This window comes from Ruditapes philippinarum, unplaced genomic scaffold, assembly GCF_026571515.1.
Source record: "Ruditapes philippinarum isolate M1 unplaced genomic scaffold, ASM2657151v2 ctg3881_1_1_1_1, whole genome shotgun sequence".
Taxonomy (NCBI): domain Eukaryota; kingdom Metazoa; phylum Mollusca; class Bivalvia; order Venerida; family Veneridae; genus Ruditapes; species Ruditapes philippinarum.
In genome coordinates, this window is record NW_026851899.1 from 1 (window position 1) to 72,089 (window position 72,089).

The following is a 72,089-nucleotide window of genomic DNA, read 5'->3' on the forward strand; positions in this document are numbered from 1 at the left end:
AAAATTTTTATTGAAATCAAAACAATTATCTAAACATTTTAAACCGGTCTCTGATAATTAAAACCAGCACCAACATTCGGAGTCTGGAACAGGTATTAATTTAATAAACATAAAAATATATTTTGAATATACTTCAACAGTATTGGAAAATGATTGCCCAATCGAACTCCTCCATTTACAATATGCATGAAAATAGATTAACACAGTGCCCAGCTATGGATAGGTCTCTTTTTCTTATTTTTTTGTGCATCAATACCAGTGAAAAATGTGTTTTTGTATTTCATCATCCACACATCAGATTCGTATTGCCTCACTCTATCTGTTAACTGATCAATGTTTCCTATTGAGAGGTCATGAAGCATGACTGCTCTTCTCTCAAACTGCTTGTGATCTTTCTTCAACTCTCGTATGCAGCTGCTTGACACGAGTCCATTACAACAAAAATACGCCGCCAATGTTGATGAAAGGAAACTATCCATCATTGCTCCTATGTCTTTTTCTTCAAGACACAAGTCTAGTGCTGAAATGAATCCTTCGACATACATTTCCATCTGGTCAGTTGTAATGCTACATTTAGAGTCCTGTGATAACTCTTTAAGGTATTCTATAGTTTTGTCACTCAAACATATTTCATTTGGCGATTTACAATCATAAGCCATCAGTACTCGCAACATCTCACTTCGACTTGCTACTCTTTTTGGATTTTCTAGCTTTATTGTAACACTCATCTTGTGTAAAATATACCATTAGTTTTAATTCCTCATCCCTCCATCTGATGCCCGACATCTAAAAAAATAAAACTAAAAAATAAAATATATAATTATATATTTCTATATATGTTGAAATTAGTGATAAAATTAATGTAATCGGTAACAAAATTAAGGTATTAATAAATATTATAAATTATAAAATAAAGTACATAATATTATATGTACTTATCTCAACATACGAAGAGGGGGACATATTAATCCCAAGGGGGTTACTTGTTAACATCAGCGAAAACAGAGCACTTTTAGGCTGTAAGCAGAGCAAAACTTTTATTTTGTAATCTGGTAGTGCCTCCCCTGGGCTTCTATTCATTTACATACTCTTGGATTTCTGATTGGATGTTATTTTTAGAATAACAAATAACATTTAATTTCTTTCCATTGTGGTATGTCACTCTTCTCTCTCAGGTTTGTAAAGATTACCTCATAGATAATGTGTCTTCTATCTGGTTTGTATGATCGTTTTGTAGGTAACAGGACACTACTGTGTCTTATTAGAGGTAACACTCTCCCAATCTCTGAAACCATTGAGTTCCTTTAAACAAAAATACTCTTTTTTTTCTCAAACATATTTCTTTTTGATACGGAACAACATCATTTTCATTACAAAATTAAAGGTGTTGTAGCCCCTTTGTTTGTTATGATAATATTGTTTATTTGACGTATTTAGTAATGATAAAAAGAAAATAATTCTTGAAATGTGCAAGTCTTATAGATGAAGTTTACCTGGACGGCTTTAATTGTAATGTGAATATCTATAGAATAATACTTGTACGTGTAATGACTACAAATAAATGCTGCTGTAAAATGGTGTTTTTTTTTTTAAAATATGGTATTAATTTAATAAACATAAAAATATATTTTGTATATTCTTCAACAGTATTGGAAAATAATTGCCCAATCGAACTCCTCCATCTACAATATGTATGAAAATAGATTAACACAGTGCTCCATTAAATTCATTAATATTCATTTGAAAACACTAGGATAATAATTCTTAATATTTACAAGAAACGACTTATTCGACTAACTGATGTACTAACAAACAATTATATGTATTTATCATTCGACCGATGTAAGCTGAAAAATGTTAAAGCCTATGTCCTATGTGATGATAGTTCAACATCGGTTGGCTCGAACTACGATCTCACAAACAAATTTTGGACAGACCCTCCGAATTCGAGCAAATGAGGTTCGCCTGTAATTTAAATTTGATGATATTTTTAGATTTTTGGTACAAAATGAATATACTTTTTAATAGCATATAGCTAATTAAAAAAAATCTTCCAAAGGTGAAGAGCGTTCTACGAAGAATGCATTATTATGTATCTTTTTCTAGATACATGTCCGTCAGTTTTAATACTAAAATTTCTTCTTTTTTTTCAATAAAGGTTTTTGTATCGTTAATGATTAGCCATACTTCAGCTTCTTTAAATTTATGAGGACCTGTGTACTCGATGTATAAACTTTAGAAAAAAAAACACATTGAACTACAAAATTTAATCACATGATTGAATCTGTGTTTATACTATTAAAGTTTTTGGTCCATTGACCATTAATTAAATACTATAAGCTCAGGGAATAATAGCATAAACAAACCCTGTAGCGGCATCATTAAAAAGTAATAAAATGGTGCTGTTACTTACCAGTAATTAATATATATTGCATTTCAATTTCTACTTATAGTTTGAAAATAGAAATGTCATATCTAACTCCAACAGAAGCATCCTCCACTGTCACAACCTTAATTGGCACTGGGTTACTGTCCTGGGCACCTCTTATAAATTATTTTTGTAATGTCTATGCAGTGCAGTTAAAACTTAAAAGATTATAAAGGGCAAAAAGAAAGTGTCAGAAGAGTGATCAGTTAGGTGGTGATATTCTGATACTGATGACAAGTAATCACGCAACTGTTGTTCATATTCGTCAGAAATGTTTCATCTGAAGTACTAGTAACCTAATGCTTCTGTAACTACCACAAACTCATTTATGTCTTCAGTGTAATAAATCAGTCATAATGCACATTCACAGCTAACCACTGTCCTTGTTACAAGAAGCACCAGGGAATTGTGTCAAGTTTTCTTTTTCTAATGCACCATCTGTAATATGTATATTCACAACATCTGTGACAGGAGCTCTACAGACATGTATGCTTCTTCCTATAATAAAGGTAAGATAAAATCATGAGTCAAGCAGATCAATCACACAGGTCACATGTAAATATCATACGGTAATATGCAAACACAACAACATAGCATATCACAGCATATTTTAATCCATTTACCACAATTGTCATTCACAATACTGGCATACAAGGCTTGCAAGCAGTTACTGTACAAATCAGTGTTTTTGTATAAATGTTTGATTTTAACCTACATCCTTTGATCATGTATGTATGAACATGCAGACAATCAAAATTGAAAACGGTTTTAAACCCAATGTCTAAATGATGCAAGTTTGTTAGTTGATAAACGAAATTTCGATTTTAAATCACTTGTCAAACCTGATATTGTAAACATTGGGGATTCCGATGTATACACAGAAATATTTGCCTTGCTTGAGAAATGACTGATGTATATCACTTGATTACCTTTTGTTAAAATCTCACTGATAATTGTTTGAAAATACCCTAATTTTATTTTACATGACTATATTATTATAATGTGGAATTTTATCAGTCATTAAGGTCTAAGTTATCTTATTATTTTTGCAAGCTTTCTATCATACATTTGAATAAAAAAATTTATTTATAAATAAAAAATTGTATGCTTATAACAATTTATAACTTAACATATAAATGCTTTAGTTTTCAGACAATAGGACCAGCTTATTGGCTATATTTTGATAAGAGGAGTAAAAGAGTTCTTAAGTTGTTTATTAATTAATTTCAATGGTAAGCAGATTAGCAATGCCAGTTGTTAATGCATGTTGAGGGAACTTGGAGGGTGGGGGGAGGAGTGTTTACTTTCATTGAACATTGAAAGTACTGGTATCTGTTTGTTTTAATGGTGAAATAAATAACTTGGTAATCCATATTTTAAGTGTTAAAAAAAATTCAAAAGTTGATTGTTTTGTAAGATTTATTATATACATTGTACTTATTAGTTTATAGGTAGTTCTAGTATAATTTGATATTGACAGCTTGTTGTTGAAAATACATGTTATATGCATATAAAAATTGTAATGTTTGTCTAGTGTAATATGTAATTATATACAAAATGCAATGAAATTGTTAAAATTGTAATTTTGAACTTGTTAATTAACTTAAATGTATAATAATTTTTTTTTTGTATTTCCTGATAATTTATTTTTATGAGAATATATTGGATAAATTATGAGAATATATTGTATAAATTAATAAATAAATGAATACAGATATTGAGTTGTTGTTTGTTTGTAGTTGCTTCATATCTCGGGTATGCAGGATTTTTTGTTTCACCTGCTACTGAGTAGCGGTGACATACAGGGATCACTTTTCCGTCATCTGTCTGTCTGTCCATCCGTCATAGAAAATGTACGGACTCAACTCCACAGAAGCTACTGATACAATTTCATCCAAACTTTACAGGAATGATCAGTACCAAGTCTAGTTGTGTGTATCAGCAGCATTTTGCAGTTCAATTATTTTTGCCGGTGTTACAGCCTTTTAATGATTTTTATTTTTAAAGTTTGTTGGTAAACCCTTTGGTGGTTAAGTTTTATTTAATGGTCATTAACTTCAATACAAACATAAGTGAAACATTGAAACTTTATATGTGGATGCACCTTGATGAGTTCTACCTGCCACAATATTTTAAGATCAAAAGGTAAACACCACTGTGACCTGTAATAGGTAATAAGGTTGTCGGGATGACATTAACAACTGAATATGAACGTCTGATTTCAATGATTGTATTTTCAACTCTAATTTCTAATGTACAAAACATAACAAAAGTGACGTCAATGTCACAGTAAAATGCTATGTACCATAATAGTGCCAAAGTCTGGTACGTCTAATAATAATACGCGTAATATCTAACAAAAAGGTCCATTTTAATAAGTTAAAATCCATTTTCTCTGACACTACTGAAGCTATTGACTTCAAACCTGGCATACTTGTTCATTGCCAACTAGTGATGCTATATCATAGCTCAAATGTTCATGTTTACAAGCTGATATGCAGAACCCATGCTACTGCAGTGCCGACTCAAGGTCAAGGCCAGCTTGAAGTTCAAATGCCAATATTAGACAATTATGTGTTCCCGCTTTATACATCTTATACCTCTTGAAGGATTTTCTTCTAACTTGGCTCAAATATTCACATTAACGAGGCAATGTGTTCATCCCATACATAGCTATGTTGGCTCAAGGTCAAAGTTTTTATGTCTGCTCTGTAAATCTTATACCCATCAAAGTACTTTGCAGAACACATGCTGTCATTGTGCAGGTTTAAGATCTGTCACCTTGAAGGTCAAATATCAGACAATTTTGTGTCCACTCTCGAGGCATTTTCCTCTTAAATTGGCTCAAATGTTCACCTTAACAAGACAATGTGATAAACCCATGCTGCCTCTGTGCAGGCTCAAAATCCAGGTCACCCTTAAAGGTAAAAATTTTAACATTTTGTGTCTGCACTATAAATTCTTACTTTTCTAGTGACATTCTTACTTTTCAAGTGACTTGTTTCACACTTAATTCAAATGTAATAATAAATTGCAAAACAAAATACCCTATGTCGGGGGTATTTGTCACTACTGTGGGCAGCTCTAGTTTATAACAGTTTCAAATTAATCACAGCAGAATTTTTGTTAAAGTTTGGTTTTATGTTGCACCAACACTGTAAAAGGCATATGGCCACATTCTAGCTTTACTGGTGGAGGAGGATTTCAAGTGCCCCCTCTATGCATTATTTCATGCACAAATAGACACCTGAAAAGAACCAACATCGTTTTGTAAGCTAACTGGAAAGCTTCCTCATGTGTATGAATCCAAAGTACAAGGTTTTTGATGAGTGATGGCAATGGCAACAGCTACGGCAACCACAATGTGACTGTAGCAATAGCTTTTTTTTTTCTTCGCAGTTAAGCTTAAAACAATACCCTTGAAACAATATCTACTCAATCACTTGAAAAGTCAATGACAGTCTGCCAAACTTCTACTAAAATTGTTTGCAGTGAAATACCAAAACAATTAATCTTTGAATAATTTATTTAAAAATCAGTAAAATATATTCATTAATTATAAAACAATTGAACACATCTAGCCGTATGAAGTTAATCACAGATTCACACAAAACCACAACAGTCTAAAAGTGATATTATTATACATGTAGAAAGTGTATCAAAGAATGAAAACAACATACATTGCATATACATTTCAATACATTAGTGGTTATAGAGACATTTTTGTTACTATAAATAATAAAAAAAACAACCAATTTATATCAGCAGTCATGTTGCCCAGCAAAACGTAACACAGTGCTTTCAAAACATAACTATATTTTATTACAATAGTTAAAGCAGCATGCCTTCAGATGAGCCAATATATTTAAAGAAAATCAAACTTGAGAAAAAAAGTACTGAAATTTTTAAGAAAGTAAAAAGATTCTAAAAAATCACAATTTTCGTGTCACATGCTACTTATGGCCGAGTTTGCAGTATTTTTAACCATGTTTATACTACATGTACTTTACTTACACATTAAAGGACTATCCTTGCATATTTTGACCTCTTTTGGTAATTTACATGGGTCGTAAGAGCTGTTTGCAATTTGAAAATTATTTTCATTGTTCACAATATTTTACTTTTTAATACATTTTTCAAAATTTGCATGACAATTAGCATTAATTTGCAGGCTCGCTGCTTTAATGTCAAACATTTGTTGTATAAAATAAATAATATAAAATCAGTAATACATGTACTTGTTGCTGGAATTCTATATTTACCAATATCAAATCTTAGAATGAACTTAAGACTATAACAATGTACGACTAGACAGAAATGTTAACTAATGACTAATGAAAATACATTTGTACAAATTTCATTAGTGTGTCTCAGATCTAAAACCTCCCAAAAGAAATAACAAGTCTTTAATTTTGATCTAAAAAAAAACCTAGTCTGATTTTGTCAAAATTTAGTAAAATAATCTGCAATGAAATTCAAAATAACATGAATTATTTTTTTCTTTCCTGACTGCTGTATGTTTAATAACCATCATTATCAGTTACTTCCATAATTTTTAATACAAAATGTTTAAAGCGCCAAAGTTTTGGTCAAGTAACAAATTTTATAAACAGATCAACTTGATACATTCAATTTTTAGACCAATAAACATAATATATATATAAAAATTAACTGCTTTGGTAAATGTATATCACAAATTTTGAATAATACAGCAGTACACAGTCATGGTTTAGTGAATTAATTTAAATCATAAATAACAAACTAATACATTTGTGTTATCATATTATACCCTATGTCTTCATATTGCCTCTTTCATGCAATATGGAATTATTCAACAGTACATGTATATGAGTTTAAATTATGGCCAAATTGCCTTTTTTTGGCTCATCAAACATGAAGGAATATATAACAAAATAATCTAGTATGTCTAAAACTATGTTAATTAATACATGTGTATTTGATATACAAATTTCTGTTGCATCTAATCACATCGCAAGCAATCTGTGTAGAACATTTAATGTAAAAATACTATGTCACAAAAAACAACATTTTGGCCAAGTTTAAAACTTAAAAGTTATAACAATTCAACTTATTTTAACCATTTCTATCTTACAAATATACATGTACAATGTATGTACCAATTTGTTTACACAAATCTCCTGACAAAAAAATTACCAAGGACATAGTTGAAAAGAAAAGTCTCTGTGACTAATGCAAAAATTATATTAATTGATCAAGTTGAATGTTACAGTGAATTAATGCAAAAAATAAATATTATAATTAAATCACTGAAGAAAACGACTTAATACTTATTTCCATAACCTTGTGAAGCAACAGACACATCATAAAATGGACAAACTTCAAAATAAAAACACAACCTGAGATAACCACAACATTTTGTTATTGTAACTTTCCTCCTCCTATAAACTGTAACAAATAAACTAATTTATCACACACCTGTGCCAATTTTGCGCCTCCGTAAAAATGGTATTGCATGGCCGTGCATATATACCTGACATCATAAGCGTTATACAAACATAGTGTAAAGACGCGCTAAATGTTAGCATTATACTATAGGCGCGTCACTTTAAACGGTCATTATTTTTGATATGTGATAAATAGAATATTATATTCATATAAATTTATTACTAAATTTATTGAACTCATTGAGTAAAATAATATGCTTGCCGAAGGCTCGCATAATATAACTTTATTCAACTCATTCAATAAATTCAGTATTGAACATACACTCATTCAATACCCTCTATGTAGAGCACTGTTTATAACTGTGACTACCACTACCATGTTATATAATGATGGAATGTATGGAAGATTGCACAAGATCATCACATGATTGATAAGATATCAGTTGTTCCAGACACTACCAAACATGGGCATATATTGTTGTTCATTTTCTTCTGTTATACCAGCTAACACGTCACCTGTTTGTGATGCAACAGCCTAAATAATGCAAAAATAGAATTCAATAAGACAAACTGATAGGTTTTAAACCAAAAGCTAACATAAAAAGGTCCCATATTAATTAAAGACCCATTATACCCCAAGAAATGCTTTCATTTTTACTTCTCAAAAAACAATGTGCCTTTAACATTATTTTGGTTGTGTCAAATTCAAGCAACACTATAGAAGGTTATATGACAACTTCCAAGATTTAACAGGAGGGCGTGTAGAACCACAGATTTTCTGTAAATAACAAGAGGAACAAGACTGTTTTATATTATTATAACCTTTGAATTTGAACTTCTGTTCATGTATAAAGCTATGAGATATGGAATAACCCTTATCTAAAATGGATTCATTTTTAAGTCCTTATCACCAAAAAATTTAATAATATAATTGCTTTACTTATAAATCAGATTATGATTTTTTTGGGGTTAATTTAAGGTGTCCAAGATTAAAAGATATGCAAATCATTCAAATAGTAACATCATAGATGAATGGTGTCGTTTATTTATTTAACTTCTATGTGTTTGATCTCACCGACAATGTGAAGGTGATATGGTGACATTCCAGCTTTACTGGAGGAAGAATACCTCACATGCATATTGATGAAAGAAGTTGTGAGTGGAACCACCAACCATCTGATACCTAACTTGATAGCTTCCTCAAATGAAAGAATTTTAAGTGAAGTGGTGGCTTAAGTGGTTAAGGTATCTGCCTCTCAACACAAGGATCATATGTTTGAGCCATAACCAGGTTACAACTATGTTTCTTCATATGACACCAGTACTGGTTGGTATCAGGAAGCGGACACAAAAGTGATTAAAATAAGTTGCAAGAACTTGTTTAGCAATCAAGCTTAAATAAATATGTATAAACCAAAGAATTTTAAGTCCTATGGCAAGATTCAAACTTGCAGGTCTTAACAGCAGAAGTGATTCAAACTCAGTGACTTTAACTGCTCAGCCATGGAGGTCATGGGTTTTAACTTTTACCTTAAACTTCAGCTGTTCGATGCACAGTTAATTTATAGATCATATTTAAATGTGAAATACATCAGTAAAATGTTTTTCCCCAATGACAATTTCAATACTTTCATATAAATCAATGTATCTAACCCCCCCTCCCCCCCCCAAATTTTAAGGATTCTGCCCGATTTTTTCAATAAGGAGAGCATCTGATTAGTATGAATTTTTCTCTCCCCTCTGATGCAGGTATCATTTGGGATTAGTAATTGGTCACTTGCAGAGAAATTGGTAAATACTGGTTTGTTATCCAAGGTGTTAGTTATCCAAGAGAACTGATGAGGTATATCAACCCCAAGATATGACCATGTAGTAAAATCAGCATAAAAAACCAGCAGAAAAAAAAAAAAAAAAATACATAAGGGTATGGGAATTGCAGAATCCTTATAAATAACATATCAGTAGTACCTATATGTAGCAGCATAAACATAAATTGTATTTATAACATACCATCCTTGAGTCAGAGTAATTCATTTGCTGTGGTTTCATCACATAAGCTGAACCTGGCCTAGAGAAGTGAGCATATTCTGATTTTGGTATGGTAGGATCTGGAGTTGTCACCTGTTCAAGAAAGGTAAAACTATGAAAGTTTATTTAATAAAATTTAATGTTTATTTAATGCAATATATTAGAGGAAGAAACATGTAGCCTACAATGAAATGAGGACTTCTCTGCTTAACTGATTGAAGAGAAACTTTGATGCTCCACTGAGGATAATTTCAAACACTAACAGGCATCTTAGTAAAACCACTGACCACCAAGGTAATATATGTAATTCAGTTTCCTCAAGTCAAGTATTTCAATATCTTTAATAAATTACATAAATTCAAACATACATTAACAAGAAATTCTATGCAAGCAACATTCATCTCCTTTCCTTCCATCATCCATTATTATAATTTAATCAAAGTTAAGAAAAGATACATTTTTGCTTACTGCATTTTAGACTGAACTGACATTTTTGTCAGATGAACCAAGGAACTCACCTTTTTGACAATATCCATGTCAATAAGCTGTGATTTAATGGTTCTTCTACAACCTTTAGCAGCAAAGAATGGCCATATTGCATCCATAGCTGAGGCAAAGTCTGTAGCTGTCCTGTAATCAGGTACATGTATATACTTTTATCAATACAATAGTTAATGATATCATGTAATCAATATTAAATATAATTTACTTTTTTTTAGATTTCTACTTGAGATTGCCAAAACAACAAAAATATTTTTTACAAAATAAGAAAGAAGTGTTTAAATATGGGTTGTTTCACAATACAAATAGAATATACATGCATAACAAATGTTGGAATATTTTATAGCTTTCTTACAATATAACTAAAGATCTACACTGGATAGAAAATAAACAGCTACATAATGTATTTTATACAGACTACATTTGAATATCTAAAAGGTTTTTAGAACAGTTTACCCAAAATTCAGTTTTCATAATATTTAATAAACTAAATTATATGATATTTTAACTATGCAAGTGATAAACAAAAATTGTGTAAAACAAAAAGACTTTATATCAGTAAACTAAAGCGCCTTTGATCTTGTTGGTTCAGCTGAAAATGGATTTGTTTCATTTAACTGAAAAGTATCAATGTTACATTTCTTATGTAACCTTGTTTTTCTTTTGTGTGATAAGATGTTCTCAACATTTACTTTCACCACTGGCTTTGTAAAATTAAATTACATGGTGTAAAAGTAATCATACAGTTTGTATCTTACCTTGCAACTATTTGCAAATGGAGCATTTGTGCATAAAGCTCACTGCAAATGACTAAGGGAAGTAAACATGTGTAGTTTAGTATCATTTACAGTTACCTTCCTTGATTGTCCTTTAAAGTGAGATCTGGATCATGTTCCATCAATTTCATTATCACCTTCCCGTGACCTTGAAATGCTGCTGAGTGAATTGGAGTCCAAAGTGTTCCCTTGTTTGCTAAATTGATATCTGCACTAAAAGATATTTATATACAATATTCATTAACCCTTATTAATGACACCAGTACAAGTTATTTTCACAAAGAGAACAAATAAGCTACATGTATGAGCTATACCCAATTTTACTAAATTAGAATTTATTTTGATCTGCAAAAGTGTTGTAAGTTAATAGTATAATCTTACAATAACCACATTTGAAACAAAAATAAAGATTGTCATAAACATAAAATTGAAATTATTGTACATATTAAATGTATGTCTTCCTGGTTGTTTCTTTAGCTATAAAATGTAATGACAGTTACCCATGATTTAGAAGAAGTTCAACAATATCAGCATAGCCCCAAAATGCTGCAATGCCCAGTGGAGTCATTCCATCTTTAGATCTTTCATTTACATCTCGTCCTTGGCTGATCAAATTCTCAATTGCCTGTTAATGAAATAAAGATTATATTTAGTCTTAATTAGTATTCATAAATTACATTTTATTTCAAGAAAAACAGAGATGTCCAAGGACAAGTGCTCTACTCTTTGCTCAAAACAAATGAAAAACTAAACCTCATAGAAAAATTCGAATTATTCCAGTGGGTCAGAATGCAGAAGGATTTTGCAATTGCCTGAACTGAACCAAACCTTATACCCACTTCCCTAGTTCAGGCAATTCTGACTGATGTCTATGGCATGTTAAAGGTTTTCCCTAGATGGGTCCCCAGACAGTTGACTGATGACCAGAAACGGACCAGACTTGACATTTCAAGATAACATTTGTCTCGCTATGAAGATGAACATGATTTTATCTACCGGATTGTAACGCAGGATGAAACATAGGTCCATATCTTTGATCCAGAATCAAAACAAGATTGCATTTGAGAAAAATGCTATGCCACCGCATGGTTCTAATCTTATAGCTGTACATCAAAGGACAAGAAAGTAGGTCACATCCTCAAAATCTAGGTCACCTGATATCAAAGTTCAATTTTACAACTAAAACTGTGCACATGGTCAAAATGTCATTGCTGTACATCAAAGGACAAGAAAGTAGGTCACTGTCCCCTTGGGCAAGGCATAATTTTGACCCAACGTTTTAATTCAAACAATCTTGATACAGGTCCACAAAACAACATTTCAAGTCAAATATCTAAGCTATAGCTTTCTCCCATTCACAAAACATTTGTTTTATTTTCTGTTTTTACTATGTGTACATAATGAGAATCACTGCCCCAGGGCAGGGCCAATTTTGACACCAGGGGAAAAATTTAAACAACTTTGGTAGAGGACCTATAAATGATACTATATATCAAACATCAAAGCTCTATGCCTTGTACCTTCAGACAAAAATATTTTTTTATTTTTTCACTATATGTACATAATGAACATCAATGACCCCCGGGGCGGAACCAATTTGACCCCAGAGCTATAATTTGAACAATCTTGCAGGAGGTTCACTACACAATGTTTCATGCAAAATATCTTAACTCTAGCCTTTGTAAATTTAGAGAAGATGATTTTTTAAGTTTTTACTATATACATATAAGGAAAACCTATGGCCCCCAGGGGCGGGGCTAATTTTGACACAAGAGGCATAATTTGAATAACTTTTGTAGAGTACCTTTAGATGATATTATTTAACAAATATTTAAGCTCTAAGCCTTGTACCTTCAGACAATAAGATTTTTTACTATAATTATGTATATATTGAAATCAATGACCCCCAGGGCGGGAGCAATTTTGACCCCAGGGCTATAATTTGAACAATCTTGCTAGAGGTTTACTACACAATGTTTCATGCAAAATATCTAACCTCTAGCATTTGTCAATTGCTAGAAGAATTTTTTTTGAAGTTTTTACTATAAATTTTTACAAAAACATATAAGGAAAACCAAAAACCCCTGGGGCGGGGCCGATTTTTACCCCCAGGGCTATAATTTGAACAATCTGGGTAGAGATCTACCAGACAATGCCTTATGCAAAATATCTTAGCTCTAGGCCTTTTGGGTGGGTCTTTACAAGAAGCTGTTTTAAGTTTTTACTATATGTACATATGGTGAAAATCAATGACCCCAGGGCAGGGCCGATTTTGACCCAAGGGCTAAAATTTGAACAATCTTGGTAAGGGTCTTCCAGACGATGCCTTATGCAAAATATCTAAGCTCTAGGCCTTTTGGGTTTTTACAAGAAGGTATTTTAAGTTTTTACTATATGTACATAGTGAAAATCAATGACCCCCGGGGCGGGGCCAATTTTTACCCCAGGGCTATAATTTGAACAATCTTGTTAGAGGTCTACCAGACAATGCCTTATGCAAAATATCTAAGCTCTAGCCCTTTTGGGTCTTTACAAGAAGATTTTTTTAATTTATTCTTATAATTCCTTTTGGTTGCCATGGCAACCAGATTTCTGCATGGAATGAAATTCTTTGAACAACTTTGGAAGCCCTTCACCCAAGGAACAATCCTGCCAAGTTTAGTTGAAATTGGACTAGTGGTTTTTCACAAGAAGATTTTTTAAGTTCACTATATAATCTATATAACACACACACAAACACACACACAAACACACACACACACAGGTGAATCGCTATATGCCACCGCATCGCAGATGCTGCGGTGGCATAAAAACACAAATGCAGTGGAAGCTACCTGGCTCACACCCTCTGTAGAAATTCAACAGGGTGACATCAGCAAGGAAGATGATGGCTTCAATTTTCTGGGATAGTCAAGGGAAAATCATGAATGACTATCTTGAGCAAGGTTGTACCATAAACAGTATGTACTATGCAGATAAATTGAGACATCTGCATCAAGAAATCACGCGTAAAAGGAGGGGCAAACTGACTCAAGGCGTTCTGCTCCTGTACGACAATGTGCCAGCTCACACATTCCAAGTTGTGATGGCTGCTACAACTGACTGCGGCTTTGTAATTCTTTCCCATCCACCATATTCTCCGGACTTGGCCCCCTCTGACTTCTACCTGTTTCTGACACTGAAAATCAGGCTTCGTTGTAGACGTTTTTGAAGCAATGAAGGTGTCATGGTGGCGGTCAATGTGACATGAGCTTTAGCAACTCTTGTGCTACTACGTCATCACCAAATACAGGCCAGAATCTAATACACGTCCATCTCCACAGCGACATGTCAATACCATGTACCACTATGAACAGTGATGCCAAATCTCACACACTGACTAGAGTCAGTCTGCACACAAAAAAATAGAGTAAAATTGTCATTTGATAATTAAAACTGGGGATAAAAAGGATGATTTGATCAATCTTCTCTCATTTACAATTTAAACTGAAAAATATTGCATTGGTTGCTTTCTTAATTTAGCTTGATATAGCCTACATAAAATATTTAGCATACAATTGTGGTCGAAAATATTCTGGGCCGACACATTGGCAAGCTAACAACAGGTGCGATGAACCGAATTTTGTAAGACAGACTTTTGCCTCACATATTCTTTGTTGCTCAGAAATAAATTGAGCAGTACTTTTGAATATTTACAAAGAAAAGACAAAAGTTTAACTAAGGGTGACTTAATTTACCCTCAAATCTCCGTTGGCTGCGGCGATAGCAACCGACATGGACGCTGCCATTTTTGTTGTTGTTGTTGTCACATGATAAATGCCGTTTCATACCGTGACCTGCTACCCGTTATATATCCGTAAAGCAGATTATACTGGTTATTTAAAAACCTGCATTTTTAATATAAACTGGGGAGTCTGGTGTAGTAAAGCTCAACTGGCTTCAAAAGCAGACACAATGAGTTTCAGTAAGGCACCCGGGACACCTCGCTCATTGACGCGTCTTAATTGCAACGCCTTGAATTGATAGACTATCTATTTCCTAAATGAAATCAACTTAAGCAACATTCCAGATTAATACTTTCTCAAACACATAATTTTTCTTCTTTCTGCTAGTTCGTTTGTTTGCTTCTTTGTGCGTTTGTTTGCTTCTTTATGTGTGTTTTTTTTCTGGGGTATAAGAGTCATTTTAAGGTCCGGGTTTTTTGTTGTTGTTTTTTTTCTCTCTCTCGTGTCTACTTTCGTTTTTTATCTTTCATACATAACTGACAGGCATCGGTTATGGATATGAAACGTCTTTCTAATGAGAGAAATGAGTTATTTAATGGCAAAATCTCTTTTATTTGAAAAATAATATGTGAGCGGTTGTCGAAATCAGGAATATAATATGCATGCATTGTGCATGTAACATGAATATAATTCTACTGAAATATAGACTTTCCAAAAAGACTATTTATAACAATACGATACCGTACTTGTAATAACATTTTGCAAGTCCTACACTCGATTTGATCCCTCTCGGTTTCTGATTTAAAATACTTGTATAAAGAGTGCCCGGGAAAATGGCAAGTGTCACATTGTACATGTATATAGAAATGATATACACATGTAGTTCGAGTGTTTTTATATATATAATTATATATTGTTGTTGTTGTTTTTCTTCAAATAAACTCGTTGATGCTTTAATATCATGATAAAAAAATAATTCTTAGGAAACGCATAACATGGCAAAATTTAAAATGATTCAGTTAGATTGAGCATGGTCGTGGGCTGTAAGGGCTGTATGGACGGTAGTGGTAAATGCAATGTTCTGCTTTACGTATACATGTACACACAATACCAACTAACAATTTCTCGTCTTTATTATGCATATAATTTTGAATCAGTTAAAAATGATTATTTTTTTATCTTTATTATTATTATTACGTAAAACTTTTCGCGTCGCCACGTAATTAATGGCTTTTACACCACGTATTACTCTCGTGTGTAGACGTAACAGATATCGCGTGTACACGTATATACTAGTATCTATCACTTGGCCACGCAATAGCCACCACGTAATAGCTATCGCGCACGAATGTAGATTGAAGATTTCCTATATCCTCTCTATGCCACCTAAATAAATAAGTCTTAGCAATAATTAGGTATCTATAATAATGTCATTAAGTACGGAATACGCATGATCTAATGCTTTAGAGGTTCCAATGTGTTTCTGTTAAGTTGTTTTGTTATAGAGACATTTAACTACATTATTAATAAGCAATCTCATTTTACTCATCATTACACGACAAAGGCCTTAGTACGTCCGTATTAAACTTTAATAAATAATCCTGTATGTGACAATACAGTCTATTAGCCCTATTGAGTGTTATAGGCGACAATACAAGCGTATGTTATCGAATCAGAGCAAGACAGCTAGCTTCTAAGTTCTGCTATTTTAATATTCTAATCGCTTTTACTGCCGATAGATTGAACTTTTTTTTAGCAATTGCATATATCTGAATTCTGGATTATTATATTACTGGAGCAAACAGTTTAAAATTTCCCTCAATGCAATGCTAGTTATGTATACGATTTATAGTCAATGCTTATCTTCGGTCTTTAAGACCTTTGAAATACCAAGTGTGTACAGAACGGTTACATTATTATCCTGGTGTACAGAAAACGCACTAAATATATATATATTAAAAAGGTGAATTCGTTATTTTGCATTTTGTCATATCAAAAAGTAACTGTATGATATAAAATTGATTGATTCTATAGTTTAAGCTGAAATTCCGTTCAATTTCACACTCATACACTCATAATATTTGGTTTTATATATTAGTTTACTATAAATCTTCACTCTTTGTATTTTGTAAATCAACTTTATTGCTTGATAGCTTAAACACTGCATCTTAAATTCACATGAGAGTGTTACATAGAACAAGTCGATGCAATTGGGAATATCTTACCCGTCCGATCTCTATTTAACAACATTAAAACACAATAAATATGCTATCCTTAAGAATTTTCTAAAATTTCAAGATTTTAACTTGAATGTCACGTATTACATTTTGCTTTATGTCAACATCTTGATGATAAAGTACCACATTGACTGTAATAAAACTAACAGAAATGTGTTCCTATAATGCATTTATGTACCCAGGACTTAAAAATATAAGGTAAATTCAAATTAAAACAGACACACTTAAAATTCATCTACATTAGTATTCGTTGAGTGAGATATGAGTAATCCGGTATAATGTAAACTATCGTTATTCTTAACTCTAATCGTAAAATCAAGTTTGATAGCAGTTGACTTCCCAGTATGAATTAATCTACCAGTTGCAGACGACAATTTTTCAGTTAAACATTAAAGATGAAAAAGTCGGAAAATAATAACTATTTGAAGTTTAATAGAAATTTAGGAACTCTTCAAAAGGAGAAAGTAGTTATAAAAGATAATTTGAACATTGAAATAATTTTGAAGTATTTAATCCCCGCAGCATTGGCATTTATTTGTTATATAAACGGACTTAACGGAGATTTTGTGCACGATGATATTTTTGCTATTAAAAAGAACCCAGACGTGCACGGGAAAACGGAGCTCTGGAATCTATTGAAGAATGATTTCTGGGGTAAATCTATATCTAGCACGACGAGTCATAAATCTTATAGACCTCTAACTGTGTTCACCTTTAGGTAAGTGATTTTTGTCTTTGCAAATTACAGAATAATTTCAATCTTTGCAATCAATTCTGTATGTTTTCTTTTCCTGTTTTCATACGGTCGAAAGAATTAATTATTGCAATAAGCTGTCACTACTGAAATCTATAAGATGAAAACATTGCGAATCAATGTGGAAAAATGTCACTCTAAAGCTAACATGGATATTCGATTGACTTCTAAACCTGTATTACTTTGCGAGAGTTCAGCAATCGTGCATTTTTATATTATAATTGAGTAATTTGTAGGATAGATAAATCTATACGATACATCAATCTAAGTGATCTTGCTGCATGTTATTAACAGTTAGAAATAAGTGTGCTTTACGACATTTATCATTTATGCAAATATAGACTGCGCTATCATTATAACTTCTATTTGAAGTCACGAGCATGTAAATTTGCATCATTACATTTTGCGCATAAAAATCTGTCATAACCCATCAGTTTATAATTAAGATTTCGATGATGTCTCACGATAAATAATTACAACCATTAACTATCTATTTTTTTCACTAAAATCTAGATCAGATTATATCATCACCTGAAGATAGATATATTAAATTTGCATCCTTATTAATTGAGCCGCGTCATGACAAAACCAACATAATGGTTTTGCGACCAGCATGGATCCAGACCAGCCTGCGCATCCGCACAGTCTGATCAGGATCCATGCTGTTCGCTATCAGTTTCTCTACTTGTAATAGAGTTGGTAAGCGAACAGCATAATTCCTGATCAGACTGCGCGGATGCGCAGGCTGGTCTGGATCCATGCTGGTCGCAAACACACTATGTTGGTTTTGTCGTGACGCGGCTCATATAATTTGATACATTCATCTTGGATTATATTTAGTTTTTGTCTTCATTTTTTGTCAAAAATGTATTTATAATAACAGATCTAAATTAACCCATTTAAAATCCTGTTTAATCCTATTTTCAGTAGTCATTAAAAAGGTTATCTTAAAAGGATTAAGTTCTGGCTTAAGTCAAGTATAATTTGATAGACACATGTCTTACGTATAATTCAAAATTTGACCGTTGTGCATATTAACGTAGCTTACAAATATTAAATACATTCGTGCCTTGTCAAAATAACTTAATGAAGTTGAATGTTTTGCAGGACATGTTGAAGCGTATTTATAATGTTATTTCAAGTCATTTTGTCAAAAAATGACTTTGTAAGACAGTTAAGTTAAAAAATAAGTTGTTTGGTCATTTACTTTGGGGACATTTTGCTAAAAGTTTGATAGATTGAGACTGTTAGTTGCATGTTTGTTTATGACGGCTTATATGTAAGATTGATTAATAAACACGTAGAGTTTTGTTATTATTTTAGTAGTTTATTCTTTCGTCTGTTTATACAACCGATACCATATTATTCATCTCTCGTGTTCCACGCATACACTTTCCCATTTATTTCAGAGTGGTGCGGACCCGGCACAAAAAATAAGAAATTGTCACTGTATAATAATTAAATACATGAAAACTTTTATATAATTTACTCCTTTCCCAATGTTCAGCCCTACTTTACCCGGTGATAAGGAAATTACAAATATTGTAGATACCGTTGCCTCCAATTGAACCAAGTTTACGATATTCACTGATATATGATCTTAGAATTTTCCCCAACAAGTTACTTAAATTATTAACATTGAAATATATGATTATCGACTTCAAGACGGTTGTTGTTTATTGTCGACTTATGGTTATGAGTACTGAATTGTTAAAAAAAAATCGTGTAAAGTGTTCCTTCAAGCGTTTGATTTTCACCTCATAATTATAATGTTTACCCTTCTTTACTGCTTCATTTAATATATTAAATACCAGGAAGTCAATGTGTCCAATAATTGTAACATATTTAATGATCAAACTGCACAATTTGAAATTTAACAAATTTGAGAACAACATATAGTGTTGATTATATATAGGAAATAAATACTAAGTTCAGACTATCAAATGCAACTTAAGCATGTTGCCAGGGGTAAACTATGTTATGCTGGTTTTATCCTTCTAAGAACATTACCTTTCCTTGATATACTTTAACAATAATCTATTTTAATAATATTTAAAATTTTAATTTCAGACTAAACTACATTTTAGCCGGTCTTGACCCATTCTTTTATCACGTGATAAACGTCACGTTGCACGTGATAGTGACGACGTTGTTTGTGTACACATGCAAAAATATTCTTGGACAACGAACAAGAGATGCTGTTTTAGCTGGTAGTTTGTTCGCCGTGCATCCCATACACACAGAGGCGGTGAGCCGTTTAATTTCATAATCATTATAATACTGATATTCTTCACGTCAATATTTACACATCTTTCATAATGCAATATAGATAGAACATAAATATATATAAAATTTATCATCTACATTGCAGACAAGTAATTACACTTGTAAACACCAATGTAATGAAAAACATACAATAATATGAAGCGTTTGGTGACACAACGAGCATGGCGTATAAATATTTATGTTCAATATTAAATCTTTAATCTTAAACAGATATAAATATAATTAAATCGTATCGAATAACATTAGACGTCATTTCACTTCACTATACAGGCTAATGCACTTTATTTTCTGCCAGGACACTTTGAAGTTCTGTCACTGCACCTTTATTTGTTCAGTTTTCTAAAATACATATTTATATCCACACACCCTCAAAGTTGAGTGTGCATACGTTCTTTGTAAGTCGTCAAATAGGTGAGTTATTTGCTTGAATTTTTGACTTGCAAATGCATCGTTTTTTTCTAGCTGTAACTTTTTTTAATGTCCCATTCAAAACAAATAACGGTAAATATTTTGTTCGAGCATATAGTGCCATAATTAATTTTATTCCCCTAGCTAAGACCACACTTTTATCAGATATATTAAAAAATATATGGACCTTTTGGCTAACAATTCTCATTATGTTAAGTTCTGAAAATGGTATTCAATCAATGGACATTGTAACTGTATGTCTTTACGCATTGTATTATTGCACAATGTCGGTCATATTTCACTCTAACTTGTGTAAAAGCAAAGTATATTTTTATCTATTTTCAAAAGATGGATATATTTTTCAGAAATGACAAACATTTGGTTTTGGAATTATACCTATCCTATCTTCAATCTAACATTTATGAAGAGAAATGCTTAATAATAATTTCAATTATTTAGGACCATTTTACCAAATGGGCAATTGTTTTCAATGTTTGTATAAACGTAGATTGAATTAAAGTAAAAAAGTGTATTACCCTCTGAAAGAGATTAATTTATAAAATGTGTGTTTTTTTTTTTTTTTGACGCAGACGTCTGCAGTATTTATATAATTCCCACAACTATTCATGCGCATTACTATTTCTAAATATATGTATATCACGTACAAAAAATCATGAATTCTTATGAAAAATATATACTTTAGTTCTTATTGTGTAAGCTTGAATTATAGGATGTAACTGCGCTTTTGGTTATGAAAACGATGAATTTTGAAGTACATTTTTATATTGTCCCTATTAAACTATTATCTAAATTATTTTCACTTAAACATCAAAAACAACTTTTGACAAACATATGTTATATTTTACGTTACTAAGATAATTCAAACTATAGAAGACAGACAACAATAAAAGTAATTTAGTTTTCACCTTAACATGTCGATTTATAAGATACCTTTTAAGATTTTATCAAGTTAAGCAAAATATCCCCTGTATTAAAGCTCAGTGTGAATTAACCGGACGGTCATACACGAGGCAAGATATAAAGTTGTAAAAATATTCGCTATTTTAAATGTTCCATGGTCGAATTTTATTTTTTAAAAATCTGTAGCCTTTTTAAATATATTTGAATTTGCAATTCAGCTAATAGGAGCAAAAATCAAATCATTTGATTACAAACTATATCAATAGAAGCAGTTAATTGTTTACCCAATGTTTATTTGAGCCGCGCCATGACAAAACTAACATAATGGGTTTGCGACCAGCATGGATCCAGACAAGCCTGCGCATCCGCTGGTCTGGATCCATGCTGGTCGCAAGCCCATTATGTTGGTTTTGTCGTGACACGGCTCATTTATCTAAGCCTTCTCTGGTTAGTTTTGATCATCAAAGTCGAACATAATAAACATACTTGTGGTGTTTTAGCCACTTAAGGACAATTCACAAAAGACATTGAAGATTATTCCTTTACATCTTATGACAATTAATTTGAAGTATTTTTAATTTACTGTTAAAGTCTGTCGTTAAAACCAAAAGCAAACAATCGAAATAGTAACTTATGTACGATTGCCAAGCAGGAATAATTGACACTATTTCAAGATAGTTTTACTTATTTTGTATCCATTTAATTAAAATATTTGGTATCATATTCCGATTAATATGTTGCCAAAAATTTCGAGATATTCTATTTTGTATATATTGTAGACTTATTTTAGCGCCGGTTAAAAAAAATTATATTGAATTAATGAGCACTATTTAGACTGATATAATATATATTTTTTCTCTTTTTTGACATTTGATAATTATGCTTAAACTATTTGGAGGCGGCGATTGCTAAACAATATAGCAGATAAGTAAAGCATTAGACGAAGAAAAGACCAAAACATGTAAATAATTTATCTGTCGTACTCCTTCAAAATGAATGAATGTTAAACAATTACACGATTGTCAATGAATATCAAATATAGCTACAAACTAATATATTAACCATTACTCTTAAAAGATTGTGTTGAGCAGGCAGACATAGGAAGAAGCTTTCAATCCTTTAAATAAATATTCAAACATTTTGTAAATATTACTAAAAGTGGTTTATTGGTACGGAAAAGTATATTGACCCCCTCCCCCTCCCCTTATAATTTATATGCTTGTTTAAAATAAGACGATACATGATTACAACATAGTTCGTAATGGGTTTTTTTAAAGTTATTTATATACGAGTAGTTCATTGATTGATGTTTTCTCTTCTTTGCCACCTATACTGTTAAAGATACGTATTTTAAACTTAAGGCTTTCTTTAGACCTTACTTTTATTTATAAGAAATATGTTTTTTATTCTTTTAATCGAAATTCTACTTTGGTCAGCAGACATTTCTTTGGGATAAACCGCTTTTGTTTATTTTTAAAAAAAGTGTGTTTTGGGGGCATTATTTGTTCTACAGATATATTCTGTACCCGAGTTTTTACCTTAGATGTATGTTTGAAAAAAAATATGTGTTGCACAAGGTAGTTTAAGAATAAATATCGAAGTTGGTGTAAATGAACCTAAGATAAAATGTACATAACTAATAACTTTTTTGCTTGTTAGAGCAGTGAAAATTCCTTTTCAATATAAGCATATTTCATATTAGAACAAAAAAAAAGAGCAGTTAAATATTATTATTTTATAATTGCTTTTGAATTATCTAGCAATTATATTTACTATAATTTAGTAATGCATTATTCTAATTAAGTTATAACGGGCACTATAAGGAACTGGAAAAATTATACCATAGGTCAGATACGAGTATATACCTTAAAGTACACATGTATGCAAAATTTAAACAAACTTGACCCTTTTTCAGAAATGAGTAACCTTTAAATAATCTGCAATAACACTCTAATGAAAAACGTTTTCCCATTAATTTTTGGTAAGAAACAAAAAGTACTATTTAGCTAACAATCAAAATAAACAATATTATGGTTTCTACTCAAATTTATAAAATATGTATAAAAATGTTACCCTATCCCACCAATTTTTAACACGTGTTTGACCATTTTCCTACTATTAAGGGAGCCTAATTTAATCTTTTTTAAATTTACCCGAATGAGCCTGTTTTCAAAGTTTCCCTAAATTTTTAAAAAAGTATATTGGTTGATCTTGTAAAATATTAAATACTTTAACCGTCTAGATTTGATTTTATTACACTTTGAAAATATCAGGTATCATACATGTATTTATTACTAGATTTGGTATTATTTAGCCAATAAATACCTATATAAATTAAATAATAATAAAATAAACACTTTTTTTCAACCCAAAATGGATGGAGAGATACATAAATAATGTTAAAAGAAAAAAAAAAAGAAAAAAAAAGTTGACCCATCTGAGGTTTGAACCCATGGCCCTCAGTTTCAATGTAGTTAACAGTAGTTCTAGCCTTTTGAATACTCTTCAAAGCGGAGGTAAGGCATTAGGATGGTAATACCTTAAATATTTTTATTTATGAAAAACAGCAATAAAAATGGATACTTAATGATTTGTGATTTTCTGTTTATCAGTCATTTTTATTTACATGGTTTATAGATCAAAACTAGAAAAGGATCATTAAATATTATTATAATAGAAGCGACTTTTTACACTAAGTAAATCTAATTCAAATTATAATTTAACACATCTTTTTTTCACGAGGTTCATATGATAAAGGCTAAAAAGCACATCTACTGTATGTTAAGAAGAACATTCTGTTCTCTTAAATTTCCAACTATCATCGAAGAAACTTTGCATATTTGTGATTTATGGTGAATAAAACAGATAAAACTCATTAAGATCTGTTTTATATATCATATAAACTACTGTCAATTTTTAAAAATACGTATTATAAAAAGGCTTTTTTCTTTAAGACATATAAAATATATAAGGGGGGTCAGTTTTGTACTCATCCGTATATTGGTGAACGTTATCATGCGATCAAATGAAAACATATTAACCATACAGATTGTACTGATAGCATGTGAAAAGATAGAAATAATAATAATAGATATATATTTGTATAGCTTTATAGATGTTTATCTGTTTAGTGTTTAAAGCAAGCAAGATAGTCTATCTTACATCGTTGAAATTAATTTAGTTTATAAATGCATTGTGAGTGGAATAAATTGTAACTCTCTTTATATTCATTATATTAAAGATGCGTGAAGAAAAATCATACGTGTTTTGTGTTAGAAGTAACGAAAATGTAAATTTTAACTGAAAGAGACCCTAGTTTTGAACTACGTCAAGATATATATTTTTCAATATTATAACTCATGTACATTTAAACATCAATAGGGAGATTGGGTGTGATAAGTCAAGAAGCCGAGCTACCAGCATGATTATAGCTTTTTTTATTCGAGTTTCAGTACACCCTATGAATAAGGGGATTAAGATTTGCATGTTGATGCGGTAGCCCGCTGACTTAGTGAATAGATTATACACGATTTCAATATACTTTTATTCTGATGTTTGACAACAAACTCTAATATTTCATTATACACTTCAGTTGATGTTTTTAAAATGGTTTCGTGATAGTGAAAGCTCAAAACTTTATAGAAAGCAAGAGCAACAAGTCTTGAAAAACTTTGTCTGATTGATGCGTAATTTATTATTCAGGTAACTTCACAGATGGTAAACTTTTTGTAATGCAAATCAACAGTTACACACATTGTATATTTAACTACATTTAATGTACAATATTTTTCCGTTAGAAGAATTGGAGGTCACCGCAAAGTTAGATAATATCATTATTTTTGTAAAGATTATTTTTATATAAAAATGATTTATGCATCCATCTGTGGGCCATAATGTCGCACAAATAGACGGTGTGAAGGAGTCAAGGTTATGTTTCAATACATTTATGATAAAAATGAAGGGTGTATTCAAATGTATATTCTAGTCCAAGTATGATGTATGTCTAAGCTTAAAGATGAAAACGTTATTGCTAAGATTTAAGTTCCACACATTTACAGACACTCAGAAAAAAAGCTAGGGACGGACCGATTTACTAATGTTATTTGAACTTGTGGTCCAACCCTTTTTCTTTCAAAATGTATTTATAAATGTTTCTTTCTATATATTTGCATTGTACATATTGTAAAAATTGAAAGGAATAAAATATGTTTAAACTAAAAAAAGCCTGCGAGAGGAGAATATATGAGCCGCGTCACGACAAAACCAACATAGTGCGTTTGCGACCAGCATGAATCCAGACCAGCCTGCGCATCCGCGCAGTCTGATCAGGATCCATGCTGTTCGCTATCAGTTTCTCTACTTGCTATAGGCAGAGACATAGATAACAGAGATAAGCAGCTCCTATATACTCCATTGAACTATCACTCGTGCCTATTAAAAAGTGAAAAATTAGGCATTTTGTAGCAAATAAAACTTATTGGATGTACATTTGGTCATTTAATATTATATACCATTTAAAAGGTAAATCTTTTATCTAAAGCTGCATGTTAAAATATTGGTAACTTCCCATGCCTTTCACTTAGAAAAACATAGCAGAACATACCCACTGAGCCAATTATTTTCATCATATGAATAGTTTTGTAACAAAAATTAATAAGTAGTTCTCTTTAAAAAAAAATGATGTAGCATTTATTTTAATAGGAACTGTAAATATTTTTACCTGCAGCCATAGACAAATGCATAAGCTTTCAGAAAATGTATTATTTTCCTGATTTTGATTTCTGGTTTTACTTGCTACAAGTTTTAAGTTTAGCAGGCACGCGTGATATTTTAACTGGTTAGGAAGTTGCTTATCTCTGTTATCTATGTCTCTGCTATAGGGTTTGTAAGCTAACAGCATGGATCCTGATCAGAATGCGCGGATGCGCAGGCTGGTCCGGATCCATGCTGGTCGCAAACGCATAATGTTAGTTTTGTCGTGACGCGGCTTATATAGTAATGACTAAATACACTAAATCTTATTCGTAATTACAGCTAGCATCCTTCATATGACAATTTTATACAAAAATTGCTGAGAGAAATTCGGGTGGGCTGACAATTGTCAATATCATACAGTATCAAAAATCTTTTTAATATTTGAATATTTTAATATGAAACAACTGTATGAGTAATCTTGAATTAAAGAATAACATCAAATAATAGTGACGAAAATTTAGTAGGACTCTTGTGCGACTTTATTATTTTTTACATAGATATTTACGACTGTTGCACTCTTTCAAATTCTATTTTATACAGTATATCATTTTCTAAGTAAATAAAATTAGACACTCACATGACATAAACCGTCATATTGTTTATGAAAGAGTGGAATCGTAAATAATGTTTCTTTTTGCAACATTGCTATTTTTATTTAAATTCGGTTGTAAATAAAGATAAAAAGTTATAATAAAGGTGTAATATATCAGATTAGAATGATTTAGATATGAGAGGCGTGTTTGTAAGCTTGACAAGATATTAGAATAATGAAGTTATCTGTAAGCGTGCACATGCGTCGCTTTTGTCACCTTTCGCTTAATTTAATGGTCGTAAAATTTGTTTTAAATTTTATGTGGTTGTTATGAAATGTTTCATTTGATTTTGTTGTTGATGTTTGGATATTAAGCAGCAGTGAAGAGGCGGGGAAAGGAGTCGTGAATTTATCTTGTACTTTGAAGTTTACACACAAATTTGATCTGGAAAATAGAAAAAAAGATGTGGTTAATTGTTATGCCAATATTAAATATTAAAGTAGAAAACATAAATAATTATTTTACCCCTGCACATTATACATACTCCAATTAAACTCATAGAAATTATCTTCTGCTGTGTTTCCAGGTAAGCGGCATTGTGGGAAGAGCAGACGTTCTAGCCGCTACATTCTTCCTTTTGTCATTTATAACTTTTTCTAAGTAAGTAACAAAACCTGGCTTTGATCATAAATGCATATTTAAAAAGCAAAATCGGTGTCCGGTTTTAAGTCAGTCAAATTAACTTAATTCAAATTTGTCCGTAACTAGAATTATCATCTATTAACCAATTAAAGTTATTCAATTGAATATATAATATTGAACACAACTGAAAACCGACGCCGTTTGTCCTTTACAATACGTGTATATTAAGACTTGTAAAGAGACAGGTGACGTAGTATTTGAATATTTAGCTTTAATTCACTGTTATTTAAGAATAATATATATCACAATTGTAAGAGCAATACTGATGTAATTGTTATATTGTTATCTTATATTGTCATATTTGAATTTTGAAGGTGTACAACCAGTACTAATAATAAATATGGAACACTGCTGTACTTGTCCAGCCTGATGTGTGCGGCAGCAGCTATGTTAAGCAAGGAAACGGGAGTTACTGTGCTTGGTGTCTGTATTATATATGATTCTATTAGAACCCTGAACTCTCTCAGGTACAATATAAAGATATCTTATTTTCAGAGTAAATATTTTCCAAACTTGGTTTATTCTAAAATATAAAAAGTCCATCGCTTTTTATTTTACCGCTTATTTTTATGAGAATATGGTATAACTGACAGTATATAGTTGTGTTTTATATCTAAATTATTCAATTGCAATTTGTAGATTAATTATTCTTTTTTTCACTATAAATAACAATTATATTCTACTTTTTGTTCGCTGTAAGATGATAAATTTTATAGTAACGATAACTTGAAAACAAATACAATTATATTCTTTGTAACGTATTTTCCTTGTGAGTGTAATTCATATTATGAAACGTATAACAATTGGTCTATGTGTTACAACATTTTCTTAATTCATTTTACAGGAAAGAATGGACAGACAAACTCTTTTCAAATTTTCTTGCAAGGCTTGTTCTTACCATAGTTTTTGTAAGTTTTGTTGACACTTGTTTCTTCGCAGATAAGCATTTTTTTACAATGTGTTAATAAAAATAATATATAGACTAAAGACTGAAGACTAAAGTAAGTTATTCCAAGAAAATTTTAACGTCTGTTTTGCAATTAATAGCTACCGCATTTAGGCAAATTATTTCGGCCAACTTTAACATCTATAAAAGATTTACATAATTTTGTTTAAAATCATATTATATTTAAAGTCACATTCAATTTTCATTATATTATTTGACACTGTGTTTTATAATGATATGTTTTTAAATACAGTTATTCCGATGTCTTTATTTAGTATAATTTCTTATTGCAAATATTTGACATATCATGTACGATTTTAAGACTGTGCTGTTGCTTAGTTACCGGTTATGGATTATGGATGGAAGCTTGCCGACATTTACAAAAGCTGATAACCCGGCTTCATATAATGACTCGATATCTATCAGGTAATTCGTTACTATTAAGTAATCCTTTTTTAAATAAAACATGCACTAGGAACTTCAGAGATTTAATTTTTTTAAAGAAAATTGTGTCGTAACAAACGAAATGCAAGCATTTAATAAATTTGTTTTATATTACTGTATAAGAATAAAAGTGTTCACATTTTCATTGATTTGATTGATTTAGGTTTTATGATGTGCGTGTGATTATCATAAATCTTATTTCAAGTATGATATTTCTTAAGAGTTTTGTTACTTTTGACACACTTTTTTTGAACATAACTAGCTTTATACCCTGCTATAGTTCTGACACTTTTGAACAATAAATAAATCATATTTATCCATTTACCGACATATTTTTATCTCTCGATTTTCATAAAAAAACCTTTCAGAAAAGGCAGAGATGTAACTAAAAGTAACAGGTCTATTGAACCTCTCCCCCTCCCACCGTGAACGTTATTAAAAGTTTTTTCTTTTATATGTCAAAGTTTTAATCTTATCATAAAACTCATAAATTTTCTTTGACATTTTACCCCAAGAAGTCACCCAACTTGTATCATTTTATACCGTCTTCTTATTCATGAGATAAGATAAGTTTGAAGTTGAGATTCTTATTTTGTTATTATATCTTTGCAATAGATTAGATATTAATCTGAGAAGTATGAATATACTTTTGACAGAATTATTAGATACTATGGTTAACCATTAATGTCCCGGACGTTGTGGTTAGATTCACTTATTTTCGCCTACTTGTATCTATTTTTCAATCAAAATTTACACGTTCCTTATTTTTTCATAATAATTTACTTACTCCATAATGATATTTATATAAAACAGTTTTTAAATTTAACTGACAGCATGATATTTATAATAATGTATTCTGTTTTTACTGATTATTTCTATGAAAGTGTCAGTCAACTGATAGTCTTGTTTTGCATCCATATCTTGTTATCAACAGAGTACAAAAAAAATGAAATCTAAAATTCATAAATCAATGTATCCTTTCCTTGTGTCATGAGTCGGTTTTGATTGACATAAGATAATCACATTCAAATCAGAATAGATGAATAAGACAAGTGATAATAAAACTGTCATGGACGTTTCCTACAAATTACCATTATCACACAAACAATGACTTAAGCTAAAATTACATTTTAAAAATGATGACATTGAGTATGAATACATTTTCATTTTTGTTTCTTCATAGTTTAAATCTATATAATATTGTCATCATTTTAATTTGCTATCACATATAATGCTAAGTACCACTGACATCACTAACCGTAATATGATATCTGAATTATTCACTTGTATCATTTTGTAACAATAGATAAACCAATCATCATTATACGATGAACATTTACCATTTTTATCTCTCGATATTCTTAAAAAAACTTGGTTTGTGAGATTTTTATCATATCATTTGTATCACTGACACATACAGTTCACAAAAAATATCTAATTTGATTAGCAGTTCTTCAATTACGACCCAATTAATATCCTTTAAGTACATCTTAACATTCTACAAAAATATTCTCTATTAATTATTCAATCAGTTAATTAAACTATACGCATAATTAACTACATATGCTCCCTGTACTTTTTAATAAACGAAAAGGTGATGAATAAAAAAAACTTAATTTGAAACCGTTAATGTAAGTTGATACACTTTGTTAAATAGAAAAAATACCTTTTTAATATAACCGTTAAATGGAATCATTGTTACATTTTATTGCTTTATAATGAAACTGCACCTTAAGGTATGGAGGTAAATTTTACACCTCTTCGAATATAAATGGGAAATAAATGTTTTAAAATTATTTTCTCATTTCCAGTTCTTTTTTTGTATGTTCAAACAGATGGAAAAGTCATTAATCAATAACTGACGAATAAGTAGTTTATTTTACAAAATTCATCAACAAAAACAGGTTTACCTCATCTATTTCATTTTAACTACCACCGTTTTATTTTGAAAAAAAGTAACTTTATGCTTACCAAATTGTCATGGTTTTATGGTTAACATATAAAGTAATCTATTGCACTGCGCTTTAACTTCTTGTTAGGTTTGGGCAGGGTACTGTATATAAAAAATCCAACGAAATAAATTATATAACAGTATGCAAAGAAAATTCCCCAAAACATATATTTGATGACAAAAACATTTGTGTATATATTTACCATTAGTATAAAATATATTATTGATTTTGCTACAGATTTTACACATATGGCTTCTTGCTGGTTCTAAATCTATGGATGCTCGTTGCTCCTATCAACTTATGTTACGACTGGCAACATGGAAGCGTGCCATTGGTTGAAAATGTCACTGATCCACGTAACCTAGCAACATTCACTGTCATATTACTGGTTGTTTACTTGATCTGTGTGTCCCTCTCAAATTCTATAAAGGTACAAATACGCCTAATATAACTTCTGGTCAATTGACTCTTCAAAATTATCTTTAAGTATTTATGTCTTTAAAAGAAATATTTGTCTACACTTAACTCGTATATCATTTAGAATTGTAATAGTTGAATACGTATTTTTATACTAATAAGTTTCCTTATCAACTTACTAGTATATCAATTTAATATTTCTAATGTTATTTTTTGTCAGAAACACAATCATCTTTTGCTTATGGCATTAATGTTGACAGCAATTCCTTTCCTTCCGGCATCTAACCTTTTCTTCCCGGTCGGATTCGTCCTCGCAGAACGTGTTTTATATATACCAAGGTAAGATATTCACTTTATTCTAATTCCCGTGAATCGTGCAAACTTTATATATAAAACTAATATTTTCCATCCAAATTATGTCATGATAGTACATTGTATTGTGTTACAGTAATAAACTTTTTCAACTTTAAAAAAAAATTGTAAAAACCCAATTACTACATGTAGTTATAAAAGTTAATTAATACAAAGTTACATATTCCTTGTTCCTTGTTGATCTTGTTTATCATATTTTACATATGTTTAACGGTAACAAGATGTTAAAATAATTTAGTGCAGGTCTAAATAAATTAATAATCCTTTCTGATTCAATGTTTAAATCATTGCGGTCGTATTTCCCACAAAGAACAAGTAATTGTTAGTAGAATAATCGTATAAATTCATTAATTTCTCAGAAAGAATCATCAAAATGTATTTTCAAACTAGATACACGTAACAATTGTTTAGTCAACAATTAACCTAAGAATATCATCAGTAACATATTTGTAAATTTAACAAATCTTATTTTTACTTTGAAAACATGTCTATCTCATAAAAATTAAAGCCTTAGTAAAGATTGTTATTGAATAATATGAGACATAGACAAGCAGTGCTGAAACACCAGATCGTAATAGTTTAGAGAAAAACAAAACTAAAGAAGTCTTCGTTATAATTGATGTATAAATATAGATGGATGTAATATTGCAGCATGGGGTTTTGTTTACTAGTATCTGCCGGCTTCTTCCAACTATTTGATGCTATGAAGTGTTATAGATCATATTTGACAACATTCCTGATGATTCTGTTACTCATGTTCTCACTGAAAACTTGGCAACAAAATAAAGTATGGCAGTCAAGAAAGACTCTGTTTAAGTAAGTTTATCATACTGGTTAGATAAAGTTTATTCTATATGCAAAAATATATATGAATGTGATTCTATAACCGTACCAAATTTTGCTTTTATACAAACTGTTAATTTATTGCAATAAATGTTAAAAAATGCTCAATTTATTGTCATAAATTTTTTGACATATGTACAGCAGTTACAATATTTTCAATATTGTATTATATTATTATATTGTTTGACTTTGACACAATAATGTATAATCATGTTACTGATGAGGAGCGAAATGCTTACATCTAAAAAAATGAAATTAATGTTCTGCTCTGTTCTGTAAATGTTTTGTAAAATGCATCTGCTTCTTTTCATTATCTAATTCAATTATTGGGTTCTTTATAAATAACAGGCCAATTGCTCCTCACCTCTGTGGGTTCGAATCCCAAAAGGGACTTTGGATTCTTTCGAGTGAAGAATCTACCCAGCTAGCTTACGGAACGTCGGTGGTTCTACTCAGGTGTCTGTTCGTGCCTGAAATAATGCATGGAAGGCTTTTAAGGTCTTCCTTTACAAGTAAAGCTGAAAGGTCGTCATATGATTTATACTGTGTCGGTGTGACGTATAACCCAATCAACCAAACAAACAAATAAAATAACGGATATAACTTTCCTATAGGAACATTTTTAAGACCCGATTTTATTAAGCTTATTTAAAAGAAGAGTAGAAGTAATACCATGAAATAAATTTGAACAATCACGTCCGAATTCATGCAAACAGTAAAAGGACAAATCTTTAATTAATAAATGTTATACATGTTACGCCAAGGGTTTTTATTTTTCTACTTCATCAGTGGGTATTTTTCCTTCTTATATTTGTCTACACCTCTTAAGAAAAATCGATCTTTCCTAATATCTATTTACTATGCATCTATAAGAGACATTTACTTTGCACTAATTACAGCTTACAATATACTTTGAGAACTGTCTGTCTGCAAATTCAATGCACTTTCTGTTTTTGTGTTTGCATATTTAATTATGATGTTTAGTTTTTCATAAAATCAACTTAAAACTATACAGTATTTATTTGCATTAGACTCGAAACGTTTTTATCTTAAACATGCAAATATTTAGAAAAGATCTTAATCTTTCATGGTTTTAACATCAAAGTAAACTGTTATAATAATTTTTATTATCATAGTTTCGTGACTGACGCATTAACAGTATCTCATGTACGGCGAAACAGAATGACAAATTATCTCGTTATAGAAAATATTTATTCAGTAAAAGAGGAAAGTTTAGTTAAAAAACTAGTGGAAACTTTGTCCAAATGCAACAGATTGTACCAGTAGAACGTTCAGAATTAAAAGAAAATGTTGTCACATGTAACCAAACCTGCTTACATTTACACAAAAATTTTGTCACTTTATAAGAAATAGTTGGAAGTATTTGATAAAAAAAATGGCGCGATTTTCCTCTTTCTCAAGATTATATAGTTACATTTGTTTATGTTTTATTCACATTACACTGTTTTATAGAGCTGGTGTTGAAGCCCTTACGTACAATGCAAAGACGCATTATAACTATGGAAATTACTTAAAAGACGGTCATGAGTACGAGAAGGCAAGATATCACTATCTAGAAGCCCTCAGGTATTTGTTTAATTTAATCTTAACAGACTTACTGCGGAATTAAGAATGCTTTGGTTCCCCCAGCTAATCCGGGATTCAAACAATCTTTAACAGTTACAACTTTGAAAATAAGCTACATATTGACTACTCTATTGTGACCGGTAGTGCATCGTGAAGCTATAACGGTAAAAGTTTGTTGGAACGGGGAATAAGCTTGGAAAACCCCACATTTGCAGAATTCCGGATAAAGTCTATTGCAATATTTTAATTATAAGAATCTTGAGTTGTTAAATATATAAGTTCATTCTGAAAAAGTAGAATTGTTCTTGCTTATTTAAGTAAACCCGCTATTGTTGTATCTTATACCAGCCAGAAAGGGAAATGAATTTGATAATAAGTTAAAGCAATTTCATACGAGTATTTCCCCTTAGTAAAACTTGGTAAAATTTAGTTTAAACATTTTTATCCCTATGTTGTTGTATGTTTATTGACATAGATTAGATAACGAATATGCAAGTGCTCATAATAATCTTGGGACACTACTGGACGATAAAACAAAGGCTGAAGCACACTTCAGGGAGGCTATCCGACTTCAGCCATCTCATCAAAGCGCCCATATCAACTTGGGAAATCTTCTCTTGTAAGTAAGCATAAACATCCAAGGTATCTACTGTTCGAATAAATTAAAACATTTGATTTGCTTAAATATGCTGTTTTCTTTCTTTATCACGCCGTTTTCATCGAGTACGTTCTAAAATAGGGGGTGTGGGCTTGCGAGTATCAAATATACGTACATGTACTTTCGATGGAATCATGTTTATATTCATGTAGATGTTTGCACTTTAGATTTGTTTGTTTTTTATTTGTATTTAAACTACTTAAAATTTTTAACACTGAAAATGAAACAAAAATATTATGTTTTTGCATTAGAGGTTTTATTTTTGTATAGCAAACGTGGTTTAAAGAACGATGGAATAAACTATTTATATAAGGCTGTTGAGATCGAATACAGAAATCCCGAGGCTCTGTCCTCACTCGGCGAAAGTCTCATAGAGATAGGAAACTTCACACAAGCCGAGGTATATCTTCAGACAGCAATAGAAGTCAGCCCCGACTTTTTTGAGGCTTACACAAGATATGCATATCTTCTCAGTAAAACAAGTAAGTGTGAAAATTCATTCGTATTATGTATTTCAATTTGTATAGATATCAAAAGAACTTATTTTCTCAACATTTTAAATGACATCATTATTATCACTGCAGAAAAAATCTTCCATATGATCATGCATTTTAGTTTAGAATATTTTTCATTCTTTTTATTGCTGTTTTTTTTTCAATTATCTTACAAAAGATGTCAATATTTCACAACTGATTGTATTGATATTAATATAATTATATAAATAGTTTTGACAATTTTGTACTTTCACATTCTATGACATTACTTCATTTAATTTATTTAATACAGATAGGCATGAAGAGTCAGCGATTTATTATAAAAAGGCATACGAGTTAGATTCATCACAGAGTGCAGCACTTGTGAACGCTGCTCACGAGTACAAGAGTATGGGCTTTACTACTGATGCAGAAGTTTTGCTGAAAAGGTAAGTTATTGTCTGCAAATAAGTCTTAATCTCCGTTCGGAATCTTAATTTATTAAGAATCGTTCTTATATTGCAAGCTCACTGTTGTTTTAAACAAAACATCGTATTTTTCTTCGGATTGACATATTAATTCCGTGGCAGGTGACAGAGCGGTGTAAGAATTATTATTTGTTTGGTACGTCGAATAGATTCTCAATCAAACCGACCGGTTGTAGTGGGCGGCGTGTTAAAGTTGTACATTTCAAAACCTCTTATCCGCAGACATAATCGACCAGAGTTCACAGATTTTATTTTTGTTTTGATTCCATAATTTTCGGGGAACGGCTTCCATCGCATATTATGTATACATGGGAGATAGAAACTTCCTTTTTTCTTCTGACAGAGCACTTACTATCAGAAGAGATGTGAACACTCTTGAGCAGCTTGCAATATTGTATTACACCGCTGGAAGGACTATGGAAGCACTAGCTGTGTATGACGATATCGAGAAATTAAATGAAAACTCCACAGAAACACTCGTTAGACATGTATGAATATTTCATATTTAACGATAATTAAAATGCTATTCTTTGTGCTTATAAAGGATCATATAATACAAATCTATTTTATTTTGCATAGATCTACATTTTAAAAAAAATAATTGTACTTTGTACATCTATTGTCATAACTTCTCTTCACTTATGACATAGAAAGACAGAGAAAATGTTTTCTTTATCATGTTATAGTTTATGAATGACAATCTTTAAGGCAAAAGTTGTTGCAAATAACGGAGACTTCAGGAAGGCTGAGGATATGATGCAGAAAGCATTGTTGAACAGTCCTGTCAGTGTGGAATATTTGACAACGTTCGCTCATTTGAAAAGCAAATTGAAGAAATACGAACAGGTAAAACATTATATGAAGATTATTTACAGGACAAAACGTATAGCTTCTAAAGCAAAATATTTAAGATTCGTATTACACAAGGCATAAAAGTGTTAAGCAGTTTAAGTCATGCGATTAATTGGTATTAACATATTTATTTCACTGATATAATATAAAACATATACAATTATAAAACAAATCAAATCTAACACATTCATTCAAAGAAAGTGATGAAAAAGAAAGAATTCAAACATACCATATAAAACTTCGCAAATCTTATAAAAAAAATTTTTATTCTAGGCTATTGAATATCTATCAAAGGCTGTCGACTTAATGATACGGTCCGATGAAGAAAGTGATGAAGATCTAGACCAGTTATATGTCGACAGAGGAAATAATTACAAAGATATGAAAATGTTTTCAAAGGCATTGCTGGTAAGCTCAGACTGGTTACAATACTTTTAATATAAAAATATTGATATTCTTTTGTAGATACATAATTATCAGTGAATTCTGATATGAGCTATAAAAAGGACTGTCGATTGTAGCGAGGTTGATATTCATGCATTTTTGTCAATTTTATACTTGTGTAACTTTGCATCATTATTGGGATTATTTTTTGAAGGATTATGAGGCTGCTCTAAGGATAAATCCTCGCCATCCGACTGCTCATGGAAACTGTGGTGCAATATATCACATGAATGTAAGTTATTGAATAGTTTATCATATGTGTTTTTATATCAATATAATCTAAAAATGTACAACCTAAGTCATTGTCGCAATAAGTGATACAAAAGTTTTCTGCTAAGCGAAGTAAAAGATCACAGATCTACCACTGACAATCTAAATCATGTACAGTATTGTTTCTTTTATTTTACTTTGAACATTTTATTATTTAGACATAAGAATAAGCTAGATTTAATGACTGTATATGTTATTATAGGCTGTCATGCAAGAACCATTGGTAAAGTATTTTCACCGCCAAATATCATTTTTTGTTTCAAAGGTGTAATCACCCATCTAATTTTATTTTGAATCATTTAAATATGTGCATTTGGTCATCTAAATCCTTTTTGCTTTTTACATTGATGATATTGCGCTTCCTTTAAAAGTATGACTGTTTTGTTCAGACAAATAATAAATGAGCATTCAAATATTTGTTTTGGCTTCCTTGTTGTTTTCTTATTATCTAATTTAAACCTATTTAATCTAAACATAGAAATTATATCATACTCGACTTCATTATCACTGATAATGATTTAACTTCATATTAGTGCTGCTCTTTTGTTTTATTTTCTTACTTTTACTTTTTACCAATCGGTATATACAACATTATGGTGTTGAAATTAAGTATGCAAAACAAAAACCAAAAAAAAAACACACACACACACACGCATCGATAAATTCTTATGAAACAACACAATTTTGTGGGGAAAAAAAACACACCTATGAAGCACTTCTTATTCTCTCCAACCTTGCAGAAAAAATATAATTGGAATATCAACATATTTATAGTTACTTTGTGTTTGGTCTTAACGCTGATTTTATGACAATTTTTCATCTCTCAGCGATCAGTTAGACTTTCCTGGATATCTGGCCAGTAATGATTTATGTCTGCACACCAATTCTAAATATGCGCTGAGCGACAAATTACCATTCGACTTAATGTCCGACATTAATTGTTACTCAGAAATGTCTCTTGATTTGAAGTTATCGTACCAACGAACCCTGTATTACAAGTCCGATGCACCGCTTATTGACACTATGTGGGCTGACACAACTATAGCTAAATAGAAATAGTTTTTCCTTTAAATAATTACTAGTTTATAGTTTTTATGAAGTTTAGTCATATCAATTCATAAACCAATGCTAAGCAGTTCACATTCAAAAATTGTTTTCATTTATTTGTTTTTCTTGTATTAATAGATTATTATACTTGACGACGAATAAATTAATTTCCTGAAGTTTTAAGAATTTGATAACTTTATATGTTATTATTGCGTTGCTTTGCTACTTTATAACCACTGTTTCTTTTGATTGTTCTTTTATTATAAATATTTATTACAAAAAATAGGTATTTTTTGCGGAAGTTCATTAATTTTGCTTTTGATTATCATTATATTATTGTGAAACAACGTAATGGCAAAAAGCAACATATTAATAATAATATTATACATTAATAATCATTTGTTATAATATAGAAATGAATTGAAACAAAGTAATATTATATCAGAGCGAAATTGTTCAATTTTGTAATGAGAGAGTTCCAAATGAGTTCATTCTAATTCATTGATTCTAATAAATTATATGTACACTCATGACTTGTGTTCATTTTCATTTTAATACGTAGTATCTTATTTTATTCAAAGAACTAAGACAATTACAATTAAAATGAATTAACAAGCTGCATTATATACGTTATTAAAACTCACTTCTCTGACAACAATGAGCAAATCTTGTATCTTTAATATTTACATTAATTCTACATCAATCTATATCAATATTGACAAAACAATAAATGACTGATGAATAAATGTTTATTTGCACAGGGGAGTATAGAAAAAGCAAAAGAACATTACACCAAGGCATTAGAACTGAATCCAGATAGTGAAATCATCCGTGGAAATATAGCAAAACTAGGACGATTGCAGTACCAGCGTGACACTGGTGTCGGTTGAAGAAATTGCATACACTGAAGGAGCTAAATCAAAAATCAAAACACGCCAAAACAAGCATCGGCATCCGGATCGCAGTGATGTCCATATGTTGTCAGAGACATTAGCACTGTAATGTGACATATACTCGTAGCTGAATACGACTTTTATCATTAGTATGTACTTATATGAGTAGTTGCAATGATAACTGCAATGTATGCTACGTATGAAGTATTAGTTACGGAAACCCGTAAGTAGAAGCATAAAGTTATAATAATGGCAGATATATGTTGTTAGTGTTATGAATAATAAAATAGATTATGAGAGCGAAAGTGTCTTTATTCTTATTTCAAATAAGATATTATCAAATGGATATCAATGATCAGAATCTTTTGTATGTCCAGATGTACATTTTTTGCGCAACATGAAAAGGAGTGTGTGCTGGACATAAACAATAGGCTACAGCGGATGACGTCAAGCGATTTTGGTTGTTTTGTTGTCTAAATATTCAAAACATTATCACAAAATCGATTGGAATTTACCATTCCTCAAAAGATTACTTGACTGTATTTTGGGCATCAAACGTTTGTTAAGGTTCAGACTAGGTCTGGCTTTAACAAATAAGAACACTTTTGTTTCTCTTTAATTTTAATACAAAAAGGTCTGAAAAGATAAAAAGGTAATGCCAATTGAGCTACATAATAAGAATAGAGAAAATAAAAATGACACTTTATAAATTATGTATTATTTCATCAAGCTCACATATAAACCAAAGATGTAAATTCCTATGAGACAGAGGACACATTCATCTTCAAAAATCAAAAGCATCTGAAACATATATATTACACAAACTCCTGTGCCATCAAATTCGTAATTATGCTTGTATTGCATGTATATAGTAGTCACTGTGCAGCAATGTTTTCCATATCGAGTCACTGTCTGAAGATTTTAAAAATAAATACTTCCAAATGATATTAATCACTTTCATGTCCGTAGTTCAAATTGTGATGGTGTAGGAAACAGGGACGCGTAAAACTCGTGTAACACCTCTTTAATTTTCACTGATTCCTGTTTTGTATGATCAATGTTATCATTGATTGTATTAAATTTTCTGAAAATAAAAAGTGATTAAATACAACAAAATTACATTTTATCAAAAAGGGTTTAACTTTAGTTCAATATTAAAGATATCAAGTAAAAATAAAGGAAAATGAAAAACCCCCCTAAAGTAGTGACAGCATAATTATATAAATGGTTGAAAATTGTATTTTCATTTAGATGGTATGTTCATTAAATTATGTTACGTGTAATCTTCCCAAACCATTGACACCACCTTAAACAGTATTCAAACTTCAAAACTAAATGTATTAGAATCAATGGTCAATATAATAATACTCAATTACGTACGGGTAACTTTTCACTACCATCATAAATTAAAACCTTATTTTGTAAATATAAAATATTTGAAGGAGGAGGTTCTTCGACAGCAAAGAAAACAAATATGAAGTTAAATTCACAGACTCAGTTTCATTCTAGCACATTTTGGGCTTAAATTGAACACCGCGTAAGCCGGTACTAGGTAGCTTGAGATATTTATCTCTCATGAACAGACTCGAACAAACAAAAGTCTACAATAATGGTCATGAATTTTTGTTGTTTACATGGCTTCCAAGGGTTCTCTCCATTTAAGTATTTTTGACTCAGTCTGTAAATGATAAATAAGGGGAAGTAACGACCATAGACTTAATCAATACTCAATCTCGAAAGCTTAGATTTAATAATCCCAAAAGACAACTTGCGTTCAACAACGCTAAGGTGACGCACTAAACAAACTTTAACATACATTGTATTTACAAATATAACTTAAAAAACTTAGTCATAAATAAAAAAGTTAACGGAAATAAAGGAAGGAAAGAATAGGGTGAAATATGTACTCATAATTATAACTTGTTACCTTGGTGATCTTTTAAGAATTCCTAGATCTCTCTTTGCATTTGGTAAGTTATACAACATTATAAAATAGGAGTCAACAAATGTAAGCACTCTAAATCTGTGAAATTTAAAAAAGAATACAGTAATAATCAACAAAATATATTGCTTTTATAGAGATACAATCACAATTGTAAGTCCTTTCAAGTCTTTTGCTGAAATTAGATAGATCTTACATGTAATGGAATTAAACAAAAATAATTACATGGTGTTAGTTTTCATCTTTCATGTTCTGTGCTGTGTGATAGAAGTAGTTTCATGTTAACTAAAATTCTATGTTCAAATCATCTGAATTATTCAAAAAGCCTAATTTTAAATATAGGACAAACATAATACGTATAATGAATAAGGGAAAAATCCAATCGTTAAAATGATTTTCTATTTTATATGTAAAATAAATTAATCAATAACGAATTAAGAAATGACAAAACTATTTATGCTATCTAATTTTTTCATGCCCCATATAAATAACAGTTTTATTATACAATTGCCTGTCACGATTTATCTAGGTAGATTGCGAAAGAGGGAAAAACTTTTCATGATGACATTTAATGCGTTATAAGTCCGTCACAATATCCTAAAACTTGAAACTTAAAAATAATTTAATGTAAAGAAAACTTACTTGTAATTATATTTTGTAATTTTAGCTTGTTTTATGATGTCGTCAATGGCTGGGCAATCGGTTAACATATACTTTTGGATCTACAAAATACAGTTATCATACTATTTAAAACATGAAACAAATATAAAATTGAGCCGCGCCATGACAAAACCAACATAATGGGTTTGCGACCAGCATGGATCCAGACCAGCCTGCGCATCCGCGCAGTCGGATCAGAATACATGCTGTTCGCTTACAAACCCTATAGCAAGTAGAGAAACTGATAGCGAACAGTATGGATCCTCATCAGACTGCAAGGATGCGCAGGCTGGTCTGGATCCATCCTGGTTGCAAACCCATTATGTTGGTTTTGTCCTGGCGCGGCTCAAATTAGTAATTAGGCTTAATTTAGATGCTATATTTTTTACGAGTGTAATTTTCAAAAGTGTTAAGGAATTCTTAAAACAATGTATGCAAGGCCCTGTCATCAGTTACGCTGTTTGTATCCTTGAAAACAGATATTGCATTCAACGTTATATGTATTAATACAACATTAAATGCAAGTTTAAATAATACAAAAATTGAAATAATACAGCAGTCTAAGATTTAGATAAGAACTTCGTTTTTCTCCATAAATATGCTCATTTAAATGTACTTATAATTTGCAGCCGATGAAAAATTGAAATTCAAATACTTCATGGTCCTTTTTAAAGTCTATAATGATATTTATAAAATAAAGTACAAGTAACATTGCCATAATATTAGTATTACTCAAAGTTTTCACATAATCAACACGTTTACTATTACTTCAGTATTGTTTGAATTATTGCAAGTTACCTCTAATCCTTTGCTAACTTCTTTTCTGTTTCTTCCTAAACATGTTAAGGAAGCGTTCATTATGTCCTCAGTTTTAGTCTGTAATAGAAATTCAAATTCACTTAACATACTTTGGAACTGAGTCTAATGGAACTATGGTGTCGGCTTTCTTTGTAATAATAGAATCAACGTATTTGTATTTTCTTCCTTAATAAAGGTTTCAATATAGTAACCTAGACATGTGAAAGGAACATTTATTGATTAATTTATCAAGGAATTTTTTTAAAGTAATTATTTATATATCTATTAGTTATATCAAGTGTTGCTGTAATGATTTTATAAAAATAGTCAGACAACTATCTTCAAACTTTCTTCGTGATATATTTTTCAGTACCATCTCTTTTCATTTTTATTTTCTTATTCATTACAGACATACATTTTACATAAGCTTATACTTCCAAATGTTTTTGTTTATTTCATACAGATAAAACAGTATTTTCACATTCGTTTTCAAACTTGTGAATCCTGGTAGTCATGTGGTAATTCGCGCAGCTTCTATACGTGAAAAGGGGAGCGGTGGCCTAGTGGTTAAGGTGTCTGCCTCTCAACCCAGAGATCATGGGTTCGAGCCCTACTCGGGTTACGACCATGTTTCTTCATATGACACCAGTACTGGTTGGTTCCAGGAAGCGGACTCGAAAGTGATTAATATAAGTTGCAAGAACTTGTTTCGCAATCGAGCTTAAATAAATATGTTTAAACTAAAAGGACACCCATTTGTATATAAAAACGGAAGACATATGTTCAATCTAAAAATATATCTATATTTATGTCTCTATATAATGCTTGATAAAAGCATATTACGTATGTGCCATTGGATAATGATTGTCATTTCATATTTCAAAATTTTCCTTGAAAATGATTAATGGATTTGTCTAGTTTAAAAGATGGACAAGAAAAATGTTCTTATTATATGATTATTACATTCCTTATGAAAAATCTACATATAGTTATTCCAAATCAAATATTTTCTCTTCGTACATTTTTTTTCAATGATATGCCAAGAATTAAGATATGTTTGTCTTATTTAAGGTACTGTGAAGAATTCGAGAATGACATACCTTTAAATACTTTCTGAGGACCGAATCAGCAAATTTTTCAAACACCTTGTATGAAATCACTCTGTAAAATAGAATTATCAACTTTGCTATAAGAAAAATAAGAAAAGTTGCAAATCAAATTTAGTCTTATAAGTCAATCATTCAAATATTGAACAATAAGCTACTCCAATCTGTTGTAAAACTGTTAATGAATTTATCGTCAAGAAAAGCATGCAGATCTTAGCGTAAATGAATGCAATACAATACAGGAACGGAAAAAGAACGGCTAGATCGTCGTGGTGAAATAACGCACACTTTCAGCCTTCTTCGTTTTAAATGGGATAATCTCTGGCAGTGTTAGGATAGTGCAATATATCTTGTAATGTACACAAAAATCTGGAAAAAGGGTGTTCCTTAGGAAGCATTTATCAAAACAAAATTACATGAAAATTGCAGACTCAGTTTGATTGAGTATATGCATAAGGGATAATTAAAAAGTGCAATATCCCTCACGTACCCTGGCACGGGCTTGAGCGGTACTCAAATTTTAACACTTGAATGTGATGGAATCAACAAGGCCAAGAAATATATAACAACACCGAAGTGATGTACGGGGGCAAATTTTACACCTGCCACACGGCACTTTTTTTTACGGATAAAAGTACTGGAATCAATAATTCCGAGGGACAGGAAATATAACAACACTGAAGTGAATTAACTATAAATAGACCTACCCAGGTCGAACCTCTTCCAGTTCATCAAATATTCGTTCTGTTGTTATGGTAACCAGAGCAGACGATATGAATTTCATGTACGCCATGGTATATTGAACATTAAACTGCGAGCGAAAATGTAGAGATGATGATTGCTTGAACTCTTCATGAAATCTTGAAATGATATACATGTACATAATACAATACAAAACATTTGGTATTTTTACAAGTCGTGGCCGAGTGATCAAGGTCTTTGACATCAAAGCACTTGCCCCTCACCGCTGTTGGTTCGAATCCCGACAGGAAGTTTGGATTTTCATGTTAGGAAACTATCCAGCTAGCTTACGAAATGTCGGTGGTATTACTCAGGTGCCCGTTCGTGCCTGAAATAATGCAAGGAGGAGCACCTGAGGTCTTCCTCCACCAGTAAAGCTGTAACGTCGCCATATCACCTATACTGTGTCGGTGTATCAAACAAACAAATGATATTTTTTTACATTATTTAAACCATCAATAATAACCTTTTCTCCGTATCTAAGGTTATTCCTATGCTTTTTTGTGATATAATACTCATTTACAAACATTTCAAAAATTTAAACTTAATTTGAACACGTTTCATTTTGTTTGCTTCAGTGTTAAGTAAAGGGCGTTTTACCAAATCAAATGTTTCTCATGTACATATCTATTGGGTTAAGAAAAGTACCATCGATAAATGCTTACATGCTTTCCATATCTTTTGCAATATGTTTTTGTATTAAAAGCGGTCTGTGTGGCGGCATGAAGTAGTTCTTTGATAAATCAAACATGGATTTTTTCCGGTTAAACATTGCCATTGTGTGATATAATGACCCGTAATGTAAGCCAACAGGATGTCCTATACGCATCACTGATTCTGTAAGATTTCTGCAGTCACCATGGTCAAAACCACATATATCATTGTCACATCCCTTGTTACATACTCCGTTTCCTACATCAAAATGAGAACATTCCGGGCTGCAAAAGTGTAACATGCCATCCCAATGAATCTGTTTTTTGTTTAAAAAAATGAAAAAAAAATGAGAGACAAAATATTTATGAATTAACAGGTATGTTAATTATCAAATTACAAACAAAGTTTATTAATTTATAAATTTCTTTTTTTCATTTTTCATTTCTAATTGCTTTTCAAGTAAATGTATTATACGATACAAATAATGAACAAGACACTGTACATCATTAGAAGCTCTTCAGTCATTAATGTAGATCAGTGTACAAAATTAGATATCGTACTTTATATATTTAATGTACCTTAAAACCTTCCTCTTTAGTGTAAAAATCACTCAGCTGAACATTTTTACCCAAATAGAAATCATCGCACATAAACAAAAATGATTCAGACAATCCTGGAATTCGATGCATATGACTTTCAATAACAGGAGACGAGAAGGTTGGTAAATCCCTCTTGTTTGGTAATAAATCCTGGAATTAAAAATACAAGAAATAATTGAGTTAATATACAGCTGCATTTCAGTTTGTTTTTTTTTTTAATAATATTTAATCCATTTTCATATTTGTATCATAGCTTTCAGAAAAAAAAAACGAATTGTTTGTGTTCGTCCTCAAGTAACAAGTGCACAGGAGTTCCAAAATTAAGATAATCCTCATTGATTCAACAGTTTGGTTGAGATTTTTCTTGTTTAAATAAAAAATATAAAGTATACTGGTGCCTCGTATTTCCGTGGTACCCATATTTCCAAGGTATCAGGCTTAAACAGTCTAAAGTGCCTCCTAGACTTAATGAACCTGACAGTAGTTTTACTTTTACTATTTTATTATATTTCTATCGAAATGTTTCAAATAGAACTAAAAAGATTTATTTTATTCAGATTAAGAGCAAAGTTATTTAATATTTCACCATTTTTGTTTTAGATTTCAAACCTTTTAAGAAAATCTTCTTTGTTAAACAACCATTGAGGTATTTGATAAATGCCAAAGAGAAAATTGCCCCTTTCAGATGAGCCTAGGTATAGGTGTACTAATAAATAAAGTTTACTATTGGTTTTGCTTTTGAAACTGTTAAAATGTAATTGCCTTGGAAATATGAGAACACAAATTTACTCACAAGGCCACAGATGGGTGTTAATTACAATGTTGTATACATAATTGCTTACATGCAAACATTAAATGGAATAAACTTTGATGCAAATGACATGTCTATCCTACAATATCCACTTTGTTTTCCAGAATTTTATCCTCTTAACTTTTGCTGTTATGAAGTATAACAGTTAAGTACCACGGAAATATGAGGCACCAGTATATATATAAAGTAATTATGAATTTTTAGAATTATGTAGTATTTATATTATTATGATGTAATTATAAAACAAAATTATGGAGTATTTTTAAAAAAGATAAAAGAATATTTATAAAGTAATGTAGTATGTAAAAAAGCATTAACAAACAAAAGAAGAAATTTTGAAATAACGCATAGTGCTAAAATCATGAAGTATTTATAAAATGATAAAGTTTTTATAAATAATAGTGCATTTAAAAATAATGTAGTATCGTGAAAGTGAAAGAAAGAAATGCTCTTTATCTCCACACTCATTATAACCACATTTATAAACAAACATGCATTTCATATTTGTATCAATTTTTTACCGTTGTAAAAACCACAGATATTCTCTTGTTTGATGTATTCAGCCAGCATGGTATCTGCTCATTTGTGATGATATAAATGTGGTTTATCCAAGGGGCATACTTCTCCACTGATCTCAATGAAAATCTTAGCTGATCATTGTCTTGAAATGTATTTGGTCTTTTATCGAGTCCTTCTATTTCAATCTGCAATGATAACTGACAAGTTAGTCATATATTTATCTGTTTACTTAAAAAAATATAGTCATACTATTTCTTTAATGTATAAGTACAATTGTTTCGTTGTTTTTCCTCTATTTCTTATTTATTATGGATTATATGCACTTAGATATATCGATACTAATTGAAAGAAACCAAAAATAATCTAACCTAAACAATTTTGTTTTCAGTAAATAAATTTGTGTGTTAATTTTGCTCTATTTATTGAACACTACTTACAGAATCAGTGTCCCAGACCAGTATTGCTGCTCTCATATCCATATTGGGACCATCAAGTCGTTTCAATCTCTGTTAAAGGGTGCAAAAAAAATTGTGAAATGATATACAAATTAAATAATTTTTCTATAATTATCACTTAACGTGATATATTTGATACTGTTCATGTTTCATTCCACAATAAATCAGAAAGGTTTGAAAAAACATATCATTCTTATAAAGGTTCATACACTTACTTTAATAATGTTATCACTTTGTACGCCTGGTTTGACATACACAAGTACGTAAGTTTCACTTCTATCATTCACTTCTTCTTGCTTGATAAATCCCAACTGAAACGATAATTTATTAAAGATATATTCACGATATGCTGATTTATGAGATGGGCAATAACAAATGACATTCTGAAATACTTCCAAATGGAATAATGAATCTATAAAGGGTGATACAATACCCATAATATTGGTTCACTTGTTCTAAACATTGGTAAAGCAGGCTCATTTCTGAATTGCAGGAATAGTTAAGAATTAAGAACTTGAAACCATTAACAATAAATTTACTTATGTTTTAAAATGATGTAAATGATGCGATATATTATATTTCTTCTCAAAGACGTTGTGATGAAAAACGCGATATTTTGTATTACTCATAAAATGATCAAAAACAACAGCACTTTAAACATACGTCATGTAAAGGTGCTGTGTACGCAAAAACAGAAAAAGGCATACAGTTGCATAAAAATGCGTTACCCCTTTTAGACGTTTCAGTTTTTCTAGGAAGATATTCTGTGCCGAACGATCTGAACTTTTTACTATGTACATGTTGTCCAGTTGTTTCTTTGATTGAATGCTGTAATCATTTGTCTGAAATACAAATATTTCATTTAGTACAAAATTTGAAAGAATTTGTTACTCTTAGTTTTGTTATCATTTCATAAAAACATTTTTTATTATTTATTGCATGACTACACAATGCTAAAAACTCACATATTCAAAACATATTTAAACGTGAAACACGTTAAATAAAAGAACTACCAGTAATAAAGATATTTCTCTTTTGTAAAAAATAATCTAATTTGACATGTATATATTGGTATATTTTCGTGGACATCATATGGTATTATAAAAAAATGGTCGTGATCCTGGTGACCCTGTTATGGTTCTAACAAACGATCCTGGATCGAGAGGAATACACCTTCACCACTATGCACCTCTCTTTACTATATAATATGAAACAGGAAAATGAAATATCATACTTTAGAATTTATTGGTATGTACTAATCCGAAAAAATGTGTTACATGTATTTTTGGAAATATGCAGTAAAGTATTGTTATGTATGCAACATATTACATGTATATAATTTATATCTGACCAGTTGGTATTTCCAATATTATCATTGTTCTATTTTTAGAACATTAACTACATGTATGTACTAGAACTTTCTTAACTGTTGTAGAAAACTCATGCATTATATTTAGATAGAAACTTCTGGAATGTTCTTTATTGTTGAAGTTGCTAGATTATGATTACTTTAGAACATAATAGACCTTTCTGGAATTTTCTTAGTTAATATATATAAAGTGACATTTTTCATTACCTTTACCTTTTAACTCATCAGTGATCTTTTTAAGTCATCAGTTACCTTTTAAGACATCAATATATTTGGAGTATTTTTCAACTTGGATATTAAGTGAATTATTGGAACTTGGATTTTAAAATAAATTATTCTTGTGGATTTTATTGTGGGAATTTATTCTAAAGTGTTCTTGGATTTAACTTGGATTTAACTGTGCTATTTAAAAAGGATCATTCCAGGATCAGACTAGACATTTGAGTTTTCATTTTTATTTGGACTTCAGGTATTTGTAAACATAATTTGTTATTTTATTTTTCTTTAATAATTTTTCTGTAAAAAATTTTTATTGTTACAAGTTTATTGCTGGCTTTTCTTTCTCGTTACGCCTGGCTCGTAACAAGTATGCATAAATAAGATTTTATGCTCACATAAAATAATTTATGTCAATGGGCCCTATTCTGTTTGTTATTTTGTAACAATTTTCATTTATGGAATTTAATAAATGCCCTATTTCATTCAGCCTAAGTGTTGTGTTTTATCTCATACCAAACAAGTTCGTCTTGCCAGTTATATTTGTTTGACCTGAACAATACATAAAAAGACCATATCACCACTTCAAAAAGTATATTCAATATTACTTACTTTTCTTAAATCGATAGCAATATTTTCAGAAATAATATCAAACGTTTTGGCGTATCCTAAAGTTAACAACTTCTTATCAATAAATTGACTCACTATATAACCACACATGCATATATACATCCGTCCGTCTATTTCAGTTAGTATATTCATTATCCCGACGACTGCAAAACAAAAGTAAATCCCCTTTAATTAAAGAACACAAAAAAGTTTTTCGTCTTCAAACATCAATTTTATGAAAAAGGTCACACATGTTAAGAATAAATACCGTAGCACATTATAAAATATTATACAGGATTCAAATAATACATGTATATAGTTGCCATGAATTGCATTTTGTCATATATCAATCCAGGATGGTTTTAAGAAGCTGAATCAAACTACATGTATTACAACTCAAATATCAAATGACGCAGTATACTATACCGTGTTTATTTTGTTTTGGAATTATGACAGTGTATTCCATGTCGTTGTCTGTAACGTTGAAAAGTAACTTGATGTTTTTGGTCTCCATGGAAACTTTAGTTTGAGGTATACCGGGATATACCACAATTACGTGGATGTATTCGCCAGATTCTGTATGTCTTGAACAGTTGAGGGGACTGTTACATAGAAAGAATGTATGATATTACAAAATAAGAGATATCTTTCTACAGGTATGAGAACCAAATATTCGAACAGTGTTCATAATAAATGCTGAAAACACAAAATTATGAAATGAATGTTTAATGTCGTGTTCAGATATAATGTAATATGTAACATCGGAAGTGTAAAGTTTCTTTAATGAAATAAAAGTTGACAATGAAATAAAGTTGATATCTTAGATTTTGTTATCATTGTGAAGATTTGATCGCTAATAAAATATATTCATTAAATAATTCATGTATAAAATATACATGTATGATTTCTGCGTCAAAGCAACACCTAAAGTATCAATAGACGAGTCTTCTGCTAGGTAAGTATTACATATGCAACTATATTTTGAGTCTTATGTGATCAAAAATGCTTTCGGCAACCAAGTTGGATATAAAAACAATTGGCATTGAAATAAATTAAGTAATTAACTCAGCAATCAATTGTCGTCTTCAAACCATCTAGTGTTTACAAAACATAAGGCTTGATCCATGCATAATTAAGATAAATCAGTTTGTAAAAACTAACCGATGTACAAAATGTAGATTAGACTTCAGCATTGTCTAACAATGAGGTTTACGAAACACTTTTTACAGAACAATCCGTCCCATACTGACAAATGTAGAAATGAAGTAATTAATATTACGGCTAAAAGGCCTCTGAATATGTAATATGTCAAATTATTAACTACGAAAAAGAAAGTGAATGTTCATTCGTTAAAATCATCCGCATAAATTCTCATATGTAGGTGCTCATTTACCGGTGCAACACTTTGTTAGCACATACTGTAAGCATTAACTTAAACTTAATTCATAAATCATAGCACAAGTACGATATGAAAAGACAATATGTATCAATTTCCAAAGCTATCACAGTAAAAAGTAATGCAGTTTCAAAATAGTATTTATAAAGCAACTGTTTAAAATGAAGGCGCGCTTTCAAATAAATATAATTGTCACTACTGTTACCATTTACTAAACTTTATATAAGGTAACTTTACAATAAGAAAATATGACTTTCTTTCGTTTCAAGCGTTAAGCACGTTTGATTCAGTTTTGTGTTACTAGCTTACATAGTAAATCTAGTTTTACAATGCTTTTAAAATTAGGTGCAAAATTTAAAGGCACATTATGTTTCAGAAACATTTTTTTCTTTATTAGAAAGGACAAACATGAGTATTATAACTTGTAAAAATTGTTTGAGAGCATGTTAGGTGCCTCTTACCGGAAGAAAGCAGTGCTGAATGTAAACCTATTGGTCATAGAGCTAACAAAATGTAAACAAAATAGTATTTTGAATTCCATTCAAAATATTAAATTACTGTATCTGTTTCTAACTTGTTGCCAGATGAAAGCAATTGAAACAAAAGAAGGTCCCGGGCAATTGCGTAATAGGTATCTTCTTGGAAACAATAACAGGGCATGAAAAGAATATTCTGGGGCACTATGGGTCATGACTTTCATTACAAAATTAAATTTGTTTTCTTAAACATTACGCAAACACGTTAGTATTCACAATGGATCTGTTTTATGATGGTCTCTAAGTTTTTCCTTTTCTTTTATTTGGTTTCCTTTCTCGGCTATTTTCTACTAAAGTTCGTATAACGGAAATACAAAGCGACATTAAGGCGAATTTTTTTTCAAAGGAAAACACTCTTGCTGACCAATTGATACCATTCACATTTGAAACAAAGTTAGAATTCATATACGTACTGTTGATATTTTTGAGGTTCTTCCGATGCCCTTTGACGTTTCATATCCAATATAAATTTAGGATCACTACCATTGGCCCACAAATAGACCAAATCTATTGGTTCTTTGTGTTCATCTATCAAAAACTCGTGGCCATACGATAACTAAAATAATGGAATAAAACACGGATGTTGTAAAATGATACAATAGAAGTTGTAACGTATTTTTGGTTTGTTTTGTTTGTTGTTTAATTTTATGCTTTTTTACAACAGTTTTAAATGCATAGAGAAGATCTCTACTCATGTACAAATAATATTTTACAGATAAGTGGATAAGTTGAAGACATTGACATATAAGGAAATAAGAAGAGGATCAAACAATAACACATCAAGTCATATCTATTTCTGAAAAGACATTACTGTTGAAATATTTCACGTTTTTCTATTATTGGTTATTTATGTACATGTTTATGTATATCTTTAATAGTGTTATCTATATGGTTACATGTTTATTACATAAATCATTCCCTCGTAGAAACTTCTATCCCTTGGTTTCTGTTTTGGTTATTTTCAATGATGTCATATATGTTATGTAACAGATGGTCCATACAATCAACGTATTATCAACATGACATAACAACACAGTTGAATATAATTTTGATTTTGTCAAGGTCTTATAAATGACTTTTTCAGAGGTAATTAAATTCAAATACAACCGCTACAATATAAGTATGAAGCCTAAATAAAACAAACAGATCCCAAAACGTGAATGTCAATTAAGTACCTCCGGAGAAAGTATGTTATTTGTAAATCATTAATAAGAGTAGACATTTAAATTTTTCAACTTCCATTGGCCATTTTTAATATGTAAATATGCATTTATAGTATAATTCAAGCATGCATGATTGTACCATTGTCATCTAAAACACTTTTGATCAAACAGAGCCAGCGACAGTTTCAGTTTTAATATTGAATAAATTAAAAGAATATCTACTATAATAAATAAGATAAAAGAAAGGATAAAAAGACATTGCAAATGATTCATCCATATTAAATGTTGACAAACGTAAGTGGCAACAAAATGTATTTATTTGTGCAAGTTTTAAATGACCAAATGTCAAACGGTGTTACCTTAAACTTAATTTCTTTTAGACAATATCAAAATGCTTATGTCAAAACATCAAAGAGTATCTAACATCATGAATTATAATGACATCTTATTCTGCCGTATAGCATAATTTGTTTCAGTTTGAATGTCACATCTCATTGAGTCTAAGATTTGTTTGCCTACGACAGAACTTTTCACATAATAATACACGAAAGGTTTCTTTGATGTAAGATATTTACTTATTATTCGAACCAACATGTAAAATGAGGAATATGAATAAAAAAAAAAGAATTTGTGACATTTGCCGATATGGAAATGAGTAGTCTAGGAATCTTTCAAATGCTTAAAACATGTCTTTTAAATCTTGTAACTATTGCACAAATGATTCAGATTACATACCTTTTCATCCATCTGAGATTCTGTCTCATTTTTGTCTGAATTCCAAGTGAAGAAAGAAATAATTATAAACAAAATGAAATACAAACATAAAACTTTTATGAGTCTGCAAAATATCCTTCTCTTTGCCATGTCGACGAAACAATCAAATCAAACGAATAAATCTCGATTAAACAATTATTGCAACTTTTTCCTATTATTAGTTGTGATTACAAAACATGAATTTCGTTTCAAATAGGTAAAAATTCATGTATTAAAATTCCACTTTTTCCAATAGTACTTTTATTGAGGCGTAATCCTCTATTTGTCTTAACAACAGTATGTTCTAAACTTAATTATTTAGAACAGTTTCTAATATGTATGGTGACAACTGAATATTGTATAAAACTGTATTTTTTCTACAGCAACTGCTGTTGCAATATGAATAATTATCTATACAATACCAGGCATCCTAACTTCTATCAAGTATTGTATCTCAAGCTGTCGTTATTTTATTATATTCAATTCATGCAATGAAACATAATTAAACATATAAATTGAAAGGAAATTGCAAAAAGTAAATCGAAAAGAGAAAATATAAATCTCCAATGAACGTGCAATACGACAAAGTTGAAAATATTGCAGACTCAGTATCATTGAGCTATTAATGGACGGTACTGGAAAGTGCTAAATATTGTCAAAACCCTATAACACCGGTTTAAGCAGAATTCATCATGAAGTAGTAAACATTTGAATTTAGAAAATCAATAAAATATGTATATATACATTGATGCCGGGTTTAAGTGTATAAGCCAACAGACCACGACACAGTGAGGAAAGAATTTGTTTTTACAAGATATATATTTCTAATAACTCGGGAATACACAAGTGGGTTTGTTTTTGGTATGAATACATCTAGATAATTTTTAACTAAATCATCACTTACCATCACAATAATTTAAGCCTCGTCATGACAAAAGTTTGGGCCAGCAAATGTTACGACCAGCATGGATCCAGACCAGCGTGCGCATCCGCGCAGTCTAATCAGGATCCATGCTGTTCTCTTACAAACCCAATTACAAGTAGAGAAACTGATAGCGAACAGCATGGATCCTGATCAGACTGCGCGGATGCGCAGGCTGGTATGGATCCATGCTGGTCGCAAACCCATTATGTTGGTTTTGTCATGGCGCGGCTCATTTTATCTTTTAAAGTTGTTTTAGAAGCACGATTAAAATCTGTATATAGCATTTAGTTTGAATGCCTGTCCTACCGTAATAATAAATCTTAAACTTTATACCGAGGTTAGAAATTGAATGTGGTTGATTTGTGCTTGTATTAATCAAGCTTTAATTATAAACTATTTAAATGTAATAATAGTAATTAAAATGATATAACTGTTATCAATTATTTCAAGAGTTTATATTGTTTTGGTAAATGAATATCTTTAGCTGTACATGCAGTATTATATTTGTGAATTAAAAAATATTGTAATTTGAAAAGCTTGTTTAGTAGCAAGATGTACGTCTGAGTAGTAAGGGGTTATTGGTCATTCTGAGACAAAGACAAAAAGTCCCGAAGCATCTGCAAATCTAGAGATAAACTACAGTAAATAAAAATCTTGATGCATGTAATAGGGCAACATGGGGACTTGTATATTTGTATCTATATGTTTCTTCTTGCCTTCACTTCTTCCAAGTGTTTGATGCTATTTAGTTTATAGATCATATTTGACAACATTGCTGATGATTCTCACTGAAAACTGGGAAATATGGCAGTCAAGAAAGACTCCATAACCCTAATTAAGTTTACTCTTTACATGAAATTATCTTTTATTGCACCGGATATTAATTTCTTATAAACTATTTATTTCTTGTAAAATACAACTGCGTGTTTGTCATAATACTTCTCATGCTTTTTATTATCGAGTACTGTATAGGTGAAATACTAAAGTAAAGGAAAATACATTACCTGAGTGATATGAGTGATATGAGGTTTTATAAAGCAAAATTGAAAAACTGTATAAAAACATTATAAAATACATCAGATCAAACATATCCACTCTACATTGACAGTAACTGATTAGTGAACGTCCAGATGCCAACATTTCAGGTATATCTTCATTATTCTGTCTACAATGTCTTTAAAAACCGATCCGTTATGATACCTACTCGTATTTGCTTTGCATCTACTAGAAACCTCCGCTTTGCACTTACTATATTATGCAACTTACTTCATGAACCATATGTCTACACATAAACCATATGCCTGCAATTTCAATGCATTTTATGACATGTATTTGAAGACTTGGTCACTAAAATTTAGTTAGATGTTCATAATATCTATATAGTATATGGGTACACTATTCACTCTTAAAAGGCAAATATTCAGAAAAAGTTATATGTAGCAAATGAAATAAATATACTCTCGACATTTTACGATTTTAAAATCTCCCAATCTTAACACGTTTTGAAACCTTCATATGTTATTATTGTGCTTTTCTACTTAATGTATACAGGTGCTGCAACTACTTGTATTGCATGTATATAACGGTTACTGTGCAGCATTTTGTTCCATATCAAGTTACTCCACATGATTCTGAGTATTGGCACTTCCAAAAGATATTAATCACTTTCATGTCCGTAGTTCAAATTGTGATGGTGTAGGAAACAGGGACGCGAAAAACTCGTGTAACGCCTTTTTAATAAACACCGATTCTATTTTTGTATGATCAATGTTATCATTGATAGCATTGAATTTTCTGGAAAACAAAAGAAGAAAAGTTATAAAGGTAATTGTTAATGAACATTTCATCACAAAGGTCTTCCAAAAAAATATCACCAGACAACACTCAGTTTGCATATAGAAAAAATTGAAAGTGTAATGTCTTTCACGCCCAGTAGACCTGCACAAGAGTCAGTCTTCAATATTAACATCATTGAAAATTTGCCAATTGATTTATTTCATTTCTTAGTTAATATAAACATTAATTATTTTACATCACATAACTAATTTGTCATTATTACTATAATAAAATATTACATTCATGCTTAAGATAATGCAGGTTAAGAAATTAAACAATTTAAATGATTTATACATGTTCATATAATTTGTTACCTTGGTGATCTTTTAAGATTTCTTAGATCTATCTGTGCACGAGGGAAGCTAGAGAGCATTATGAAGTAAGAATCGGCTAATGTCAGCAATCTATGTCTGTTAAAAAGAAGAAAAATTAAATAGGATTTATCAAGAAATGACACCCTTAAGATAGGTCAAGAACTGTAAATGTTGTTAACTCAGTCAAAGTGGGGGTGGGGGGTTTCCTCCGCCATACGGCTTTTATGACATTAAATTGTCCAAAATATAAAAACATCTGTTGTAGCATTGTATGATCTAATGTGTTTAATATAGACATGGAAGTGAACATTTTACTTGCATATGTTGCAAAACTAGATACTCTTTCTTCAAAACAGTATCTCATTTGTACAGGAGATAAAAGTAATTTGATTAAATGTCGACACATAAAAAATAAGAAATATTAACAACCACTAGCGATTCACGACGTTATTTCATAAAAAAATACATGTATATCAAATAATTCAATATTTTTATGACTGTATCTCACTTGTAGGTTTATTTAAAATCAATTTATTCATGTCACGCGTTCACTGATATCAAAAGCAATAGAACAGGGTTTTTTATTTGTTTGGGTCGTCAGACCAAACAAATAATGGTAGCGAAATTTCAGAGTCTAATGCTGTTAATTGCAAATGCCGAAAGTAGTCCACTTTTTTGAAGCGGTTACTTCCCTTTATATGTACACTAACGCCGAAAAATTCAGGGGAGATCACTGCGTAAAGATGGTCAAAGACAGGCGCATTAATTTTCAAGCAAAATAATTCCCGAATGGTCGAAGATTTCTAATATTGTTTTATTGTATTTTCTGATCGAAAATAAGTAAACACAAAGCGGACATTCAATCTCTGACACAGAAGTTTACGACAAACCTAACAACAAGTAGTTCTCTAAACAGCTTAAAACTGGCGATTTAAAGAAAGAAATATTTTTATTTTGTTACAAGTATCCAACAAATTACAACGCATTCAAAGTTTAAAAATAGCGTTGGCTTATAGAATTGTCAATAAATGCACAATCACAAATTACGCGGATGAATATGATTTTATCAATGAAAATACTATTTTTAGCGATGTCGATTACCGAATACTACACAAGCCGAGTAGTGGAATATATAGATTCTACATGTCGGACTGTTTGTGCGAGAAGATTTTCGCTAAATTATTTACTTCAATTTTAAACAACAGGTTTATCCTGAACAAAATACCTCGAAATTAATAAGGATTACAAACCCGAAATGCAATGAAAGTTCTGTATTTAGAATGACTTGATGTTATTCAGACATTCTTTGTATAACACCGCCGTGGTGCAGGGGTAACGCGCTCGCTTAGTGAGAGAGAGATCTGAAGTTCAAATCCCAGTCGAGGAAACTTTTTTTTTTAAGTCTTTGTTAAGGAAGTAGCCATGATATGCAAGGATAAAGTGTGGCTGTCGTAAAAAATGAACATAAATGATTTTTTGATGCAACTCTAGTTATGCAGAATTCCGTATGTATCAAACTCTGGTGCCTTGCAAAATGAATTATAATACATAAAAATAAACTTATACAGGACAATACATACATATATACAGTACGATTTAGATAAATACCACAGAACTTGCAGCCCTTCGATTCTTTATAAATATACATGCTTATAGTAAGCTCCAGGATTATCTACATCTGTGTTAAACAACAGTTAAAGACGTTACAAGCCTTAATTTAGAATAATATGGTTTTCTTCAGACCGTTCACATATAAATTCACCGTGGCTGAAGGGTTTTCGCGCCCGCTTTGGAAGCGAGAGGTCTGGAGTTCAAATCCCTGTAAAGGCAACTCATTTTTTTTCAAATTGTTTAAGTCAAATCAACATTGGATTGAATATCAGTGTTGCAATTAGTCTTATAGCCAATTTACTACAATTAAAACGCTGGAAAGCATTGGTGGCACTATACATATAATCTCACAACCTGTACCTTTCTTACAGTCTGAGACCCAAACAAATTCAGCGCCTTCTGTGCTTTGATTATCAATAGTTGTTGTATTAAGATAAGAAAAATATTCAGTAAGTCATCAAATTATCGAATAGAAACCTAGTTAAAAAAGCTGCACAGTTAATCAATGTTTTTATTATTTTTTTTAAAAAGGTAGAAGATATAACACGACTTTTAGACTCAGTATAAAATGAGTCAAACTAGAAATATCTTACTTATGTAGACCCATTTCATGTCATGTAATGAAATTATCTGAACCCTGACAGATATTTTTTATTAAAATTAAGTAAATAACCAATCCCCTTGTATTTGATTTGCAGAACTTCAAAATATATCGTTATCTGTAAAATCAATTTATTATAAATGACCAAATACATTATTTACTTAATTTTAATAAAAAAAAAATACCACTTGTATCACCCATGCACAAAAATCTTAAAAGCTACGCCTATCCAGGTTACATGTCTCAAATCAGTGATTAATCAGAACATAGCAAAAACAACAAATTATTACACTTTAATCAAAATTATCAAAATATCACTTTTAACTAATAAATTGTTGTATACGCATTAAAATATATACAATGAAATAAGGGGACCGTATCGAATTTTGACTTGTTTATAATAACATTAAAATGATATAATCGAAAAGAAACTTACTTGTATTTCAATGTTGTATTTTTGACTTGTGTTGTGATGTCAGTAATGGCTGGGCACTTGGTTAACAAATGCTTTGGGATCTACAATATACAGTTATCATAGAATATCGAAAAATAAATCACACTTTACTAAGCATATACATACTGTATATTAATCAACTGAGGTTATCTTTACTTTAAATACCTCCTCAGTGTCGTCGGTTACCGTGAGACAACACAAGTTTCAAACATAGCTAATTTGTGAGTCTTTAAGTCCATATCGAATTTTAAAAGTACGTACATTCACCTTGTTTGTAATAGAGAAAATCAATATAAGCTTTATAATTTAACTTAAATTACTTAGAAATGCATATGATAGTAAACCATGCTTATAACATTTTTGTTTATGATTGCCAATAAACGTGTAATATTATAACTGTACAAACAAAGCCATAGTAGCAGCAGGTTTCCAAATTGTAAATTGTTGCAAATTACCTCTAATCCTTTGCTAATTTCTTTATATTTTGTTCCTAGGCATTGTAGGGAAGCGTTCATCACTGCATCAAACTTACTCTATAAAAGAGTCTCAAATCAAATGTTATATTTTCATAATCAAACTATAGTATCAGTCTCCGAAATTGCAATATATACATGTACACTAATATATAAGATTTACTACCTAAAATGAATACTCAATTTTTATCATTTTACTGCACCATTTTATTTATTTATTTTTTACTCATGACATTTTCTATGGGTTAACTAACAATTCATAATTTTATCAAACAATTTTGATATACCATAAAAGTTAAGACGATATTTTCTTGAAAAAAAGAGAAAATTGGAGGTCATATTATGTATTTCATAGCAAGAGTCTGCAATTAATTAAAGGATTCTCTTTCTTGCACACAAAAAAGCGAGTTGAAATAAAATCCATGTATCCATGTGAGAAGATATTCAATAAAGAAATATTTATATATTATGTAGTTAAGTAATGCTTACCAAAAACTATCATAAGTTAGTATTGAACTCGACTAATTGCATAATTGTTATTTTTCAAGAGTTCTTATTTTCTGATATGAATAATATCTTTATTGGGATCTTAAATTTCATAAGTTTCATCATTATACAGATTTTTAAATTGTTTAAAGGTTTCAATTATCAAGTAGTGTCTGTAGTAAAGAATATATTTTTCTAAGATACGATGTATCTAAATTCCTTATAGTATGATTATTCAACGTTTATGTTTTCTAATGATAAGCAGAGCAATAAGATATATCTTTCTTAAAAGGTATTGTGCAGACCACACATTATGACATACCGCTAAATATTTTCTGAGGACCGTATCCGCAAACTTTTCAAACGTCTTGTATGAAATCATTCTGTGAAATGAAATTTTCAATTTTATAAAAAGAAAAACGGGAAATCGATGTTTTTTAATATTAGGCATTTCAATTTTAGAAAAGGTTAGTAAAAATTTATACAAAAAATAAAACCGCATTTTTTTTTTTTTTTTTTTAAAATTTCTTATAAGTTTAACTATATAAATTTACAGAAAGTACACCTACCCAGGTCGAACTTCTTCCAGTTTATCAAATAGTTGTTCTGTTGGTATGGTAATACGTGCAGATGAAATAAATTTCATGTATGCCATCGTATATTGAATATTAAACTGCGAACGAAAATGTAGTGATGATGATTGCTCGAACTCTTCATGAAAACTTGAAAAGATATATAAGTTTCTTTTATGATTTTCATCACTTTAATTATTGCTTAGCATTATATAGCCAATACAATGTTATTTCTATGTTATACTGCTTCTTTACAAATATTTCAGCAAACATTAAACTGAATTAATTGATTTATAAAATTTGACAAGTTTTACATGAGCACGTTTAATTTTGTGTTTGGTTTATTAATTGTTCAGCAGGGTATTTCAAATAACAAATTATATTTGAAAGACCCTGTGTTCAGTAAAGGGTGTTAAGAAAGGTTACCTGAATGAAAGCTTACATGTTTTCCATATCTTTTGCAATTTGTTTTTGTATCAAAAGCGGTCTGTGTGGCGGCATAAAGTAGTTCTTTGATAAATCAAACATAGATTTTTTCCGGTTAAACATTGCCATTGTGTGATATAATGACCCGTAATGTAAGCCAACAGGATGTCCTATACGCATCACGGATTCTGTAAGATTTCTGCAGTCACCATGGTCAAAACCACATATATCATTGTCACATCCCTTGTTACAAACTCCGTTTCCTACATCAAAATGAGAACATTCCGGGCTGCAAAAGTGTAACATGCCATCCCAACGAATCTGTTTATTGGATGAGAAATTGAGATAGAATAAAAATATGTATGTTTAAGCATATTGTATTGAAAATATTCCCCCCCCCCCAAAAAAAAAAAAATAAATAAATAAAATAAAATATTTAACTGAAATTATGTTCATTTTATTGCTTCACAAGTACATGTATTATATTCAAATAATAAGAAAACTGATAAAAAAAAGGTCACAGTTCATCGTTACAAGTCCTTTCGTCATTATTGCAGATCAACTTACAAAATATAATCTTCCTTAAATATGAAATGTACCTTAAAACCTTCCTCTTTCGTGTAAAAATCACTCAGCTGAACATTTTTACCCAAATAGAAATCATCGCACATAAACAAAAATGATTCAGACAATCCTGGAATTCGATGCATATGACTTTCAATAACAGGAGACGAAAAGGTTGGTAAATCCTTTTTGTTTGGTAATAAATCCTGGAATTTAAAACATTAGAATATAGACATATTATTTGATTTAGATACAATAACTGTAAATTATGTTTTTAGAATAGCAATTAATCCATTGTCATAATTTTATTGTTATTGTAAGAGCCTACACGTACTAGATCCTTCAGAAATGAATTGAACTACTTATTGAAATTTTGCTTTTGCCGATCCTTAAATGATATGTATAAAGGTGTCCACAATGTAAGACACATACCAATGATGCGTATCTGTAAAGCAGAAAAAAGAATATGAAATCAGTGTTTATGAACAAAATAATTATTATAAATTATGTAGCCTTGTATTATTTAACGTTTGCAGTTTTTCATTTCAATTCATATAACAATTTCATAAATAAACAAACAAATAACTTCAAAGGCGTAAAAGTAAATGCATTCCTTGTATATATTAAATTATTTTCACCTTTGTAAAAACCACAGATATTCTCTTGTTTGATGTATTAAGCCAACATGGTATCTGCTCATTTGTGATGATATAAATGTGGTTTATCCAAGGGGCATACTTCTCCACTGATCTCAGTGAAAATCTTAGCTGATCATTGTCTTGAAATGTATTTGGTCTTGCTTTTACTCCTTCTATTCTTATCTAAATGCATACTACACATGTTATTGATTGATTGATTGATTGATTGATTGATTGATTGATTATAGAAATAAGAAAGAAGAAAAATTTACACTTATTCATAAAAAGTATAAATAAAACGGAATATACTTTATCTCAATATTTTTCTATAATTTATACATAACGGATTATTTTGATATAACCAAAATATTCGAAAAAAAGCAATGTAAAAGTAATCATTCATATACAATTCATTTTGAATATATTGGTTTGTGTGTTTGAATCATTGAGCAAAACTTACGGAATCAGTGTCCCAGGCCAACACTGCTGTTTTCAGACCAAGATTAGAAATATCTTGTTGTTCCAAACTCTATTACATGAAATTCAAAATCATTGTTAAATGGTACACAATTCAAATGATTTTCCGAACATCATTTAAAAAATTGAGTACTTATAAACACATTCACAAACTATTATGCAATCACTTTTACGTAAGTGGATTGCAAATGACAAGAAAAATAGTTTGAATCTAAAATTTATATATCTGCAATGACTGTTATATGTTAACTTTTTTAATTTGTCAGTAATATACTACGATATACAACATGACTTATGAGTAGTAATAAAAAATTTATTCACAACAAATACAGTCAATCTTTGAATTATAAAAAGTACGAAATTTTTATAACATAAATGATTTTGAATGTTTCATTTAACCTTTTGCACCAAATACCGGTATATCACAAAACATGAATACTATCTTCTTTTATTCATAATGTGCATAGTCGAAAATAAATACTTATTAAATAACACTATCCTTAGCAAAAAAATTAATTCACTTACTTGATTAATGTTATCATTATAAATGTCTGGTTTAACATACACAAGTGTGTAAATTCCATTTCCATCCACTACTTCAATTATTCCCAACTGAAACGAGGCTTTATTAAAGATATATGAAAGACAATAGGGGCAAAAGTCATTCCTATAATGTCACATGCAGGGATAAAGCTACTGAAGATGTTGCGTTAACCTTATGGTGTATTTCACATTATTTCTAACACTTGCATTATAATTAGTACGTTTCCTTTATACGTGTAAAACTTGTGATAATTAAATATTCTTACATATCCGACAGATGCGATGAAATTATCGATATATACAACAATTATAATGCTCGTATATAACAACTCAAAATAAAAAAGTTAATTACAACTAAACATAAGTTGAAAATTGAAGCAGTCTACAAGGTTAAATGGAAAACCCAAATTGAAATATAAATAAGATTGCTCTACCCGTTTCAGAAGTTCCAATTTTTCCAGGGAGGTATTGGGTGATAAGCGATTAAAATTCTTCACTATGTACATGTTGTCCAGTTGTTTCTTTGCTTGATTCCTGTTTTCATTTGTCTGAAATAAAAATATTCCATTTAATACAAAATTTTATAGAATATGTTTCTATAATGTTTTATTTTTTTGCATTATGCAAACAATCTAAAAGAAAGTACTATTTAAAATTCAAAACAAAATTATTCATAATATTCTTAACTTAACGTTTAATTGACATCTATGTGGACTGACGAATGACCTTATATTTGACAAAACACGGACATTAACAAACACAGGCTTTCGCAGACGATCACAACTAGGTTCTACCTACTGACTCTCTAATACGGAAATGGGAAATTAAGTATTCTATATTAAAACAAAATTTATTGGTTTGCAATTTCTAAAAAGGATAATCTTTAAATTATCATTTTCCAAACTGATTGTCGTAAATGTTGTAGAAAGGTGCATGTAACATATAATAAAACGCAATTCAATCACTTCAAACAAATTATTTGATATGATATATTTTCAATCGAAAGGAAACATATGGACGTATTCTAAAATTAAATATTTCTTATAAATAAATCTACCTACTATATAACCACACATGCATATATACATTTGTCCGTTTATTTCAGTTAGTATATTCATTATTCCGTCACCTGCAAAACAAATGTGAATGCACACTTATTACTGGCATTTGACCATAAACGTAAGAAAGAAAATAAATATTAATAGATAATTAAATGCATCATTCAAGCAACAGTAAAATTTGAATTCTGCCATGCGTTTGTTATTGGTCAATTCAAATTGCTTACTTGTAATCGTTTAAATTAAATTTTCATATGGTTCTACAACGCATATTAAAAAATGCTGTACCATGTTTATTTTGATTTGGAATTATGACAGTGTATTCCATGCCGTTGTCTGTAACGTTGAAAAGTAACTTGATGTTGCTGGTCTCCATGGAAACTTTAGTTTGAGGTATACCGGGATATACCACAATTACTTGGATGTATTCGCCAGATTCTGTGTAACTTGAACATCTGAGGGGACTGCTAGAGAAGACATTATGCTGTTTTTCCAGGTATGAAAACAGTGTCCATAAATAAATGTTCAAAACACCAAGAGTCGCGGCATGACAAAACCAACGTACTGCGTTTGCGACCAGCATGGATCTAGAACAGCCTGCGCATCCGCGCAGTCTGATCAGGATCCATGCTGTTTGCTTACAAACGCTATAACAAGTAGAGATAATATTTTTTGTTCTAGAACAATTATCTGCTATATAAAGATATATGTAATATCAGATCACGTATCATACTTACCAACAACATCCATAAACACGTTGTAAAATACATTCATGATTTGTTGTCATGTATAAAACTAAATATTGTCGACAATATCATTTATGGTATGACAAACCTTTCATTGTGGACAAATTCACTTAAATTTATAATCTGGAAATACTGGAAAAAAGATAACTATTACTTCCAGATAATATCAGATGGGGTATGAATGATATGGGATTTACTTCCTATTAGGACTAAATTTAGCAATTAACACTTCAAGTAATCATGGACTGTTTTGCTCTAAATCATCAAGTGTTTACTAAAAGCTATTATTATATATATAACATTTGATACATGCAAGATGCTTAAGATAACACAATTAGCATAAAAAGCGTTTAAGACACCACAAAAAAGTCCATCACATAAAAATCTGTCCATTACTGATAAATGTAATTGGTCCATTACTGATGAATGTAATTGGTCCATTTCTGATAAATGTAATTGATAGCACATGCTAAGCTTTAAGGGCTTCTCAAAATGTAAAGTAATATCAATAGCTATCAAGGACTGTGGAAGCAAGAAGACATAAACTAAATTGAAACTAAAACATATTTAGAGATCAAAAGTGTTTAAAAAATTATTTGATATGTAAGCAAATAATATTGTTGAAAATACAATATGAATTAATAGATAAAAGGGGACATGTCTTGAAATATAATCAAATTTCATACAGACACTATAAACCTAACGACAAGCAGCATTCATTCAAACTGAACTAATTAAAATCTGGGTAAAGGTTAATCTGTCGAAAGCACTCGAAAGGAAGAATTTGTCTCAATGCAACAAAAGATTATTGAAAAGTACTATTGTAAAATATAATATAATTTCAGTATTATAAAAAATATAAAACAATTGTAAAATTGAGGGCGCTTTTAACAGTATAATTGTCTGTTTTTAATACATGAATTATTTATTATCAATGATAATAAATTTTAGAATACGCACCGTTGATATTTTCCAGGTTCTTCCGATGCCTTTTGACGTTTCATATCCAATATAAATCTTGGATCACTACCATTGGCCCACAAATAGACCAAATCAATTGGGTCTTTGTGTTCATCTATCAACCCATGCTCGTACGATAGAACAGTATCGCTAATATTTCCTGGCGACTGAAATAGTTGAATATTAGGGGGACTTTATTAAATGCTATGATCGGAGTAAAAACGTTTTTACCACATTCAGCAAATGCATCGTGTGAATCAGTAGAGTTTCCTTTATTTTATTATTTCATTTTGAAGAGTATACATGGAGGATGTCCAGAGTCATATATTGTCCTGTCTCATAAAATATTTTAAAAAACAAAAACAATAAAGTGAAAAAACTGAAGACATTGTTGATCAAACCTATTTGAATCCAAACCAGAAAATGGATGCAATATTTTCTGTTATAAAGATGCCGCTAAGTTGGTCTATTGTGGAGAATGTGATTACAGTATAGCGTGTTAGCTTCTATTAATGATCATGTGCAGACATATTATATGTTTTCATGCGAAATACATATTCATGTCTTCCTCGAATTATTGCAAGAAAAACGCCAATGAATGTTATCATATATACATGTAGTTAGTTTGATACTAGTCGATTACGCGATATCTGTAAAGATCTTGTGATTGCAATGAAATATGTCTTAAGGAATTGAAGGAAAATGTAATTTGTTTTATGAATTGTTTCGATGTCTTACAAATTGATGATATTTTCGATATAATATTATCTTGTCACTATCACGAAGATACAAAAGTGTTATAAAACATATTTTCATAAAGTTAACTCGATTTTCAGACTAAAATTAAAGAATAGGTCTCTGTATGTTTACTTCACGATAAGATTACATGTCTGTCTTGTTTGTAACAAGACAGTACCGTCCATGGACAGACTCAATCAAACCGAGCCTGCAACATTTTCAATTTTGCCGTGTTGGGCTTTCTTTAGGGATTCTGTTTTTCTCTTTTTTTTAGCTATGAGACATAGAAGCTACAAGATTATTACAAGATGTTATTACGTAGTAACTTTCAACATGTACACTGTACAAAAGTGTGTCCTCATAGGCATTTGGTCATCGAGATGCTTCTGAAATAAACTCTATAAACTATATATATCTGTATAAAATGTGTCCTGATTTTAAAACGGAGTGAGATTATCTTTATATGTTTCACTTTAGAATACTTGACTGTTTTTTTTTTGTTGTTGTTGTTTTTTTCAAAACTGTCTTCTCTTGACTTTTATTGACTGGAAATTATTCAGGGATCTTTGACATTATCACGTTCTTATGCTCTTCCAAACAACGCATTATATAATGATTATTTATCATGAAAATTATTATTTCTTCATATGAATATGGACTGGTGTAATTTGATGTATTCGGTTTTATACTCAGTTTTTATTGTATTATCGTTTTGATGCCAAATGACAGTATGGTAAATTGTTTCACTAAGCTAGGTTCTTGGACTAAAAAACAAAGTAATACAGTCGTTTCCTTCTATTTGAAATATAATCCTGTATTAGAATTTGTAAAACTCATGTCAGTAACAACTGTCACTATGAACAAGCTCTTTCTTTTGTATTTAAACGTAACGTTATATTGACCCTTAGCTTTAATTACTTTAAAAAAATCAAACATGTTTTATATTCATAACAGTTGGTGTTAAAGGTTATGTGACAGCTGTAAGATGTTGCATATACTATACTAAGTGTTATTATATTTTCTCGATATTCAGATACTTAAAAATTAGGATTTAATACGTCATAAAAAGAGAATACGAATCCCAAAAGAACGGCGAAAACGGCAAACTTAATAATGTCGCAGGCTGGGTTTGATAGACGGTACTGGGAAGAGCAAGTTACCGCCCATTCCACCTAACACCGGCTTCAACAGAATAAAACATTTCAGCACGGAAAATGGTGTAATTTTGAATTTAGAAACCTCCGTTGATGTGGGTGGTGTTCATACGGCGGTTATCATGAAACCTTCAATGTAACACTTTCGTGCATCTCTATGAAAAGCGGCGTATGGTCCCAAAGTAAACGAAAGCGTGTGTCCTAAACAAGAAAACAATGATATTAAACAAAATGGAATTTTAAAAAGAGATCAGAGATTATGAAGCCTGCATATCACAGATAAGACTTCAAAAGACAAATGTAAAAGCCATGGGTATGGGGCCAAAGAAATGTTGATATGTATCAACATATTGATCAAAGCCAATTATGCAACAAATTCTTACAACTTATATTGATCGGTCCTGGAACTAACAGTACTGGTGTCATATGAGGAAGCATTGCTGTAACCCGAGTTAAGATCGAAAACATGATCCCTGGATTGAGCAGTAGACACAATCATCATTAAATTATCTTTCCCCTTAATATAACACTTATTTGTATCAACTGAACAAAATAAATAAAACTGAGTCTGCAATTTTCAACGATTTGTTGTGGTTTTTTTTTGTTTCCATTGTAGCAGGTGGATTCGATAAACCAATTTTAATACAGAAAGACCAGATCAAGGGTTGTGAGGGAGTTTGGTTATCGAGATAACTTAATCTCAGTAGTAATATATTTTCTGGTACTTCTTGACTATTAATTCCAATATTTAATGTCCTCATTATCATATTATTTTACCGACACAGTAGTAATGAATTACCAGCAAATGTAAGTGTAATCATATTAATTTATGCATTCTAAAGACATTAACATAAATAATGAAATCGCTAAACAAGGTTTTGGAATAAGTGAATAATATTGCAAAGGGTGTGAATATTCATCTGAAAAGTCGACATATTTTCGACCGTTGCTTTTGATGTAAAGATTTTGGTTCAAAATATCTCTTAATGATAAAAAGTAATAAAAATATTTAAGTATACAGTTTCACCTTTACAAACACACAAAAACATAAACGGAATAAATATTGCATATATACAAAATTATCATTTACGTGTGTGGGGGGCGCAACACAGTATTGATTATAAACAATTTTTCTATTTTTAAATCTTATATAAGAAAGTCTAATGATTTTTTTTTTCAGAAAACTTATAGCTTAACATGGAAATAATACATGGATATTTAATTCTTCCTTTCTTTCTTTTCCAAAATGCACACAATCCCGTCACAAAATCTGATTCGGGTTCAATCAATGTAGTAATAAAACAGATTTTAAGTTTAGTTTAATTGTAGCTTGTTCAATAACAGAATAGAAAATTCTGTTCTGTTCTGTAGCTTGTTCAATAACAAAATTATTCATTCATTGTTTAACATAACTTCAATCGATGTAAATGATAATATACTCTACAAAATGATTAATTATATACTCTATATTTATATGCCGATTGTTTAACGTGTTAATTTGTTGATCAACAAATATCCTAAGTTACGTAAATGATATTTGTATTTTATATTTATGATTTATTCGAATAAACTATGTTGAATAAGATATGTTCTGTTCAGTTATCAGCACAAAACAATTCAATATTTCTTTATTCGTCAAGGTTACATATCTATTAACAAAAGACGAAATTAATGAAAATATAATACAAATATCAAACAGGGTTAATGAAAGCAAATTCCCTGGACAAAACATTTATGTATAGCGGAATACGTTTATATGTATTTCTTTTATATGTAAACAATGTGAAATTGTCCATATTTTCAAACGTGACCTTTATAATACTTATGTGATTCAGAAACAGTTAATTATCATTGACAATGCCTATGCAACTGTACGCTACGAAACGAAATATAGTGGATAAAATGCATGAGTAAACTATATAACTATTCGACCATTTTTAATCTTGTATCAATATTTCTAAAATGGCAAAATATGTTAGTCAATTCAAAATTGGAATATTAGACATGGGGGACAAATAATTTATTGTTATTATTCTGTTTTCTTTATCTGCATCGTCGTCGTTACTCTTTGAAGTGTTTTAGTTTTCCTGAACAAATGAATTATTTATGTGTCAAAAGTTTATTTTTCAGTGTTGTCTGATTTTAATGTGACTGTTAAAAACAGTAAATTATTATGTTAACTACGAAAACCCTCTACAATTCGTACACTTTTATTAATATTTAAAAAAGAAAACTCTAAATGGCAAAATGTTAAAGTCAAATCAATATTAAAAGTTATATTGGACAAGAGGAACAGATAACGATGTCTATACAAAGTAATACGACACTGTCGTTTGGCCAGTTTTTGTATTTTCTGATCGCAGATTAGAAAATTCAATGCTGAAATTCAATCTCTGACACAGAAGCTTCACGACAAACATAACAACAAGTAGTTCTCAAAACAGCTTAAAACTAGCGATGTTAAAGAAAGAAATATTTTTTATTTTGTCACAAGTATCAAACAAATTACAACTCATTCAAAGTTTAAAAGTAGCGTTGGCTTATAGAATTGTCAATTCACCAATTACGCGGATGAATATGAAAATGCTATTTTTAGCGATGTCGATTACCGAATACCTCAGAGCGTATTACAAAGTCGAGTAGTGGAATATATACATGTCGGACTGTTTTGGCGAGAAGATTTTCGCTAAATTATTTACATCAATGTTAAACAACAGGTATATCGTGAACAAAATACCTCGAAATTAATAAGGATTACCATGGAGCTGAATATAAGATTTATATATCTGTGGGAATGGATATTCTGAAATTAGCATTATTTGATTTTATTCAGACTGCTTTTGTTAAACATCTCCGTGGTGCAGGGGTAACGCGCTCGTTTAGGGTATAAGAGGTCTGGGGTTCAAATCCCAATCGAGGCAACTTTTTTTATTAAGGAAGTACCCACGATATGCAAGGATAAAAGGATAATGTGTGGCTGTCAAAAACAATGAACATAAATGAATTTTGATGCAACTCTAGTCAGACAAAATTCCGTATGTATCAAACTCAAACTGTTATAGTAAAAAAATCCAAACGCAGTCGCTGCATCTCGGCCCTGCAAGGTGAATTACAGTATATAAAAATAAACTTATACAGGAAAATACATACGATTTAGATTGCAAAGATCAGAAAATACCACAGAGCTTGCAGCCCTTTGATTAATTACAGCGCTCCATTATGGGGTTTCCGGTCATATTCTTGCATCTAGGCCTTTCATAACAGTAATGCGCTTCTTTCTTGGTGCCGGAAAATATTCACCTAATGATGGCATAGCACGCGATATTGGTTGGAAACCCCAAATTGTCCGACAATGGAAATGTCATTCTTTATAGCTATCATGTATGAGTTCGGCAAGAATTAATAAACGTTTGGCACTCTGTGCTTTTAATAAAGCTAGTCGCTCTTGTAGATTAAACTGGTATTTTCATGTTAGAAGTTATTATGGTGTCAATGATTTACATTTGTACACCAGTTTTATCAGACCTATACCTCGTTCTTTCGCCAAGGATGTTGAAATAAAAACATTAAATAATTGTATAAGTATTTGGTATAACAAAATCAAAAATGTTGTTGGGCCCTATGGTCGTGGACATAATAAATTGCAAGTGTTTAGTAAATTTAAAACTGAGTATAAAGTATAAAAATATTGTAAACTTGTACTACTTGTAAGTCATAGATCTGCTTTTTGTAAATTCCGTATCGGGGTCACTCCCATAAGGATTGAGACTGGGAGGTTTGAAGGTTTAACAGAGCAAGCCAGGCTCTGTCCTTTTTGCAATACTGACACTATAGAAAATGAATTACATGTTATCTTGAATTGTTCTCTGTATAATGCTTTAAGGCTTGGTTTGTTGGCTTAAGTAACATCTATTCGACACTGTCTGTTGACGACAAATACTGTTTTCTTATTTCAAACATAAATATGATTCGTATTTGTGCCAAACCTGTTTTAATATTTAACAAAGACGCCGGATTTTA

General features: G+C 30.5%; 4 protein-coding genes across 5 annotated transcripts in view; 1 reads left to right on the top strand and 3 right to left on the bottom strand.

Annotated features, from left to right (window-relative positions):
• Positions 1 to 5,954: 5,954 nt before the first annotated feature.
• Positions 5,955 to 14,955, bottom strand: LOC132742098 (protein phosphatase 1 regulatory subunit 12A-like). Its single transcript, XM_060730421.1, has 6 exons — positions 14,897 to 14,955; positions 11,660 to 11,784; positions 11,238 to 11,372; positions 10,401 to 10,512; positions 9,865 to 9,975; positions 5,955 to 8,389 (listed from the first exon to the last, which is right to left on the bottom strand). Exons 1-6 carry the CDS (start codon positions 14,945 to 14,947, stop codon positions 8,294 to 8,296), a joined length of 630 nt encoding a protein of 209 aa, XP_060586404.1. The 5' UTR covers positions 14,948 to 14,955; the 3' UTR covers positions 5,955 to 8,293.
• A 2,411-nt stretch (positions 14,956 to 17,366) lies between these two features.
• LOC132742108 (protein O-mannosyl-transferase TMTC1-like) lies at positions 17,367 to 39,471 on the top strand. Of its 2 annotated transcripts, XM_060730431.1 has the most exons (19): positions 17,367 to 17,839; positions 19,946 to 20,123; positions 27,365 to 27,438; positions 27,795 to 27,947; positions 28,325 to 28,388; positions 28,749 to 28,852; positions 31,060 to 31,252; positions 31,460 to 31,578; positions 32,263 to 32,427; positions 33,928 to 34,041; positions 34,517 to 34,660; positions 34,970 to 35,181; positions 35,486 to 35,621; positions 36,004 to 36,148; positions 36,369 to 36,506; positions 36,786 to 36,920; positions 37,111 to 37,188; positions 37,429 to 37,449; positions 39,035 to 39,471. In XM_060730431.1, the coding sequence occupies exons 1-19, from the start codon at positions 17,517 to 17,519 to the stop codon at positions 39,161 to 39,163; spliced, it is 2,625 nt and encodes an 874-aa protein (XP_060586414.1). In that variant the 5' UTR covers positions 17,367 to 17,516; the 3' UTR covers positions 39,164 to 39,471. The 2 variants fall into 2 exon arrangements, with proteins under 2 accessions (XP_060586414.1, XP_060586421.1); XM_060730438.1 differs by lacking the exon at positions 37,429 to 37,449.
• Positions 39,472 to 39,754: 283 nt separating this feature from the next.
• On the bottom strand, positions 39,755 to 54,019 carry LOC132742124 (N-acetylglucosamine-1-phosphotransferase subunits alpha/beta-like). The gene is made up of 16 exons (XM_060730448.1): positions 53,476 to 54,019; positions 51,991 to 52,133; positions 50,072 to 50,247; positions 49,742 to 49,809; positions 48,180 to 48,293; positions 47,667 to 47,762; positions 47,434 to 47,502; positions 46,999 to 47,181; positions 45,646 to 45,816; positions 45,079 to 45,383; positions 44,380 to 44,532; positions 43,667 to 43,727; positions 42,567 to 42,644; positions 41,751 to 41,830; positions 41,094 to 41,189; positions 39,755 to 40,250 (listed from the first exon to the last, which is right to left on the bottom strand). Exons 1-16 carry the CDS (start codon positions 53,602 to 53,604, stop codon positions 40,124 to 40,126), a joined length of 2,049 nt encoding a protein of 682 aa, XP_060586431.1. The 5' UTR covers positions 53,605 to 54,019; the 3' UTR covers positions 39,755 to 40,123.
• Positions 54,020 to 55,372: 1,353 nt separating this feature from the next.
• Positions 55,373 to 72,089, bottom strand: part of LOC132742134 (N-acetylglucosamine-1-phosphotransferase subunits alpha/beta-like) — an 18,554-nt gene continuing 1,837 nt past the window's right edge. Inside the window, exons 2-16 of the mRNA XM_060730460.1 lie at positions 66,178 to 66,344; positions 64,760 to 64,935; positions 64,475 to 64,542; positions 63,848 to 63,961; positions 63,396 to 63,482; positions 62,854 to 62,922; positions 62,394 to 62,576; positions 61,791 to 61,961; positions 61,208 to 61,512; positions 60,763 to 60,915; positions 60,516 to 60,576; positions 59,690 to 59,767; positions 59,217 to 59,296; positions 56,569 to 56,664; positions 55,373 to 56,212 (exon numbers count right to left, since the gene is read on the bottom strand). Coding sequence (XP_060586443.1) covers positions 56,086 to 56,212; positions 56,569 to 56,664; positions 59,217 to 59,296; positions 59,690 to 59,767; positions 60,516 to 60,576; positions 60,763 to 60,915; positions 61,208 to 61,512; positions 61,791 to 61,961; positions 62,394 to 62,576; positions 62,854 to 62,922; positions 63,396 to 63,482; positions 63,848 to 63,961; positions 64,475 to 64,542; positions 64,760 to 64,935; positions 66,178 to 66,344 — 1,935 coding nt within the window. The 3' untranslated portion in view covers positions 55,373 to 56,085. The remainder of the gene's footprint in view (positions 56,213 to 56,568; positions 56,665 to 59,216; positions 59,297 to 59,689; positions 59,768 to 60,515; positions 60,577 to 60,762; positions 60,916 to 61,207; positions 61,513 to 61,790; positions 61,962 to 62,393; positions 62,577 to 62,853; positions 62,923 to 63,395; positions 63,483 to 63,847; positions 63,962 to 64,474; positions 64,543 to 64,759; positions 64,936 to 66,177; positions 66,345 to 72,089) is intronic.

What these genes read in the sequence shown, in the direction of transcription:
- LOC132742124 (XM_060730448.1), bottom strand. Translation starts at nt 53,604, where the DNA reads ATGGCAAAGAGAAGGATATTTTGCAGACTCATAAAAGTTTTATGTTTG. An exon ending in AATCTCAGATGGATGAAAAG is followed by an intron (nt 52,134 to 53,475) that starts GTATGTAATCTG and finishes CCATTATTTTAG; the next exon opens with TTATCGTATGGCCACGAGTT. An exon ending in AAAGTGATAACATTATTAAA is followed by an intron (nt 47,503 to 47,666) that starts GTAAGTGTATGA and finishes ACCCTTTAACAG; the next exon opens with AGATTGAAACGACTTGATGG.
- LOC132742108 (XM_060730431.1), top strand. Translation starts at nt 17,517, where the DNA reads ATGAAAAAGTCGGAAAATAATAACTATTTGAAGTTTAATAGAAATTTA. An exon ending in AATTGAAGAAATACGAACAG is followed by an intron (nt 36,507 to 36,785) that starts GTAAAACATTAT and finishes TTTTTATTCTAG; the next exon opens with GCTATTGAATATCTATCAAA. An exon ending in CTGTCATGCAAGAACCATTG is followed by an intron (nt 37,450 to 39,034) that starts GTAAAGTATTTT and finishes TTATTTGCACAG; the next exon opens with GGGAGTATAGAAAAAGCAAA.
- LOC132742098 (XM_060730421.1), bottom strand. Translation starts at nt 14,947, where the DNA reads ATGGCAGCGTCCATGTCGGTTGCTATCGCCGCAGCCAACGGAGATTTG. An exon ending in CAGCCAACGGAGATTTGAGG is followed by an intron (nt 11,785 to 14,896) that starts GTAAATTAAGTC and finishes TTTCATTAACAG; the next exon opens with GCAATTGAGAATTTGATCAG. An exon ending in TTAAAGGACAATCAAGGAAG is followed by an intron (nt 10,513 to 11,237) that starts GTAACTGTAAAT and finishes ACCTGATTACAG; the next exon opens with GACAGCTACAGACTTTGCCT.